Genomic DNA, 71,619 nt, shown 5'->3' on the forward strand with positions numbered 1-71,619 from the left:
ATTGACTGACTTTATAGCATAGCATTCTACCCTTACACAGCAGGAAAGCAATCTTTTAAAAGCACAGCTAATTGCCCCAGACAGATATGTAAAGCTCGCTGCTGTGGTGGGATCCCAGTTTGATTTGTTTAATGGCAGATTTGTGCTCTGTGAATTGCAGATAGTTACAGTCTCAGGCAGTTTGCTTGAAAAGACTGTATTAATATTCTGAGGATAGCAGAACAGCAGACACATGGACATTAAAGGAAAAAATAGTAGAGGGTTTCATGTTGAATCTCTAGGTGTCAACAAATAAAAAGAAGACAGTGTTATAGCACAGAAACAACTGAGTGTGGTGAGGAAGTGAAGGTAAAAGGCCAAGGGAGAAAGCCACTGCCTTAAAATAACAAGCACATTTTGAAACAGGATGGCATATATGTTCATTCATATGTATAAGATAAGGTAAGACAGAATTTGGTGGTGGGAATGGAGGTCAGTAGGTTTTGAATCTGGTGGTAGAGATACAAGTGAACAGAAAACTGAATTCAATATGAACACAGAAAAATACAAAGAAGCATATATACATTTGACCAGCATAGCTATGCCCTGAGGAGATCTTCTTCAGGGGTAAATAATATACTTACAATAACAGGAAAGCAAACAAATTCCCAAACCCCAAACTTTGTCTTGGTTTTCACACTACATTTCCCCATTACCCACAGATTTACAGAGATTCAGTCAACAGTCCTCTGCTACATAATATATGCAGAAGTATGTTACTCTAAATAAATGGGACACCTCAAGTATGATGGCACTTCCTGTGGCAAGAAGCTTTTACAAATTCCTCCTTCCTCACTGTAAGCCTCTTTTTGGCTCTTGTATTTTCCCCCCCCCCCCCCCCAAAAAAAAAGATACTGCACTTCTCTCCCCAAGCCTTGTGCAGTTAATACATGGCAAGTATAAAAGACTGAGGCCCCTTCCGCACACGCAAAATAATGCGTTTTCAAACCACTTTCACAACTGTTTGCAAGTGGATTTTGCCATTCCGCACAGCTTCAAAGAGCACTGAAAGCAGTTTGAAAGTGCATTATTCTGCATGTGTGGAATGAGCCTGAGTGAAAGTCTTTTACTTTTCTATTATTATTTGGTTTGCAGTCACTACCAGTCTTAAAATTACGTAAGATGTGGTAATAAAATGACTATGCTAAAGCCATTTGGCACTTTTATGAAGGTACCAGCTTGCCAATTTTATCACTTTTATTCAGAGGTCTTCTTATACTTGCTATTATTAGACCTTCCCTATGGCCACAATTATAGTCAAATACATTGCGTATTTTCTTTCAAGAGAAAGAGGCTAGGCTTAAGGGTGAACACAGATTGTATATCAAAATGTGAGGTGCAGTGATCAAGGTGACCAAGATAGAGGAGGGCTGGATTCAAATCTTCTCTCAGCCACATCTCACTGTGAGGCAACATGCCTCATTGTGAGTTACTTGAAGAAAGAGAGGGATAAAAGTTCACGGTGCTGCAAACATGTTTTGGGTTCTCCTCAATGCTGCCTGGCCTGCCTCCTCAGCTAAACTGCCTCTTGTCTCAGGCAATCCATTCCTCCAATACATAAAAGGAGGCAAAACTAGTAACAAAGCTCACCACAGCCAATTGCCTGAAATAGCAGAAGGCTGATCTGAAGGGGCAGGAGACACAGCAGGGTAAGAGTGCCCCCTGCTGCTATGGTATGTCTCTGTTGACTTGCTTCCACTGTTGCCTTTCCTGGGAAGTGCAGCAATAGCATATAATAAACCATTCACTGATATGCTATAGTCAGAATGAATGGTCTGTCTTGGTTGGTTTTCTGAAGCTGGTTCAACCAGACAAGTTTCTCATTAACAACCCTCTCCCCCACTCATGTACTTTGCATTGTCACACCCACATGTGAACGTGTTATGAATTCTCAGACTTCAGCAAGGCAGCCTGCGTCACACAGGTAGTCAGAAGTCCATCCTAGTTACATAGCCATGTGAGGTTCTCTTTACACCCGCATGAAATCTTAAAACTGTCTATTCTTCTCTGCATCACCAATTTTTCAGCCCTTTCTCTCATGGGGAAAAAATCCTTCCTATTGTTTTCATTGCTGTCCTTCACTCACTGGCTATTTTTGCAATCTTTTCTCTCATTAGCCAAGAAGACTGTTCTGTCAATCTTGATTAGGCAAACTTTCAGTCCTGTAGAGGGTACAAAAAGTGATCTCTCTTCAGATCCAGGGATATTCTCTTCTGTCTGGGAACATTCCAGTCAGAACAGAGTTTGCTTAAGATATATTATGTTTTTGTTTTATTCAACTGGTATGCCACCCTTCCCGTTCTTCCAGAGTTTGTTGTTCTGGATATCCATGTACTCAGGCATCAGGAGAGCTCTCTCAAGCACTGAAATCCTTGGAAACTGCTTGAAACCAAATGAATTTAGCCCAGGGAATATGCTATGGCAGCCAATATGAGAATCTTCTATTTTTCTACTGTTTGGTTGTGGTTTTTCTTTTTAGAAAATACTAGTGGGGCCTGGCCACACGTTGCTGTGGCAATTGTCCTTCTCATCACAGTCCGCAACCCACACAGTTGTCCATGCAGGTCCAATGATCCGCAGCATAGCCTTTTGGGGTGGTCAAATGGAATCCCTCTTTCCCTTTTCAATTCACATTGTTATATGGTGGTGTCTTGTTTTTTTTTTAGTATAAGGTAACCCTTTCCATTCCACAACGGAACTGTCCAGAGTGCAAATCCCGCGGTCCATGAGGCTGGTTGACACGCACAGTCCTGGCTTGGGTAAGGCAGAACTGGGGCAAGGAGGCTATCTCAGTCAGGCAGCAGAGGCAGGGTGGTGAGGTGCTCAGATCGAGGCCAGCTCTCTGGGTTCTTAAAGGGCCACGTGCAAAAGAAGCGGAGCCAGTAGTGTTGGTTCGCCCCCGCCCCGTGGATTTTCTTAGAAGAAAAAGGCAAGCTCCAGCTCGCTTTTAGTAAGAGAGCTGTGGCGGATATGGGTGAGGAAGTGGGTAAGTGGTGGTTGGATGTGAGGGAGGGCAGAGTGAGGTGTGTGAGGATGAGCTGGATGTATATGAGAGTATGTGTGTTGTTTGGTAGTAGTGAGTGAGGCACAGAGAGTGAAAGTTACCTGCGTGTGAGGGGGGGAACCCCACCTGACATCTCACATGGCAAAGTGTGTATGTGTTTCACTTCCACTCATATTATCTAACAGTATTACCTATTTACTGTTTTCAATGCTCATCTCTGGCCATCTGCGCAAACATTGTAAGGGCATACCAGCCCCACAGGCCACAGTCATGCTGCACGACAGTCTAAGGGTGACAGTTAAACACAACCAGCTTCATGGCCTGGTGCACCAGGAAAAAGATGTTTTACCTGGCTCAGGTATTGAATTTCAGCAATGTGAATATCCGAAAACCTGCCCGCATTGGAAAGGCACATTGAGTGAAAATTTGAAAGCAATCTGTCCAGTGGTTTCGGAGTTAGAGCACGACTCACAAACGGACAGTTTGCTTTATATATATATAGACGTTCCCTGATATTTTTAAATGTCATATCAACTATGATTTAATAGTTTTAATTTTTTACAACAATGCTATATCTTGGGATTTTCACTCCATACACTATGCCCGCAACAGATCCATGTTACATTTTTTCCCCCCAGATAACAGTGGGAAAAAACGATTTGAGTTTTTTTTCTAGGAGAAGTTACGAGCCTTCTCTGGAGACCTGAACATCCAGCACGGTGATGCCAATGTATGAAGCTTTTGCCAGTGCTGGGGTAGCAAGATAAATTGCAGGGCAGAAAGTAAAAAATACGTCTGTACGCCCCTTTCTACCCAAGAGCCACTCTCCTATGTCTTTATGCTATAAAAATTAATTACTTCCATAATCACAGATAACCTGATATGTCATTCGACTAATATACTTCCTTCCACCCCATTCTTTGTCTAATTTTTGTATCAGCTATGGACCTAGAATGTTTATGTCCTGCAATTCATATTAAATGTTGGTGACACATTTAAAAGGAGCCACTGCTGTGCTGAAAACATCTCATTTGTAGGAAAACTTTTCTGTTAGCTTAGTTTTTAAATGTTAAGATATCTTCCCTCTCCAAATGGTCATTTTCCAATATTACGTTGCTATATTTTAAAGGAAACAGATAAGCCCAAGGATATTACAAAGACATTATCTCAGTAGATTTCTAAGTGTGATACTTGCACACAAACGTTCAGAACTTTGACATGCCCTGGAAAGAAATAACTAATTTCTTCTAGTGTTGATAAAAGACATAGTGAATGTTCTGCTGCATATAAATGCATTCAGAATGTTAACTACATCATTGGGTATACATTATATAAAATATTTTCACTTCATTTTCATCATATAAAATATAGCCACTATTTTCTTCCAAGTAATGCAAACGTTTAAATAGAACTCAATTGCTGTGGAAAGGTTCAGCAAAAAGAGCTCTGATCCCCTTGATGAAGCTGAACTAGTGAAACACACAGGGACTGCACATGACAATAAAGTTGTCCTCAGTCACCCTGTAAATTTCTTTTGGTAAAACTGAAGTAAATTTACAGCTTCTTTTCCCACCCCAAAGAAACTCCACAGCTGTTAGTGCTGAAAAGTCCCCTTGCAGAAAATAGGGGCACTTCATAAGACACTGCAAGGCGACATCTTGAAATAAGGGTTTCTTAACATTCATTCTACAAAGTCCACCAGATTACACAGAATATTCAGGCAGGGACACAACAGAGAGATTTACACACAGTGTTAACAACTGTAGATTTTTAGTCAAGTGTGTTCAGGAAAATAAAATTAAGCAGTGCTTCCGGAATGTGTCATATTTCAAAGTCTACTTGCCAGCAGGTCTTTTGTTATATATGAGAAAATCGGAAACATCATGCCAAACATCACTGTCATCATATAGGTAGGTCATGGACGACTGCAGAGAGGGCTGTAGAGTGTGACGGTGGTACTCAAAGAGCCAAAGAACAATTCCCCAAACCACAGCAGCAAAGAGTGGGAAGGGATCTTGTTTTGGCTCTGGGATGTAGCCTTTCTCCACTGCCAGTCGGGATAGGCCAAACAGGATACGAGACAACAAGTACATGTTTATCTAAATGAAGGAAGATTTGAAGTCATATTAGGCAAGAAACATGTTCCAAAAGAATGAATATTTCAACCAGTCATCAGCATGAAAGAAGATCACCACAAGAGGAAGCCTGAACAAGTCTACTCAAACTATTCAGTGGACTCAGAAATCCTATCCCATGAGGCTTAAACCCAGGAAAGGATTTTCAGGACTGAAAGGGTCCTTCACAATGGGATGGTTTTGTACTTTTTCAACTGCATTGTTTGTGTTTTAGGAGAGCTGAGCAATAAGCCACGTCTGTTACAAAACATACTTCCTTCAACAGCGGTGTGAGCAACTTCCTTTCAATTGTTGCTTTACCATATCAAGAAAGATTTACCATAGAAGAACTCATAAAGTCACATTGGGAATCCCCCAGTCTGTTTCTGGTTCCGCTCAACCGGAGCCCTTCTACATTTCCTTCCCAACATGTTGCCTATTGGTGACAGGCATTGGTTGGTTTATGTATATTTCTGAAACCAGGATTTTAAGTTCCTGCATTTCAATCTGTTCAGTCTCCCTATGTTTCTTCTCACAGTCCCAGGTATGTTATGCATTGTACTTAACTTAAAGGCATTCTTACTTTTTTTTTTTTTTTTTAAAAAGGAGTGCTGTATTTTACAAATATTAGGTAGTATCCTACCACCGTGTTTGGAAGGTGTTGTCCTCCTGTATGCATGCCCAGTTTATCAGCTTCAACTGGTAAGCCAGCTGCAGCCTTTCCTAAGCAGAAATGATCTGGCCACTGTAGTGCATGCCCTGGTTACCCTGACTGATGGATTGATTGATGAAATGTATACCCTGCCCTTTACAGAGATCTCAGGATGGCTTCCAAAATTGAAAACTACAATAAAACAACATCATGAAGCATAAAACAATAATAAAGACACCATAAACACTTATGCAATATTACCCACCCACATACTCTACCTCACTCCAGGCTGACATATACCCTCCGTCACCCCTCCCTTCTCCTTCTCCTTCCCCCCCACCCCATCCCTGCCCTCCAATTTCCCATTTGGCCACGAGGCATCCATTGAGGTCTCCCAGCCTGCTGACTGGCTGCCCAATTGATTGGCCTGCCTCCGTGTTTAAGGGTTTCAGCCATTTCTTCATGGTGGCAGGCATGGGCGGGACAATCCGCTTCGGTGGTGACTGTGAGAACCATTTCCTCCTCCTTCCTGCCCCCTTTGGTAGGTTGTCACCATATGGGGGGACGCTCTGGGTTTGGGGTCATGCCCACTGAAAGACTCTTGTTAAGAAGAGGAATTTAGACAGACTGTTGCTCTTTATTCTGCGTAAAATCTTCACTATAGAAGTGTGCTGTTCCTGACATATCTATCTGATTCCATTAAGAACAAGTTGGTTTTTATACCTGGCTTTTCTGTACCTTTAAGGAGTCTCAAAGCAGCTTACAAACTTCTTCCCTTTCTCTCCCCACCACAGGCACCTTGTGAGGAAGGTGAGGCTGAGAGAGTTCTGGGAGAACTGTAACTAGCCCAAGGTCACCCAGCAGGATTCATGTAGAAGAGCAGGGAATCAAACCCAGATCTCCAGATTAGAGTCCACTGCTCTTGACCACTACACCCCATAATATACCCCACTATGATGCATATCACAAATATTTTTTTAAATTGTGAATGATTTAGATATTGGAGAGTATTCTCATTAATACAAAAACACAAATGACAGATCATTCAATAAAGTGAATGGGCAGCATAACTGAAACAGAGGCCCCTTCCGCACATGAAAATAATGTGTTTTCAAACCACTTTCACAACTGTTTGCAAGTGGATTTTGCTATTCCGCACAGCTTTAAAGAGCACTGAAAGCAGTTTGAATGCATTATTCTGCATGTACGGAATGAGCCAGAAGAAATACTTCATACAGTTTCACTGGCAGTGACCGGTAAGGAATCAGTATAACAGTACAGTGAAACCTCAGTTTTCATTGCCTTCGGTTTTCATCGGTTTCGGTTTTCATCGATTTTTTAAGTGAATAATTTTTCTTGGTTTTCATCGATTTGCCTCAGTTTTCATCGATTTGCAGTAAGGTGCACGTTTGTGGAGAAAAATCACCCGGACAAAGCTGTTGCAGGCCATGTCTGCAACTTGTTTAATGACAATGTGTTGCCCCATTTCAGACAAATCTTAAAGAGGCGTCAGAAACAGACCTCTTTGGACAGCTTTCTGGTGCGACATTGGTCCACTGGCTCTGAAGCTGGTCCTAGTGTTATTGTTTGTTACGGTTTTCAGCATTAAACACTATATTTATTCACCAAAAATGTGTTTTTGATATGTTTTTTGGAATGCCTAGAATGGATTAATTGGATTTACATTGATTCCTATGGAAAAGTTTGCCTCAGTTTTCATCGGTTTCGGTTTTCATAGATTCTTTTCGGACGGATTACCAACAAAAACCAAGGTTTCATTGTACTTGCTGGGTTGGGTTTTATAATCACACCAGAGCTGGTATTTATTTAACTTTTCTAAACATTGTGAACTGATCTCGTTTGGCTCAGCACTGTTCACCATACCGTCTTCTTTATAGTTGGCATTTCTACAGAATGTACTGGAAGGGGTCCCCAATGTTGTGCTTGTGAACCCCATGGTGTCTGTTGATACTTTTCTGGAACCCACCTTTTAAGGGTTCAGGTACAACTTTTGCCCAGCAAGGCTTCTGATAGGCAGAGCAGATTTTTAAAAATGTTGCTATGGCAGGAGCTGCCACCTACAGTGTGTTCCTCAGGTTAGGACATGGTAATCATTTTGTGGCTGGCTCCACCTTCTGAGGCAGCCATTTTGTTGCTGCATGTCATGTCAGAAGTCCTAGTGTGCCCAAAGGCTCAATGAGGTTGGGGTACCCTACACTAAGATGAATCACCATAGGGCTTATTGCATGAACCATAGAGAATGTGTGGGCTCCCTCACCTGTTTTAAGGAACACAGAGAGTGGTCACAAGGAAGAGTCCAGAAAGCTCTGTAGTGTCATAATACTATTTTCCCCCTTTATCATTCCTTGAAGCACCTCACTGAGTAGAACTTACAAAAGAACTGGTCTGTAGCTAAGACTGATGCTCCCAAGAGATTTGCCTATACAGAAAACCAACAAAAGAGAACCACTAGGAAACAACAAGCATGACTGCCATTACTTCGCATTCTTTATGTACCTCACTGGCATTAAACCAGATCAGTTGGCACACAGACTTTGTTGCTTACCTGACTGTTGATATTATTATTTTCTCCAAACACTAACCAGCCCCCAATACAGGCTGCAAGGAAAGAGTGAAACGGGATCTTTTTCCCCTGTATTCGGGACTGTAGGGCCCTGAGTCCCTTGTATGTAAATACAAAATATGCCAGGTTTCTAGAATGCGTGTACGTTGCCTGGGCAATCGCTTTCAATTTCTCCCTTAAGCTGAAGAAAGAAAATGAAAAAGTTATTGCAGATAACACTCCCCCACCAAAACATGCTCATTCAAAAACTGATAGCCAAGTCACTGCCTACAATCCACTTCAAGAAAGTCATCATGAGAATTCATATGTATCTCGGCTCTGGTTGCATTCAGATGGGACTGCTGCAACATGTTGTAGGTGGGGCTGTTCTGGAAGATGGTTCAGAAAATTCAGCTAGTTCAAAATGCAGTCTTAAGATAGCTAGCAGGGTACAGTATAAGTTACAGTGATCCTGGTGCCTTCCACACAGGAAGGAAAAAAGCAAACACGTTGTGGGAAGAACACAAGGGAAAAAGAATTAGAGCCTAGGCCAAGGCTATAAGACATTGTCTAGCATTTCCTATAAGTCCAGCATTTCCTTACCTGCTTACAAAGAAAATTGGGTTGAGATTGCAGACCTTTTGTAGTACTGTCAGCCATCCCTTGCAGGATACCACTTTAATTTGTACTATCCCTTTAAGAAGAATCGTGGTTCAACCTTCATTGTCTACATCTGTCGGACTTTTGAGGTCTTTGTCAGAATATGGCTGTGGGGTTTAGATTTGCATCTGTATTCCTAATGTAATAGCTTATCACCTAAATGGTTTATTTGCACAATACAATTGATGTTTAGAAGGACTATTTATATGCACAGTGTTGTTGATCTTAGTGTTTATTAGTGTTTATTCATTCTTTTTTTCCCTGCATGTTGCATCTTATAGCCTTGTTGCATCTTATAGCCTTGTTGCATCTTATAGCCTTGGCCTAGGCTCTAATTCTTTTTTCCCTTGCCTGCCACACAGGGTCAGGATTTTGTGATGTCCTTGTTGTTAGTGCAACTGCAGATGAAGTGCAGTTACAAAAGACACAGAATATAAGAGCACATGTATGTTGCACAATCCAGGAAATCTATCTAAAACTAAGAGGGAATAAAGGACACCAAGACTGCTTCTATGTGAATATTTGGTTCTATCTTCCCTTCCTTACTGTTTTCAGGAGCATCTTCTATTCAATATCTTTCCTCACTTTGCTATAATCTTTCTCAAACCTAGTTTGCTATGTTCTTTTCAAAAAGGGTGTAACACCTTTGAACACTTTGCAGAGGGGAATTTGTGAACTGCCCCCAAACTTTATTTTTTAACAAAAATCACTGAACACACTGGCAATCTATTTCAATAGTGCACTAGTTCCCAGCTTTCACTTTTAAAACAACAATAGTGTAATGAGTCTTCAGCCTTTTCGCCCCCTTCCTCACAGCAAACCAGGTTTCCTGTTTTCCCATTCACACACATTGCATGCAGGCAGCAATTGGAGCCCATGGAAACAATCTAAGTTGTTGTTGCGCCTTCCACTGAGACGTTTCTGGTTTTTTTTATTTACCTGCCACGTACGCATAGCTACGTAGGTATGCAGACATGAACCTCCACAGCCATACCAATGCCCCATGATATGACCGGCTGAATCTGCACAGATGCAAGCCACAAAAAAACTTTTTTTAAAGGAAAAGGGCCTTCCCTGCACTGGCCAGGCAATGACGGAGAGTTTCTCCCTGAACATAAAGGATGGGGTGAAAGAAAGGGAAACTAAGAGCCTCCTGCCTGACCGTTTGCTTGGGAGTGGCTCCGAACTGGGATTCTTCAAAAGGATAATTTGTTTAGCGATTTTCAAAAAAACCTGGGTTGAGGAAATAACACAGGGCAGACTTGTTTTGGGAGTGGGACCTGTGCGAAGTCCCCCCCCACACACACAAAATGGGTTATATAGCATCCTACACCCGTGTTTCTTGGCCCGTGTGGAATTGGCCTTTATTGCAAAAGGGAAAAGCGACTGGTTGTACCACCTTATAATTCTGCAGTGAAAAGGTATAGAAATGTTTTTAAAAATGAAAGTCAGGAATTAGTACACTGTTGTAATAGATTGTTAGAATGTAATAGCAATCTAACAAATGCATTTTAAAAACAGAAAAAAAAGTCCCCTAGTAGGGGTGGGGAGGGGCGGGCAAGATGGCATCCATAGAGGGAAGAGACAAGGAAAGTGCAGGTAAAACCTGCGTGAATGCTGTGTTGCCATAGTGAGCCCCCTTCCATACATGCAGAATAATATACTTTCAATGCACTTTGCAGCTGGATTAAGCAAAATCCATTTGCAAACAATTGTGAAAGTGGATTGACAGTGCAATACTTTGCATGTGCAGAAGGGGCCTGAATTCCTCCACATTTGCAGCAGTAATGAAAGCTACACAGAAAACAGTCACTGTGTAGAAGCAGCTAGTCTTAGCTTTTAAAAGAGTGCTAGAGCTAGAACTTATGAAATTGCATGACTTCGTAAAGCAGTGGTCTAAGTAGCTAAGGAAGAGAGGCATCAAGAAATGTACCTTCCACTCTTGAACAGAAAAGTCATCACCAAAGCATGGGGGGCACGGATTTTTGCTCCATACCTATCACAGGAAAAGAAAACAATAAAATACATGCAAACAACTACACACAGAATTTTCTAAAGTCCCTTCTATCTTTGAATCCAGTTTTTGGCTCATTTGCCTTATTAGCCACAAAACAGGCAACAGCCTTTGGCATCTACAGCAGAGCACTGTCATAAGTACTATCTCTCACCATCGCATGTGGGGGTGGAACTTACAGGTTATACAACCTAACTCATTTACTCTTCATGCAACATCCTCCATGGAAGGAACAAAGATGACTTGTGATAGCATACCATTGCAATGGATGGATTTCACAGGAGTCATTTATTAAGGGGGATGCAACAGAGTTTAGCAATCAGTGCAATTTAAGATATTAGATATGAAACAGAGGCTCCATGCCTGGGCATCAAAAGGCCTACAACTGATGCTGGTTTTTCCTTTCACTTTTGGATGCAAATTAGAAATGTCCTAGCTAAATGCATATTCTATGTTCCTATTCCAAAAAGTCAGTTGAAGGAGGATCCATCATACTCTGAAACAGATCAGTGTCTGTTTATTGGCATGCTTCCAAAACAGGGGTAGGGAACCTGCGGCTCTCCAGATGTTCAGGAACTACAATTCCCATCAGACTCTGCCAGCATGGCCAATTGGCCATGCTGGTAGGGGCTGATGGGAATTGTAGTTCCTGAACATCGGGAGAGCCGCAGGTTCCCTACCCCTGTTCCAAAAGATTCATACATTTAGTCAAGTGCAGAGCAGGCACAGAACTTCCAAGGAACAGCAGCTGATAGTGGTGGTCAAGGACATAGGTAAGGGGGGGGGGGTTCTCGGGTTCAAAACCTCCATTCATGTCTGAAGCTCCGCCCCCCCTCATTTGTGGTTTTTTGATATTGTAAAGTGTTTTTTGTTTTTGGCCTGCAGGGGGTGCAATTTTTAGGCTAGCAGCACCAAAATTTGAGGGATGTTTTGAGAGGCTCCCCTGATGATGCTGCCCAGGTTTTGTGAAGTTTGATTTAGGAGGTCCAAAGTTATGGACTCCCAAAGGGAGTGCCCCATCCCCCATTGTTTTCAATGGAAGCTAGTAGAAGACTACCCTTTGAGGGTCCATAACTTTGGACCCCCTAAACCAAACTTCACCAAACCTGGGTAGTATCATCCGGAGAGTCCCTTACTAATACCACCCAGGTTTTGTGAAGTTTAGTTTAGAGGGACAAAAGTTATGGACTCCCAAAGGGGGTGCCCCCATCCCCATTGTTTCCAATGGGAGCTAATAGAAGATGGGGGCTACACATTTGAGGGATCATAACTTTGGGCCCCCTGAACCACACTTCACCAACTTTGGCTGGTACTATCAGGAGAGTCTCTTACTAATACCACCCAGGTTTTGTGAAGTTTGGTTTAGGGGGACCAAAGTTATGGACTCCCAAAGGGGGTGCCCCCATTTCCCATTGTTTCCAATGGGAGCTATAAAAGATGGGGGCTACACATTTGAGGGGCCATAACTTTGGACCCCTTGAACCAAACTTCACCAAACCTGGGTGGTATCATTAGGAGAGTCTCCTAAAGATGAAAGTTTGGTGCTGCTATCTTAACAATTGTACCTCTGACAGCAGGCACCCCCAAGGTTCCCCAGATTCTCCTTTTAAATCCACCCCCTTCAGCATGGAGGTTCCCAGTTAAAACAACATTGAAAGTGATGCTGTTCCAGGGTGGGGGATAATCCACCTCAAAACAGCATCACTTTCAATGTTGTTTTAACTGGGGACTCCAGATTCTCCCTTTAAGGTGGATTTAAAAGGAGAATTTGGGCTCTCTAGTTTAAACACCATTGAAAGTTATGCTGTTTGGGGGTGGATTCCAGCATCACAGTTGCTGCCCATGGTGGGGGGGGCGCAAAACTCAGATTTTGCACTGGGCTCCATTTTCCCTAGCTACGCCTCTGCCCAGCAGGGAAGGCAGAAGGGGCTGCTGACTGAGAGCCCACCTGGAGGGGGGGTGGGGGAGGGTGGGACAGGGGAGTCTGCTGTCCCTGGCCTCGGAGAACTGCTTTTATAAGCACTGAGGGTGGGCTGGGGCTTGGGGAGGTGTGGCCACACCCCCCATAATAAAACTATACCTAGGTCCCTGGTAGTGGTGTAAAGTGCTGTCAAGTCGCAGCTGATTTATGGTAATCTCATAAGGTATTCAAGGCAAGAGACTTTCAGAGGTGGTTTGCCATTGCCTGCCTCTGCGTGGGCTGCGATAACTCTGTGAGAACTCTAACTGGTCCAAGGTGAGTGAGGAATTGAGCCCTGTTCTCCAGGTAAGAGTCCACCACTCTCAATCAGGACACTACGTTGGCTCTCGTAATAGTGGACATACCAGTCTTTTAAAGATGATGAAACCATCTGCTAGCTTTTGAGCCAGCCACCTGTTATATATTACAGTAAGCTGCGGCCAACAGAACAAGCCCAGTCCACCCAGCGTACAGCAGAAATACCCTCAGTCGCCAACACAGAGAAAAAGACACCTGACCCCCAATTTCCCCGAAAGAAACGGATCTGAGGACCCTATGGCACCTTGCCCTAGGCCCTTTCCCCACTTACCTTAAGCCCCGCGCTACTCTCCGTGTCAGGGGGCCTTTCCCCACTCGCTTCCATCCCCCTATGCCGCGCACTGCTCTCAGCGTGCGGCATCCCAGGCGCGCGCCCAGGCGTCCCCACGACCCCGCACTCTGTGCGGGGTCGTCAAAAGGCGCCGTTCAGAAGAGCGTCTGGGATGCCGCGCGCTGAGGGGCGCGACAGCAGCAGCTTCAGGGTGGCTGCGCTGTCGCCGCCCCTCTCAGTGGGGAGTGCCAAGGGACCCCGTGCTACTCTCCTCGAGTAGCGTGGGGTTTAAGGGAAGTGGGGAAAGGGCCAGGGGCGGCAACAGCGCAGCCGCCCTGATGCTGCCACTCTTGCGCCCGCTCAGCGAGCGGCATCCCTGGCGCTGGCGAAAACGGTGCCTTTGGATGACCCCGCACAGAGAGCGGGGTCGGGGGGACGCCCAGACGCGCCTCAGGGATGCCGCGCGCTCAGAGCAGCGCGCAACGACGGCGGCAGCAGGAGAAGTGGGGAAAGGCCCCTTGTCTTACAGTACAATCCTAACCGGGAATACTGTCTCAATGGTATAAAGAGAAGGTGCTTCTCTTCAGAACTGGTGTGTCGAAAAGTGCTGGAGCTGATTCCACCACCCTACCCAAAATGCAAACGGGACAGGTGTCTTTTCTCTCCGTTCTCGTCCATACTAGCTAGCTCAATCTGCGCCCAAAGCAGAGTGAGGGATAAGGTGGGAAAGCAGAGCCCCCCAACCCCGGCTTACACCGCTCCGTTACGGAAGCCCTTGACGACGGCGAGGGCAGTTTCGTATTTGCGCTGCTGCAACAAGGAATTGACGGCGTAGAGCAAAGTCTTCAGCATAGCTTCGGCGCCCATGGCTGCACAGTGACACTTTCCAAACCCGGCCGGCAAAGACGATTTGCGTAGAGCATAGAAGATATGGAAATGGAGCTGGGAGAAATCGCGTCCGTGTGGAAAGCGATTCCCTGGAAGATGGTTCCGTTCCTGCTCGGGCACCCTCCTCCTCCTCCTACCCGCGCTGTGCAAATAACGACATGGCACTTCAATTATAAATAATTGCTTCATTCCACCCATCCTTCCCCAAGGTACAAACTGAGAACAACGGCTACTGTTTTTTTAAAAACACACATAGCAATTTGTATTTTTTAAAAAACTAATGTTTAGTGGATTTTGAAAACAAATCTGAAAGAGCAAGAAATTCTAATTTTGCACCTGCTTTTATTAGGTATATAGGGCAACAATTAGATCTCCACTCTTCTCTTCATAGCCTGGGAGTCTGGTCTGTAAGGAAGTCAATGGTTTGTTTTGAATGCCTACGATGCAAGTTCTGACTACATTATGTCACTTTCTCTCTCACACACACACACGTTTAGGATTTCATGGTTGGAGTGCCTCCCAGTGGATCATCTATTAAATATTATTTTGGAAAGCTGTCCATGTTTTTCAGCCTATTAGCTAAGAAAGCATTCTCTCATAAAAGTCATTTGCTTTCGTTGCACCTTGTCAAGGTATTTTTTTATTTTTCTCTGGCTGAATCCAAGATTTTACCAATTCTACATAGTCAACTTTGCTATTCTAAATAAAAATCTTTCTCATACTAGAAAGCCATTGGAATTGTACAATTTTTTTACAGAACTGATATTACCAGAAACATAGATGCCCTTTACATTTCATACAGAGTTGTAGTCTAAATCCTCAGACTCCTATACCTTGACAAAGAATGGCATGCTTGTGTGTTTTCATGAGAGCTGACTTTGAAAAGTCTCTAATTCATGTGTTAGTTCAGGGGCCACATAAGAAACAGAAAATATTGTGGAGGGCCGGGCCAAAACGCAGGGGGGGTGAGGCGGTTTTGAAAGCCCCGCAGAAGCCGGCAGCCAAGGCAACCGGCTTCTGCGGGGCTTTCAAAGGCACCTCGCTCCCCAGCAAGGCAGGGGGCGAGGGCAGGCAACTGGCTTCTGCGGGGCTTTCAAAGGCGCCTCGCTCCCCAGCACGGCAGGGGGCGAAGCGCTTTTGAAAGCCCCACAGAAGCCAGCAGCCAAGGCAACCGTCTTCTGCGGGGCTTTCAAAGGTGTCTCACTCCCCAGCACGGCAGGGGGGTCGGTCAGGGCCACCCGCGGGCTGTATCATGCCCAGGTCTGTGTTAGATGGTCCTTGGTTGATTCCGTATGGTAGGCATATAACAGGTTGACAAAAGGAAATATCCTGGTTTGGGGAAGAACTTTGCATGATGGGTCCCTTCCTCAGTTGATTGGTCCGTTATATTTCCCTCAAACAATGTGAAAATTGTGATCTTTTTGGAAAATCCCCAGTTGAACGGGTACAGAAGCAAGAATGGAACTAGCACCTAATTGCTTTGTTTTTCCCACCTCGCCACCCGTTCTCCTAACTTATGTCATTTTAGTTTCTGCTGAGCTGCCAACCATTTCAGAAACGTCCCCCAAGCATGCTTTGTCCCCTTGGCAGCGACTGCGAGTGCCATTTCACCCAAATGTGTACAGCAACAGTTTTACAACAAACGTTTCCTTTTCTTTTTTTGGGTGCTCAGAGCACGCAACTAGGCAGATGCATGTATGTGGATTGCTTTGTATGTGGATGGGACATATAGCTTTGTTTCCTTTTTGAACAGATTTTATTATTTTGTATATCACAATGTTGGGGGGTGGGGTGCATGCTTCATGTTTACATGTGTTGCGGTGTCAAAGCCCTAATTTTTTTTTTCATGCTGTAGAAATAGGAGGGCGAGGTTCATGCAAGGGGGCAGAAAGAAAACTGATTGTTCCTTCATGGAAAACAGGCACCCATGCAAAGGACAAAACCAGAATAAAATAGACCTGGATTCAAAAATAACGGATGTAATGTAGCCCATTATTATTATGCTGTGGGGAACTTACCCTTGTCTTCTGTCGATCAGACATATGCTAGAAGTCCTATGCTCAGAACTTAATTCCCGTTGAGTGGGGTCCTGATCTGAATTCAGTTCCCCCGGGGAATTAAGTTCTGAGCACATGACTCGTAGCATACATCTGACTGATAGGTCATGACAAATTTTGTAATATGTAAATTGGACCCCTTATCTTTATTGCCCAGTCAGGATGAAGTTATGTATATATCTGATAAGAAACTTTTTTGTCTTTCAGTAATCTTTTGTTTTTTCTCCTTTAGATCAATGAGATGTTTATGGCTAAGACAGAATTAGCTTGGCTAACTTGTCGGGTTGCCTTGTTCACTTTTCCTGAAATACCTCGCACTCCTTGTTGAACCAGACTGTCCTGTTTCTCTATAATACAGAAGGCTTCATAAGAACAATCAAATAACAAAAGAAGTTTTCTAACGATCTGAGATTCAGACTAGTACTTGAATTGGGGTGGCCTGGGTCCAAATACCCACTTGGTCATGAAGCATAGCAGGTGATCTTGTGCTTTCCTCTTCACCTACCTCAGTCTTGTTGTGAGGATAAAATGAAGAGGGAAGAGTGATGTCTCACATGTGTAACATTTAAGTGTTTTATGTGGATAAAATATCGATGAGATAGTGTTTAACGTATTGTGGTATTATGCCATCTGCAAGTTTTTTTTATTTATAGCCTATCTTTCTTGCTGAGAATTAAGGAAGATTTTCACATGGTTGAACAACAATGTGCAACATTTGCAGTTGCTTGAAACATTTGCTGTCTGAATAACCTTTGCCTGGTTTCACCATTTAAATATTTGTTATAGAAACACACACAAGTAGAGTCAAGGGACAACTGAAGCACCCTATTTTTTTACTTCTCAGACAAGATACCATGAAAGAGTATATTTCCCTCCATGTCTAATTTTAAATGTTACTTTAAATGGAGCAAACACATCCCCATCCCTTTTGCTGCCCCATTATAGAAGAGGATGAGGTCCATTGGTCACAGCATCTGGGCAAAGCATTTGAACACAGAACAAAGGAAGATTCCACCTTTTTAAAACTTCTGTCTGCTTAGGTGACACCCCCCCCCCCCAAATCTAGAATTGGGGACTCCAGATCCAACCTACATGCTCTGTGTAATGTGTGACTTGGCACACACAGTGCAGGTGCTTCAGCCTTCTCACAGCAGAATCTGTTCACCTCCGGCTGATTCCGCACGGGCCAAAAACAGCAGTGTGAAAACGGTGTGAAAACAGTATAAACCTCTTTACACTGTTTTAAACCCTTTTACACCATTTTCACACCATTTTCAAACTGCTGTTTTTGGCCCATGCGGAATCAGCCTCCCTCTTCCAGGATATAAACTGCTGTTTCTTCACATACTTAGATACACCTCCCTTCTCCATGCCATAACAGAAGCTTGGAAAGATTCATTTATCAATAATTAAAAGCCACTGAGGTAATATTGTCACTTATTAAGAAATGCTACTGTTCTTTTGCCAATAACAACCACCCCTCAGCGATATATTTTCCTTTAGGCTAACACCATTCATAGGGTGGCCAACTCTGGGTTGGGAGATAGCTGGAGATTGTGAGGATAAAGCTGGGGGGTTTGGGGATGGGGACTCTTGGCAGATGCTGTAAAGTCCACCATGTTTTCCAGGGGAACTGATCCCTATTGCTCTCTATACCCATGGAGGGAACTGATCCCTATACCTATAGAGATGAGCTACAAGTCTTGGAGGTCTCCAGGTGCCACCTGGAGGTTGGCAACCCAACACAGAATAGATCTAGTCACTGTGTTTCCCTGAAAATAAGACACGGTCTTTTATTAATTTTTGCTCCAAAAGATGCATTAGGGCTTATTTTCAGGGGATGTCTTATTTTTTCCCCATGATTTTGCACCCCCCACGTGACCAGATCAGCTGCGCTGGGGAATCTTTCTTTCTTTCTTTCTTTCTTTCTTTCTTTCTTTCTTTCTTTCTTTCTTTCTTTCTTTCTTTCTTTCTTTCTTTCTTTCTTTCGCCTTTATTTGGCATAAAACAAATAAAATAACATCATATCAAAAATACAGAATTTATAATGAAAGCAGTATTTAAATATAAAATATATAGCATAAGTGTAGGCTACTGGTTATACATCACTTCCAATAAAAAATTTGCTACCATTTCACAAGTTGTGAGATCAGAATTATCCAGTAAAAAAAAAGGAGTCTGCATAAAGCATCCATTTCATCAGGAATCAGAGAAAACAAATTAGAATATTTTAATCTAATATTTGTGGATTTAGGGCAGCAGAACAATCGATGTATCAATGTTTCAATTTGTTGTTCGTTACAAGAGCACACCGTTTTACTCATTTCTAAGTTGTTGAATCTACCACGTAATAAAGCAAAGGGAAAGATGTTAAAGCGAGCAAGTGTAAAGGCTCTTCTCTGATTAGGATTAGTTAAAAGATACAGGTAGGGAGCCATCCTATTTTGATGTAAAGGAATTGAGAGATGTAGGGGTGGACAAGTTTTCTTAGCAGCCCTGGCTAAATTGATCCACACTCTTTCCAAAAATGTTTGTCTTAGTAAATTATAGGACTCTAAACTGCACTGGGGAATCTGTAACTAGGGCTTATTTTTCGGGGAAACAGGGTATATGACTCATTCTCTCCAAGTTCAAAATTATGATATAGTAATTTAGTCAAATTTAAGGTGCAGAAACTCCTGTAATGATGTCTAATCACTCAATCTATTCAGCCTACTCAGAAAGAATAAGTAAGGTTTCAGGTACATGTGGATAGGATGAAGCCAAAGAATTATTGGTGTCCTCCTCTAATTGAAACATAAAAGAACATTCTGTCCTGGTGATGTAATCCAATTACTCTCTTCAAAACATACAGAGATAAAAAACCCAGTTCACTAAATGCATACGGTAGTACTTTCACTATTACACAACCTTTCAAAATCCCATGGCCTCAATCAAAATAATTATGTTTACAGTGAGAAAGAAAGATGCTGAGAAACATACATTCCACTCATGAAAATTAATCCCAAGTGGGGAATGGGATGCTAAAAATTGTTTATCCTTAAATGCCAAAAAGAAAGGAAATAATAAAATGCATACAAATGTCTACCTGTAGAATTTTCAAGTAGTCTTTTATTCTTTACATTCAGTTTTTTATTCTTTTGTCTGTTTAGCCTTGAAGTAGCTGCCCATGGGTTACTTTTGGGCTACTGATCCCTTCATGCCTCATTGTGCACAAAGACACGGATACTCAGAAAGTCATAGTTTTTAAAATGCTACCCCAATTTTCTTTGCTGCTGTAATTTCACCTCATTCCCAGGAGCCGATCATTGCAAGTCTGTGTAGGTTTATGCAGAAATAAGTCCCAATTTATTCAATGGGGCTTACTCCTAGGTAAGTATTTTTAAAATGGCAGCCTAAGAGTGCATAGAAATACATGACAACAGAAAGCAAATATGTTGCACATTTTAAAAGGTGGTGGTAGTGAGTGACTGGCAGCTCTACATCTAGCCTACTTTAGAGGGTGGGAAGGGCTCCCACAGTAAAACAACTTGTCCCTACAGTAGGCTGATCTAAAGCTTATAGTGAAGAACAGATAGTTGATGGCTTAGAGTTAGACTATTACTATGATTAAAATGGACAATAGAATGTTTTTGTATGCAATAATGTGTCAATGTAGGAATAACAGCATCCCTCTATTTACATATGAGAAGTTTTATTGACCAAAAGTTGAATAAGAGGGATTCAGGAAGTGAACTGAGTACACTTATGTTATTTTGAAGAAAAATGTTAGTTCCTTGTCACTCTTTTACACCTTTATATTAGAGCCTTTACTATCACTTCCACCACTACCTCCTCCTCCTGTCCAGGCTACCCCAACCTTGGAAGCTAAGTAGGGCTGGCCCCAATTAGTACTTCAATGGGAGACTACCAATAAAGTCCATGGTTGCTACCCAGAGGCGGCAGGCAGGCAGTGGCAAACCATCTATGAGGGACTCTTGACCTGAAACCATAGGTCAGCTGTGACTGGACAGCACTTTCTATCACATTAGAACAAAATCTTAATGAGACCCCGCAGGTGTATTAAGAAATGGTCATGTTATTGACACAGGGTTTAGTATAATCGTATCATGTGACTCACCTTTTTCTGTATGTACTCTTTTTAGAAATATTTTTTACAAGTTACATCAACAGCACCTAACCGATTAGACTTGCAAAGATTAACAAAAATGGCTCCTATCACTGAGCCAGACTTCTTAGGGACGGTTCCAGTACTTTCAGTTCTAAAGCACAGCAGTGCATGAATTCTGTGCTGAGTGTGCACTTGGCTGTATTTACTTTGTGGGGAAACTGTCTAAAATCAACCCATGTTTTTTGCAGATAAATTAAACAGCAGCTTTAAAAAAACCCAAAAGGGAACTTTTGCCTGTAGGACTTCTGTCTGCCAGGGAGACTTCATAGCCCAGCTGGAAAGAAAAGTGGCAATACTATGATGTTACTATACTGTCTGCCACGTTTTTCCTCACAACGATGCCAGTGCAAAAAAAGCCCTGGCAACAATCACGCTCTGCTATAAACACAAGTCACACACCAGCGCCGGGCATTTCATTGGGCTTGACGCGTTTTCCCGCTGAGGCTCTTCCCTCAGCCAGCCTCTCCTCCCCAATTCGCCCCGCGTGCGCCCCCTGCCGGCCGAGCCAGCCTCCCTTCCCACAATGCCCGTTTAGGCTACTCCGCCGCGGCTGCCTCGGCTTCAAGATGGCGCAGGCGATATTCGAGGCGTTGGAAGGTATTTATCGGGGAGTCGGGCGTGGCTGTTGTGCGCCGCGTGTCTCTCCTCCCGCCGCTGCGGACGGGACAGGGGCTGGGAAGGCTGCGGGGCGCCCCAGGGGCCGAGGGAGGGTTGCTGGAACAGCCGCTGAGGTGGGCAGACGCCTGTAGTCGTCAGCCCGGCTGCCAGGCGCATCTCTTTGCCAATCCGAACTGCATCAAACAAGGGCAAGGGGTGAGCTTGCAAAGGCCAAATAAAGACACCATTAAGGAAACCACCCTCTTTTTAGTAATCTTGCTCAGAACCTCCAGTAGGGCAAGAGGAGCCACCAACGGCTATGCAGATTTGTGTATCTATGCAGATTTGTGGATGGCTCTCTTCCAGGCTTGGAGCATCAGATCCTCCAGTAGGACAAGAGGAGCTACCAACAACTATGCTGCAAACCTGGAAGAGAGCTACCACAAATCTTCATAGACACACAAATCTGGAGGATCTGAGCAAGATTACTAAAAGGAGGGTGGCTTCCTTAACAGTGCCTTTCTTTGGCCTTTGCAAGCTCACTCCTTTGCCCTTGCTTGATGCAGTTTTGATTGGCGTTTGCAATGTGTTGGTGTGTGTTTGTATCGCACTGGAGGGAAACTGCGTTTTACAGTCGTTGATGGACTAGTGCCGAATGAGCAAAAAGCAGAGGGGAGAATACTAGGGAAGTGGCCGTTCATGGCCTGAAGGGAAATTCCTGGCCATTCCTTAATAAAACAGGTATCTGGTAGCACTTTAAGGAATTAACAATTCTGAATAGGTAGGTGTGTGTGTTTGTAGCACCAAAATAAATTGGATACCTTTAAGTGACAAAATTTATCCCCCCATGGACTTTTGTGAATCAGAACTCACTTCTTCAGATGCGTTAAAATGTACATCCATTAGGTTAATCTTTTTATGTGCACAGGAGATCTTTCTTTCTGAGACTTGTAAAAGATCAAACTGGAATAAATTTTGTCAGTGTTAAAGGTACCTGATTTATTTTACTTCTACAGGCGGTAATTACCCATCTGGAACTGTTGATTCTTTAGTAGTCTGGTGCCCCCATCTCAAATTATGCTTAAGTCAGTTTTTGTGTTCTTTGTAATTTAAATAGTCATATTTAAAAATTGCTCTGCCCTATGTAAAAGGGTTTCACATATGCATACAAAAGGAATAGCAAGATTAAGATGAATTTTACAATATCTGAAATACCCTATATATTGGAAATACCCTATATATTGGAAGTAAGCCCAACTGAATAAGAAAACAAGTCTTGCAGAGCTCTGAAGACTACCATTTTATTGTGGCAGCGTGGTGTAGTGGTTAAGATGTCAGTCAAGGTTCAAATCCCCACTTGGGCCATGGAAGATTGCTGGGTGACATTGGGCCAGTCGCACACACTCAGTCCTGACTGAAGCTAGATTTGGATGGAGACCTCCAAGGAATACCAGGGTCCTGATGTGGAGGCAAGCCTCTCTTTGCTTTGAAAACCCTACGTGGTTGTCATAAGTCTGCTGTGACTTGATGGTAAAAAAAGAGTCTTGGATTTCAGATTAGTCCTGTCAAATATGGTATTTAGTTTGGGGCAAGCATTCAAAGGGTCAGGCAGGACACTCTTTGTACATTATTAATGTAATGTTTTGGTTAATTTCCAAAACAAGGTACCAGAAGTACCAGCCTTCTTGAAAGGTGTGTCCTGAGCCAGACGTTCTTCCTAATGATAGATATGTGTGGGACTGGTTGTAATAAGGAAAAATTCTGCACATATTCACATGTAATATATTATCATGTGTTCTATGGTTGTGCAAGCATGTGCTTGTATTAGACTTGGACATTATGGTCACATTTCTAACGTTCTCCCTGTTATGATCCCTAATACAGAACATTAATTAATACGCGTTGGGTCAGGAAAATGAGGTAAAAGGTAAATAGATTGGAATCTCATTTAGAACACCTGTTGGTATAGGAGTGGTTGATTTAGGATATTCTAATTTTACAAAGCTCTTCATCAGGGACAACAGGAAGACTGGATCAAGAATTGCTGATGTCCCTTGAGACATTTCCCTTTTCTACAATTTTTTTTGAGCATTACAAATAATAGGATATTGGGTCATAGAGATATTCCAGAGGGCTATCAAGAACTTCTGGTTTTGCTTTGTGATTAGTATTTAATTGATCACTAAATCTGGGATCAAGAAAATATTTTCCCTCAATTCAGAATGGCTAGTGATGTATTCTCCCCTAAGCAATATTTATTTACTATATTTGCTTGCCACATTTCCTTATTACTCAAAGTGATATGTAATAAAACAAGCAAATCAAAGTTAATTGGAAACCAGACATATTTAAACAAAGCATTATGAACAGGGCTTCCATTCTTGTTCTGATGATCAGAGGTCTCACCTCCTTTATGGAGAAAAAACTTTGTGAGGATATTAAGGTCCATCCAGGCTCATATGGGGAGAAGCAGTCCTTTGGATATGTTAGGGACTCAGCCCATAAAGTGCTTTAGAGGTCAAAGCCAGCACTGTTGTCACCTTAAATTAGATCTGGAAGCTTAATTTAAGAGAACTGTCTGCTTTGTTTAATTGAACCATTTCTTAGTATCTTGCTCACATTATGTTTCTGCTCAGGATATGGAATAAAGAGGACGTGGTGTGTAATTTTGAGACATGAGTTGATCTAACCCATATTTGTATGAATTGTCCCCTTATTTTCCTGAAGCAGTTAAAACTTTAGCATAAGTTAATAATGCTGTGCAGTCTGAAACTAGGAACTAGGTATCTGTCTGCTTGATAAAGTGTTCTGTATGTGACAAGTGTATTATGAAGATGTTGTTTTCTTGTTTGTTCAGGTAATCACAAATTGTCATTGCATTAATCAGCAAGTTCATACTCAGTACTACTGAGGAGTAAAATCCTCTATATTCCGCTTAAGTTTTCTGCATGATTGAAAGTATTCCTCCTGCTTTCACCCACAGAAATGGATCAAATATGTTTCTTGTCCTCCTTTGTGCAGCAGTTTCTGAGGTCTTGTTGCATTGGTCTCATTTAAAAAAAAGAAATGCTTTTTCATTAACTTGGGCTCATTCCGCACATGCAGAATAATGCACTTTCAAACTGCTTTCAGTGCTCTTTGAAGCTGTGCGGAATAGCAAAATCCACTTGCAAACAGTTGTGAAAGTGGTTTGAAAACACATTATTTTGCGTGTGCGGAAGGGGCCTTGGTAAAGAAAAATACTATTAAATATTTACTGTGGTGAATTACTATAAGAATAAATATTTTGAATGAGAGGATGTTCAAATAAAGCAGAATCTTTGACCTCAAGATAATTGTCAGTATACTATCCAAGGACACTGTTAAGTTTGCAAACATTTATTTTTGCCAGCATTACAAGCTTACACTGCCATTCCACTTCTCTAAAGTATTTACCACTCCTGCAGTTTTAGAGGTATGTTCTGAATTGCTTTTTGATGGGCATAGTGCAACATCAAGAAAGGGAAATAAATAGTTATTTAAGTGGAGGTTTTGTACAATTTCTGACCTTGGGGACAACAACCCCTCCCTCCAACATCTTCTGAAGGTTTGAGGATACCCGTGCAGTCATCAGTGGATGCTAAATCTTTCTGTTGCTGCAGGCATACATAATTTGTCCAGGAACAGACCCAACACTTTCTAGCATGTCGCAAGGTTGGCAAGGGTAGGCAGGTATTTCAGATGCCATTACTGAAACCTGGTAGACCAAACTTCCATGTAAGCTTCTTTGATGACAGAACATTCACAATCCTTGTACCAGAACTCTCATCACAGAGCCTTTAAAATAAAGATGGGCAAAAGAATAAGAGGAAAAGCAACATGATCACAGAATTCTGATTTTGAATCCTCTGCCCCAGTCTTCGGACTACAACAAGGTAGTAAAGACATAAACCTTTCCAGTGCTCTTCCCAACACCCCTACTCCAATTTTGAAGAGTTTCAGTGGAACCAGGTAGTCTGCCTTGTCAATGGCTGCTGCGTTGACAGTCCTGAAGACAACGGTGCAAAGAGTGAAGTTTTCATTTGTAAATAGAAATTGTCCACAAAGTTCTTAACCAGACTGGAAAGGGTCAAGGGCAGATGAGTCATTTAGGAAGCTTTGCTCTTGCTCTGCCATCTTTCTTTATAACCTTACCCCCAAAAGGTGTGTTTGAAACCTTCCTATAAGTGGTCACAGACTTTTGATCTAAAAAGGCTTCCTTCATGCCTCCTTTGATCCTCTTGAAAAAACAGCCTTGAATAATGAGGTATGAACAATATTCCTTAGAAGCACCTTTGACCTATTCTAGCAGACATGTTGTAAATATAATCTAGGCAAGTCAAGGAACAAGAGAGTGGCAAACACTACCACTACAAAAAGGGGTTTGTATCACTGTTCACAACATACAGCAATGTGATTAGCCTAGATTAGCTAAAGCAGGGCTGGCTAAGATCAGTACTTGAATGGGAGACCACCAAGGAAAACTGAGGTTGATATGTAAAGGGAGTCAGTGTTCTTTTTCCTTGAATTCTCCATGGTAGAGGCCACCATGGGCGATTTCGCACTCACTGTGTGAACTCAAGTTCGAATCTATGGTCAACCCAAGTGCTCCCCACATCCGGTGAATCCTGCTGTGCTCCATTCTGCCATTAAATTTTCGACTCCACCTCCGAGGTGGGGTAAACCGGCGAAGCTAGGTTGAATTCAAGCGTAGCTGACGGGAGTGGGGAATCTTTGTAGAGATTGATTAAGGTGCCGTTCAGCCAATCACAGAAGAATGTTTTGGGCATGTGCAGAGCCGGAAGGCTTCAGCGCCGGCAAAAAAGCAGCGGCTCCCAACTTCCATATAACACTGAGGACCGTATGTGCATTGCTTGAAGGGCAGATTGCTTACGCGCTCATAGCAACTAAGCTTGGCAACATTTTTTTCCTTCACAGCACCACATTTAAGCCCAATCAATTGCACCTCACATCCCTCCACTCCTTTTGGGTGGCATGTTTATAAGCGTTTGTCATTTTGGAGGAAGTTGCCATTTGATCTGACTGCTGACACCCTGAGCACTTTTAGTTGAAGATTGCATGGCCCTTGAATTACTCCACCTCAGGATCCATAACAGACAGTTCTGACAAGAGGATCAAAAGATGCGTTTCCCGCGCGAAATGGAAATGAAAGCTACAAGCTAAGAATCTACGCAAATTGCACCTTCTTATGCACATTGCATTGCGACGTCAACGCTACATAGCTGTAATGTAAAAAAAATTGGAAAAAACGGGACGCACGTTCACATTCCCGCCCAAACGCAGCAGCCAATCAGGCATGATGAGTGAATGACGCGCCGAGGTGATCCTGCCCTCTGAACTCAGCTCTGGCAGGATAACCTCGGCTGATGAGTTGACCCTATGTCAATTCTCAAGTGTGAAATCGCCCCATGAGAAGGTTGTGACTTGACAACACATTTTTCTGTTTCACAACACTCATACAAAAACATTCTGTGGGTGCCATCAGAAGTGCCTAAAGGCCAAAGCATATTAATTAGGAAATAAATCACATGGAATCCAGTGAGATCTACCTCTAAGCATGACTAATATTGGTTTATAAGGTTGCTTTAAGTCTGTAATAATTGAGATGCGTATATATAACTTTCTCTGGATTGTTCTCACAATCAGTGTGAAGACTTAAGGGACAATTCAAACATTACCAAGTCCATGAGGACTTTGATGAATTCTAGGAGTTCTGTGATTCCCAGGTGTGTACAGGAATGATTCAGATCAGGCCATAGGGAGAAGAGAGTTAAGTCTTTCTCCATGCTGTTTTTGTGACCTGAAATGGCCCCAAGGAGCTACTATTTGCTCCGTTGAATAAATGTATATGTCGCTTTTAGTACATGCAGGTTTCCCTTATGAGGCACCGTGAGGGAGGGGAGGGAGTGAGGGGTGGCATGCAAGGGAGGGGGAGGGGTCTGGCATCTGGACATGGCCCACCCACCCTAGCAGAGGGACAGGGAGGGGAGGGAGGAGATGGCATGCAAGGGAAGTGGAGGGAGAGAGCGGAGGGAAGGAGGGGTGGCATGCAAGGGAGGGGGAGGCAAATAGAGGCTCCCCAGGGTCGTTTCAGTTTAAGAAAATTGAGAGGGTTTTTTTTAAAAGCCCCTTCTCCCTATATGCATTATTCTAATCTGAATTGGGCTGATACACTCAGAGGAAACGTGGAACTTCGAGCACACATCTGATCCTTAGTACCTATGACAGTCTCAAGGACACTGTAATATATGAACTGGCCTTCACTGGCACTATGTGAGTAAGGAGGGAAAATTGTGTCCAGTGAGTCATAAATCACAAAGCCGACTTCTCTCATGTTATGGGAATATTGGAGTTAGTGCAACAATTGTTTGCCCAGATTAGTTGCTCACTACAGGGTCGTGAGGTTTCTGTATCTATCTGGAATACTGCTATGGAACATCTGCCACTGAATGGAAAAAAATCAGTTGGGAATATGAGTGACTAGCAGTGAGATAAAGGTCCAGAAATTATTTTAGACAGTCATGAGAGAGAACATAAGAAGAGCCCTACTGAATCAGGCCAGTGGTCCATCTAGGCTAGCATCCTATCTTACACAGCAGCCAACCAGTTCCTTTGGAGGGCATAGACCCGGAGGCCTTCCCTTGATGATGTCTCCTGGTACTGGGATTCAGAGATTAAGCGGACTCAGAGCATGGAGGTTCCCTTTAGTCACCCACGTCTAGTAGCTGCTGATGGACCTATCTTCCATTAACCTGCTCAATCATCTTTTAAAGCTGTCTCAGCCTGTGCCCATCATGATATCCAGTGGTAGCAAAGTCCAAATTTCGATCACTATCTGTAGAAAGAAGTACCTTCTTTTGACCTGAAAGTAAGTTGAACTGTGGATTACATGAACATAGGTAGAGTTTGGGCATGCAGTTAGGTGGTCATGGGATTGCTTTGCAACCTGCCAAATCCTAATCTGAACTGGTGTTTTGCTGCCCTACAAAGCTATTGGAGAATTGTTTAGCAGTGGCAAGAAAAAGTATGGCAGATGGTATGGTGACTATCAGGCAATTTTTCTCCCTTCTCCCTGTTTTTACATCTACTTTCTAGCTGGAGGAGCATGTGATATGCTTAGTGCAATTATATTTTCACAGTGATTTCCAATTTTGAGTCAGTGTACTGAACTGCAGTTATATAGTCTGCCCTATACTGAATCAGAATATTGGTCCATCAAGTGTTGCCTATTCTGACTGATAGTGGCTAGCGGTCACAGCTAAGAGGTCTTTCACCTCATCTACTTCCTGGTCATTTTAATTGGAGATGCTGGGGGCTGAACTTCTCCATGGGAAGCAGATGCCTCTCTAACCCTCTGTAGATGTTTCAGAATGCAGCCTTTTACTGCCATTTCTCTGTCCTTTCAGGAATGGATAATCAGACAGTGCTGGCTGTACAGTCCTTACTAGATGGACAAGGAGCAGTTGCAGATCCATCAGCACAAAGTGTCAACACGTCCACCACCATCCAATCCATGGGTGAGTCCTTTGCTTGCATGTGAAAGCCTGAAAGGGAAAAATAGGAGCCAGAGTTTGGGCTGCCAGTTCATTTGTCTTATTTATGTATTCATGTATTGTCGAAGGCTTTCACAGCTGGAATCACTGGGGTGCTGTGTGGTTTCCGGGCTGTATAGCCGTGTTCTAGTAGCATTTTCTCCTGACGTCTCGCCTGCATCTGTGGCTGGCATCTTCAGGGGATCTGTTGGTAGTAAAGCAAGTGGAGTATATATACCTGTGGCATTTCCAGGGTGGGAGAAAGAACCATGGTTCCACAGGTATATAAACTCCACTTGCTTTACTACCATCAGATCCTCTGAAGATGCCAGCCACAGACTGGCCGGGCGAGACGTCAGGAGAAAATGCTACTAAAACATGGCCATACAGTCCGGAAACCACACAACGTCCTATGTATTTATTTTATTTATGGCTTTGCAAATCCTGCAGCAGGATTTGTAAAGTTTTGTTATTTTTAAGGCTCATTCATGCTTTATAAGGCAATTGTCTTTTGCTTCTTGTATACAAAGCATAAAGGGAAATGTGAGTCTCTAAGTATGTAGTGGACAAGCTTTGGTGTATGTGTGTGCCATTGTTTGAAATAAGCATATTTTCTTGTTCAGCGCAATTTACATGTCTAGATGAAAAACAAATTCCCATGTACTGTATAAACTGGGCTTCTAACAGGCATAGCTATCAGATGTTACCATTAGGAGAAAACCCACAATCTGGACTGGACTTTAGCAATTCATTAGGTTCTAAGAGTCCCTGATCCTTCCTAGGAGCTGTTCCACTTCCCCCCATCCTCTTGTTGAAATTCCTAATTATTCTTGAATGCTATGTGAAAGAAGGATTCCAGGGCTAGATCAGCCATTTTTTACTTTCCTGACTGCAGATGACGAGGATGTGTTCCTTTGTGGGAAATGTAAGAAGCAGTTCAACTTGCTACCGGCTTTCATGACCCATAAACGGGAGCAGTGTCAAGGCAATGCCCCCTCCCTGGCTACAGTCTCACTGGCCACCAACAGTGTATATACTCCGTCCATTACATCAGTGCAGCAGGCTCCGACCACCAACAGACAGGTAGATATGCTCATTAAGGATATGGTCCTTATCCTGTCTCCTATCCCGTCTCTCATTGTTTAATCAACAAGGATTTCATCATTCTCAGGTAAGACACAACGGATGATACAGATTTCCTACTAATATCAGAAGCATAATCTAGCTGCACAAGAGCGCACAGTTCATTGGATGACTTTCCACAAAGTCCCATCTAACTTTCTGGGTAAATAATGCAGATTGAGCAGCCTTATACAAGAGATCACTTGTAATTTGGGGCATGTGTTGGAGCCACCGGAGCTGGTCTTCATCCCGAATGAGCCACTTCCACAGTTGGCCGCTACATTGGAACTGGCCAAGAACAGTGTGTGTTTTTCTGCCAAACAAGTATTGTAAACCTGTTTCAAACTGTGGCTTGCCCTTCAGTTGGGTCAAACTAGACCTTCAAGTTTTTTAAGAGTTGGGTCTGGATTCCCTGCAGCCACACAGCAGTGGCTTTTAAAAAATAAGTGGCTGCACTGAAACAGCACTGGGAGGAGGGAGTTCTTTCCCCATTTTTCCTGCTCTACATGGTGTATCTATGCATGTGGAGCAGCAAGAACAGGAAAATAAACTCACCCTTAGCACTGTTTAAGCATTGGGAAATGGCTGTGGTGGGAGTGGGATGGGGGCAAGAGCCCTCTGCTCCCGTGGTGGCCCTCTGAGCCATGGTGGCCCTCAGAAATAACTAACTGCCTCCTAAATTTGTGGAATGTATCATGTGTAAGATTTGTTCTGTTAGCAGCAAACCATAGCTCAGTGTTGTATGTGACCTGAGCCCCTATATGAAAGGAAAAGAAATATACAGTTTTTGATACATCCTCAGCATTTCAAACTGTCTTGTGCTGCTGTCTTTTGCAGTAGATTGCAGGGCCTCTCCCCTTCCGAAGCCCAGATAGAATATAGATCTTGCAAGTAAGCCCAAAGGGGTTCTTGCAGATAGACTGTCTTAACCTGCCTCCAGTGTCCTGAACTGCCAGGTTCCTGAAATAAGAAAGGCAGTCTCTTACATTTATGTATAGTTGTACTTTGTTGTTATTATTGCTCTCCATCAGGTGATCTACCTTACAGGGATGTTGTAAAGATTACTGAGATGGGATTGTGAAGCACTTTAACTACAGTGAAGTACAATATGAATTGTAAACGTTCTTTTCCAAGGCAAGGATTTATGGTAGCATTCTGTCGATCCTTACATTCAGGCAGGCAAAAAGGCAGACAGACGCCCTTTTCTTGCAACCTGTTTAATATAGTGTTTGTAAGAACAAATGTGGTGTTTCTATGCTATCCAAAATTTTCCTTCTGTATTCCTAGCAGATCTCTACATATATCACTGTGCCCCCCTCTCCTCTGATCCAAACACTTGTACAAGGTAACATCTTAGTGAGTGATGAGGTGTTGATGTCTGCTATGTCGGCTTTTACAACCCTGGACCAGCCTATGTCCACAGTACAACCTTCGGTGCAGGTAAGCAGAATTTTTTTCCTGTCTTTTAAGATGTGCAAAAGTGGTGGCCTATTACACACATAAAACTGTATTGAAAGCAAGGTAATTTAACAGGTAGGTTTCTATAAAGACACACAGACACGCGAAGAAAGCCTGTGAAGCCAAAGGCCTGTCAGAACATATCTGCTCCTTTCTCAGTCAAATAACTGTTTGATGAAATGGTGAACACTTCAGTCACTACAAAAAGTCTGGTTTCACACTTTGACTGGAATGTATACAGGTGTTAAGCTCTAAATTAGTGGCTGTGGCTCATAACAAAGCAGAATGTTCTAGTCATTGTGTAACTCCATGTAGTCGATGTTCAAAACAGCAAAACTTTGAGAGCATCTTGTATTACTGCCAGCTAAAGGGTTAGATCCAGATGTCCACTCAAGGAGTATGATTTTCCCCCCTCCTCAACCTGCTTTTCAAAATGCCCCTGAAATCCGATTCCCCAGAAACAGGATTTTGGGTAGCCTCAGGATGGGGGAAACAAGAAAATCATCCATGGAACCAGTGTTTGGATCCAAGCCAAGGAGTGAAGATGCTTTGGTGTCATCTCCTTCAGCCTCAAAAAGAAAAAAAAGAAGGCAGGGGTAGGGGAGAAACCTTTGGGAGAGGCACAGAAAATAATGGCAAATAGTGTCTGTGGAAAGCCACGCTATACCATCCATTTATCTAGATTTTTTGGTATTTTGTCCTCCTTTGTAAAGTCAGAGTGAAATATGTGAAGGCATCTTGAGGTGCCTGAAAACTGGACAAATGCACTGTGACTTAAATTGTCAAGTGTAGAGTTTGGGTCGTCAGAGGTGCCTACGTTATCAGATACTACTGGTCTATCTGACCAAGTGGACTCTGGCTCTAGAAGGCTTAATGGCCTGGGCAGGGGATGGGAAGAAATCAACTTTTGGATGCAGCCCAGGCCCAGGCCCAGGCCCACACATTTGCCCCTCCGCTGGTATAAGAGGCACCCCCGTTAGTGGAGAGGGCAAAACAGCACCACAGTGGCAAAACAGTGTCACCCTGCAGCTCCACGGTGGCAGTGGAAATGGACGCTGCCGCAGAGCTATGCTGGTATCCGAGTGGATGCCAGCATGGGGCGGGGGGGGGGGGGCAGACTGGGGTGTTCTCGGGGTGGGGTGTTCTTGGGGTGGGAGCCAATTTTAGTCAACTTCCACTCAGACTTTTGAGCTGGGAATGCCGTGGCCCTGGCCTCAGACTTATGTTGACTCCATTTGATCCTAAAAAGGGCTTTCCAGGCAGCATTTTTTTCTTTTTTACTCCACCCCTATGCCATCTAAAAGCCCTCTGGAGGTAGTGAGGTGGCAGAGCTGTCCCTGGCCACAGCGGCCTCTGGATTGGGGTGCCTTTGTTGGTTCTCCAGATGCTGGTAGAACCTTTGCTGTTTTTGCTGCAAGGCAACTGTCCCACTGGAATGTAAGAAAAAGGGAAGATGGTGTAAAACATGGAATTCTGAAGCTTTGATTGCAGCTATGACATGAAGGCCTGCTTGCATGCACCATTACAGTGCAATTAAGTTCGCTGTTATTAATCACTAGCTACAGCAGTGTTCATAGAGGTTGCTTTACCACAGATCAGCATCAAATTAGAGCATGCAAGCCCCGTATGACATTTTCTTTCCCATGCTTTGCTCATATCTTCTTTTGTCTTTTTAGAGCAGTCTGAGTATGCACACTGGAACTGGATACCTCCCTCAGCCACCACCTCCACCTCCACCGCCACCACCTCAGCCTCCTCCTCCCCCTCCTCAAACTCTTGGCGTACCAGGCCAGACCAATACGGGTAGCAGCGGAGTGGTGGAAGTGTACAGCACACCTACCCCCATGGCTGGGAATGGTACAGTAGAGATGCAGAACCTGGGGATGCAGCCCTATCCTCCTATGGAGGTAAAAATTGAGGGATGGCTGCAAAGTACAGTGAGATCTCCTGCCCCCTCCTCCCCAATCAAATCCAGCTTCTTCTTCTGCTTGTTTGTTTCTTTCTGATGAGTTAATGGCTTCCCTGGCACCAACAAGGCAGTGAGAAAATGCTGCTTCTGATTTACTCAACCCTGAAAACCCTATTTATCAAAGGAATTAGGGACGCAACAAGATGCATTAGGTTGTCTTACAATCAATGATTGTTTCTTCTGTGGGCAAAGTAGCGATCAGAGAGATGTCAGCCAGCTGCAGGGAATTGAGAGAACAATGCAAATGATTAACAGGCTACAGGGATTGATTGATGTGGAGAGATTACAGAATTGAAACATGTGTAGTGGAACTAAATGCGATTAAGGGGGAACATCATACAGCTGTCTGCAGGTATGAGAAAGCTTCACGCAACAGGGTGGCTGAGGATTTGTTTAGAAAGCTACCAGGAGGTGGAGCTGAAGTAGAGATAGAACAACACCAAGTATAGGAAGCCTGGTCTGAGTATTAATGCAGTCTTCCAACAGGGAGATTTTTCAGGCTCCCTAGCACCCCCTCCTGATTGTTCTTCACCCCTTAATGAGCACACTATGTTTGAATTATTTTCACATTTGTTTTTTGGCAAAGTTGTTTGTTGGGAAGCATGAATAAATTATTTTTTTTGCCCTCAAGTTGTAGCTGACTTACGGCAACCCATGGTGGGGTTTTCAACGCAAGAAACATTCAGAGGTGGTTTGCCATTACCTGACACTGTAACAACCGTGATATTCGTTGATAGTCTCCCATCCACACACTCACCAGGGCTGACCCTACTTAGCCTCTGAGATATGACAAGATTGAGCTGACCTGGGCTGTCCTGGTGAGGTAACGCCTTGCAGATGGACAAAACCATGGTTTAGTTTGGTTATAGTTCTAATGTGGCTGAAGTTACAGGTTACATGTCAAACAGATCCAAAGCTGAGAACAAGTTCAGCATGCCTCTGAGGCTATTTTTGTTACAGTTGACATGAGGAAGCACGAATCTGAGGCTCATTGCAGAACAGGGTGGAGGATATTGATAGGCCTAATTTATAATATTAAGCATCTGATATACCTCATCAAGATCAAAACTGGGAAGTTCAATATGAAACGTGTAATATGTTTTTAGTTGTGTATATTTATCTCATGCATTTAGTTAGAAAACAAGAAAATAGATTCTGATTCAGGGCTGGTTTGACTCCCTTTCTGTAAGTGTTGTCAATTGTGCCTTTGAGCTAGTAATTATATTTTTGACATTAGAGAAAGCTTTGTCAGAACACATGATTCTGTGATCGCTCATTTACATAGATGGGAATGGGGAGAATATGTATTTATTTAACTTATGGGGTGCCCTATACAGGCTCAGAACAGCTTACAACAATCAATTAGATAAAAACAGTGAAATAGTACAATGGAACAATAAGATCAATAAATAAATCTCATCAATATTTCAATGCCATTAAACATTGGTCAGAGGGGAATAAAACACTATAAAAATTTAAACTATAATCCCCCACAACTGAAAACATTAAAACAGCTGAAGGGAAGAGAAAGGAAAGGAGAAAGGTAGTCCCCATTGCTGTCCACTGCTGGCAAAACAACTCCATCTTGCAGGCCCTGTGAAACTGTACCACATCCAGCAGGGCCTGGGTCTCACTTGACAGAGCATTCCACCACGCCAGGGATAGAACCAAAAAAAGCTCTGGTCCTGGTTGAAGACAACCAGATAATTTTCAGTCCAGAAAATTACTCGATAAATGTAAAGATTTTTGGGGAACATATTGCGAGAGCCAATCCTGCAGATATGAAGACCCCCGACCATTTAGGGCTTTGAAGACTAATACCAGAGCCTTGAACTAGATTCTGTATTCCACCTGGAACCAATGTAGCTGGGGCCTTGAGATCAGGCATGTTTTCATTGATACCTTTTGTCTTTTAGGTGCCCAGCCAATGTGTTGAAAGTTCTGTGTACCCCTCCCCTCCAGTATACAGTCCAGGCAAGCAAGGTTTTCACTCCAAAAGTCCCAATGCTACTGCTCCTTTGAACAATACGTGTGGTGGAAATGTGACCAATTTTGATCCTACTTCTACATGCAAAAACCGTCGTTCCAAAACTGATGGCAACCTGCTAGAAGGTAAGGCTCTTTGCTCTCAGCCCTTGCCTAGTCATACCCAAAAACTTTGTAAATTGCCTTTTGCAGTCTTGAGATTCCAGCCATAAAAGTTTTCAACCATGTAATGAGAGAGGGCTCAGAGCATGCGAGAGGAGCCCTTGGATCTTCTTTACACTGCCAACAACCCTGTTACCAGAAGGATAACCCTGGTGTACCAACCTGGGTGCATCAACCTATCCTGATTTGTCTAGGACTTCTCATGATGTGCTGTTGTTGTGGAACCGAAAAACACTGCAGCAGTTCAAGCAATGCTAGGGCACGATTAGTAGGTCATTCTGCTCTGTTAAATTACCAGCATTTTGCTGGTTCCATGGACCCTTGTGCTCAACAATTATAACCTAACTAACATGAGCTTGTTCTTGTTTCCCCTGTTTATATATCAGGAAAGCCTAAATCCCCCAAACTGAAATGTACCTTTTGTGATAAGGCCTTCACTAAGAACTTTGACCTGCAGCAACATATCCGGAGGTAATGTTGAACTTCCAAACTGCACGTAGAGGAAGCTCTGATTGGATGTGGGGAGGTCTGGACTGGATAATCCATGTAATAACTTCACTTTCATTGGAGTTTTCTTTTGCTAAGACTTTGAAAATCAAATCTCTCTCTCTTTCTGCAAGTTCATTGGGTTAATCAAAAATTTCAGCACTGATCACACTACTTACTCAGTGCATTCACACTACTTACTCAGTGCATATCATGTCAAATCACTTTTAATTAAATTGATTATGGATAGAATTAACATCCAAATGTAGGCCTCTTTACTAAACATAGATAGCTGGGGCTCATCAAATTAGGATCTGAAACCCTCCGTTTATTTATTTGGGATATTTATGTACTCCGCCTTTCTTCCGGCACAGTTAAGACCCAAGGCGGATGATAACAATACAAACAATGCAAGCACACATTATCTCTAACTCTAATTAAAGCACTTCATTAAAACCAGGTAACCATAATAGATAATAAAAACAGAAAAGCTAGAGTCCATTCTGTGTATAACACAGAGTCCATAACTGAGTATAAGACTAATCCACAATTAGTCTTAAACTATCAGTCTTAAACTGTCATTTGAAGTTTAAAAATATATAATTAAAAAAAGCACTAAGGCAGAGAAAGGTCTTCTTGCGTTGCTAGTCTCTAGTGATGTCAAGAACACCACTCAGTTCCTGGGATATTTTGTCTTGCAAAATAGTAGTAGAGCTAATAGCAGAGCCATCACTATTTTGTACTGGTACTCCATGACTGTCATAGGCACTGAATGATGCCTTTTGACACCAGGGGCTGGGATTGTGTCTTTCCATGAACAACCATTTTGCCATTTGAAGCCTCTGTTCCTCTGAAGCCACCAACTCCTTGCCACAAAATCAGTCTTCGGGATTCCCTTGCAACGGACGTGGGATATAGGATGACATTTTGCTGAATTAATCCTGGGAGAAAACTGTTTCCTGAACCATACTGGTGTGAACAACCTTTACAAATGTAGCCAGACATACTAAACTATCTTTATATCACAATTATATATCGAACTTTCTCCAAGGTGCTCAGGATGGTGTATATGGTTCTGTTCCCCCCCCCCCCCATTTCATCCTCACAACAAACCTGGGAGGTGGGTTAGGCTGAAGGACCAGCCTAAGACCACTCAGCAAACTCGTGATAATTTGAACCCAAATCTCCATGGTCTTGGACTGACAGTAGCCACTACCCTGGCCCATTCATCACACTGATGCCAAAACAGGGGGAAAAACCCTGTCCTCGATTCTTATCCACTTCACCTCAGATAGTGTCACAGACAAGGCCTCAGAAGAAGACCTTTACTGGCAGGCAGGTTGGTATGTGAGAAGGTGATTCTCCTCTAATAAATGACCAGTGGTGATGCCTACGGAATGGCTCTACCTTCCCCCCTCTGATGTGTTATCCTCTTGTTTTTCTTCAGTCACACAGGGGAGAAACCATTCCAGTGCATTGTGTGCGGTCGTGCCTTTGCACAAAAGTCCAATGTGAAGAAGCACATGCAGACGCATAAGGTGTGGCCACCGGGAATTGGATGTACCATCTCACGGAGCTCTGTCACTGTGCAAGTCATGGCCCTCAACCCCAACCAGCAGGAGGATGAGGAAAATGCAGGTGCCTTTCTTACTAGTGGGATGACCAGTTGGCTGATGACCTGCTCCCTGAATTATGGTGCTTTCTCAGACATCTGTTTTTCTTTTATTTGCACAGTCCCCAGAACTAGAAGCCTTGGAAAGTTAATTTCTGTCTACTGGTATCTTTGTAATTTATTGGTGTATGAGTGTTCAGATGTGTCTGGATAGCAAATATCCATGGCCAGCCACTGAATAGGATGCTGTCACAAAATATATAATCGGTATATATCACTAATATCACCCAACTTGGTTCCTAAGATTTGGTTGCCATACAAGATTTGGTTGCTTGTGTATTCAGTGACTTAAGAATGCTTTCACACTGTAACATTATCCTGATTCAAATGTGTTTCTGCCTTGATTCTTTTGTAAGCACAGTTGAATCTTCTCCTTTCAGACATTAAATAGTGCTATATACAAAAAGCAATTGGAACAGTTTATGTATTTTAGACAGTGCCACATTGTTCTGCAGAGCTCACCTTTAGCAATCTTTCAAAGCACTTTCGTGCCATATCAAGGTAGCATTTTTAGGTAATTAACTGTTCAGCCTCTTTCTCACTTGTAACTTTGTCTTGCTATGTTGAAAAATTGCAGTATAGAGATATAGTAATAAACTGCAGTATTTTAAAAAGGGGGGAAATCAAGAAAAATAGGCAAAAAAATAAAAAGGCAGCACTTTACAGACATTTCAAACAGTAACTGACATAGTTTAGTAGCATACCAGCCATAAAACTCAGGAAAAAAGTGATTTAAAAAGGCACAATCCATTAAAAATGGGACATTACTTGCCATTGCTGTGTCTGAAACCAGAGGGTAAGGGAACCTTCTGAAGCCACACTGCTGTTGACATTAGAAACCACCCTGCCTTTAAAAAAGCCTTCTGAAAACATGCTCAGTATGCTGCAGCTGGCTTTCTATTTCCATTTGTAGCCATATCTGATCTTAAGGAACCACAAGTATACACCAAACTGGTTGGCCTTCTTGCCTTGTATTACCAATCAATTCTGTTTGACCCTTTTGCATGTGTCAAACACCTGATGATAATGTGAGCCAAACTGACATTCCCTTTTTTAGAGATCTGGATCTAGCTTCCACAAATCCAAACGTGGTTGGGTTTCAGGTTACTGGAGCAGCAAAATGGAGAAATAATTCCCCCCACTAAAGCATTGTTTTGGGGTGGAAGATAGCGGGCGTGGGGGAGAGGCAGAAGGCTTCCCTTCCCGTCTGGCAGCATCCCAAGTCCAAACAGGCTGTTTTTTTTAAAAAATAGCCATTCTCTCCTTGGGTCCAGTGAATTCAGACCCACCTTTTAAAAAGAGTGAATGTCTTGTTTGGCCTGTGTCGTCTGGCCAAACTCTTCTCCTGGGCTGTATATTCAAAATACTTCTCATCTAAAAACAGGGCGAGAGGGACAAATTCACTCCATTACCTCAGGAAGTAATTAGAAGTCAAAAGGGACTGTGCCAAATTGTGAGTGTGTTGTGTGCCATCAATTCACTTCCAACTCATAGCAATCCTATGAATCAGTGCCTCCAAAATGTCCCATCATTACAGCCTTCCTCAGATCTTGTAAACTGAGGTCTGTGGCTTCCTTTACAGAATCCATCCATCTCATATTGGACCTTCCTCTTCTGCCTTCAACTTTTCCTAGCATTATTGTCTTTTCCAGTGACTCTTGTCTTATCATAATGTGACCAAAGTACAGATTCCTGTGAAATTCTGAAGACTGAATATACCTTAATACCTAGTAAAAACTCTGTCTGCAAAGAAATATAGGTGTTGAGGAGAAGATTAAACTATAGTATTTCATTTTGACACCTATTTTTCCAGGGGAGAGAATTTTTATATGGAAGTGCATATAATCACGTGAACCACCAATACAGTCTGAAGAGATGGAGCCAAGTACAGGTTATTAGCCTCAGAGAGAGCCAGGTCTTTCACACAAAGCATATATCTACTTTGAAACTTCTAAACAGAAGCCTAACTACTCAGTGATAACCCAAGTTTTTAAAAAATGGAATGCAAAGTAAGGAAAAGAATTTCCCTCATTCTGCATTTTGGAGGCAGAGTCAACAGGTTTTCAATGACTGCTGGGACTGTACATGCAAGTTTGGTTTTGATTGGTCATTTGTGCTGAAAGCCACTCTGCCAGGGACATTTTCCAAACTGAGGTTCTATCATTTCTTTTCTTCCAGGTTTAAACCCAGTGGCTAGAAACAATTCACCCCAACCTCAGGCCATGCCTCCTGCAGAAGAGAGTGAAGCCAGCAAGTTGGAAGCCAAACAAGTGGTCTTGATTGACAGTTCATATCAGTGCCAGTTCTGTCCCAACAAATTCAGTACCTACTTCCAGCTGAAATCACACATGACTCAGCACAAACATGAGCAGGTGGGGGCGGACTCAGCTTACCTTCTGCTGCGTAACTCTTCACCTTCCTGCAGGAATTAAATTATGCATGATAAACTGATTTATGTCTACGTATAATTATAGCAGGTCATGAAATCTAGCTTTTTGCTGTTGCAGAATCTAGGCTGTTTTGCTACTTTCAGGGTTTTGATGTCTTGCAGAACAGTATAGGAAACAAAACTGTGCATATGCTGAGTCAGATCAAGGATAAGACTAGTCAGTACTACATTCAGTACTACATATAGCAACATAGAGACCAACAAGATATTTGGGCATAAGTTTTCAGTAGTCAAAGCTCTGACAAAGGGATCTTTGGCTCTCAAAATTTTATAACACAAAGACCATATTCTCTGAGGTGCTATGGGACTTGAATCTAGTTCATGCAGAGATGTATAGGCAGTCTCCAGCAGTGGCGTAGTGGTTAAAATCAAGTGCATTCTAATCTGGAGGAATCGGGTTTGATTCCCTGCTGTGCCACTTGAACTGTGGAGGCTTATCTGGGGAATTCAGATTAGCCTGCGCCCTCCCACACATGCCAGCTGGGTGACCTTGGGCTCGTCACAGCTTCTCGGAGCTCTCTCAGCCCCACCCACCTCACAGGGTGTTTGTTGTGAGGGGGGAAGGGTAAGGAGATTGTAAGCCCCTTTGAGTCTCCTACAGGAGAGAAAGGGGAATATAAATCCAAACTCTTATTCTTCTTGTATGATGCTTTTTTGCCTCCTTGAGGCATTTACAAAAGACTGAATGCGGACAAGAAAGCAATTCAACTTTTCTGCCCATAATAAAGCATAACCAAATTGCCTCATGAAAACCACCACCACTGCCACCACTTATATTAATTCATTCAAAAGCCTTCTGGAGTAAAAATGTCTTTAGCCCATTCTGGCAGGCCTCTAAGGATGGTGCCCAATGCGCAACCGGAGTGAAGACTTTATTCCATATCTTGAAGGTGGCAACTGAATGGGCATTCTGAGGCCGAGTGTTTGGAGCTGACATGATTTTCCCACAACACCATTTAGGAATAACCGCTTCTCTCCTGTTCCCTTTCATATTCAGGTTTACAAATGTGTCGTGAAAAGTTGCGCACAGACATTCCAGAAGTTGGAATCTTTCCTTGATCATATCAAGACTCACCAAGAAGAGCTGAGCTACCGCTGTCATCTTTGCAGCAAGGACTTCCCCACCCTGTATGAATTAAGCATCCACCAATATTCCCACAACCTGCTGCCTCAGCACAGTCCCAAGAAGGACATGGCCATCTACAAGTACGTCAAGGCCAACAGTGATTTCCCATTCTGTGTTTGGAGAGAGCCGTATCTTGTGATTTCAAGTCTGAGCTTGTTGAGTTCATCATAAACACGTTAACAATGCAGTTAGGAAATCAACTAGCAATGTTTGTTTTCATCCTCCTTAGAAACTATTTTTGGCTGAACAGTTTAGATAGCCAGTTTCTGATCACAGACTGGTAAACATTTTGATGATAATCATAAAATAATCATAAAACCCACTCAGGCTTTACTGGTATGTGTAGGGGGTCTTTGGTGCATTGACAAATTTGGGGTTCCACTTACCCTCTGCCCTGCTAGTCAAAACCATTCTTCATTTTTCCTTTGTTTGTAAAACGTATGCACTTTAGAGCCAGTGTGGTGTAGTGGTTAAGAGCAGGTGCAGTCTAATCTGGAGAACCGGGTTTGATTTCCCACTCTGCCACTGGAGCTGTGGAAGCTTATCTGGTTAACTAGATTAACTTGTGCACTCCAACACATGCCAGCTGGGTGACCTTGATCTAGTCACAGTTCTTTGGAGCTCTCTCAGCCTCACCTACCTCACAAGGTGTCTGTTGTGGCGAGAGGAAGGGAAAGGAGTTTGTAAGAAGAAGAAGAAGAGTTTGGATTTATATCCCCCCTTTCTCTCCTGCAGGAGACTCAAAGGGGCTTACAATCTCCTTGCTCTTCCCCCCTCACAACAAACACCCTGTGAGATAGGTGGGGCTGAGAGAGCTCCGAGAAGCTGTGACTAGCCCAAGGTCACCCAGCTGGCGTGTGTGGGAGTGTACAGGCTAATCTGAATTCCCCAGATAAGCCTCCACAGCTCAGGCGGCAGAGCTGGGAATCAAACCCGGTTCCTCCAGATTAGATACACGAGCTCTTAACCTCCTACACCACTGCTGCTCCTTTGAGTCTCCTTATAGGAGAGAAATGTGGGATATAAATCCAACTCTTCTTCTTAAAAAGAGAGCTCATACCCTGAACGTTTGAAGGAAAGCAATTATTTATGCATTACATTTTAATCTTAGCTTTCTTCCCAGAAACCAAAAGTGGTATGCATGCCTCTTCTCAGTTTTATTCTCACAATCAACCTTTGAAGTGGGTTGAACTGAAATTTACTGATTGGTGGGAGCTCACCTCGCTGAGCTTCATGGTCAAGCAGAGAACTGCATTCCAGACTGTCATGTCCAAGTCCAATACTGTTGTCTCTATGATAAACTGGGTCTCATGGGTATGTCTGCTTTTCCTTTCTGAAAATTGTTCTTCACAAATGCTAAGAAAATACAAAATAGTGTGCAAATTAATAACACTTCCCCCTGCCCTTTCCCTGCTTTTTCAGATGTGTCAAGTGTGTAAATAAATATTCCACCCCAGAAGCCCTGGAGCATCACTTACAGACAGCCACACACAACTTCCCCTGCCCTCACTGTCAGAAGGTAAGACAGATGGTCTGATTCAGTTGACACTGGCGGGTGGGGGTGGGTGTAGCTGGTTTTCCTCATCCATTCTTCTGCATTCCTAGTCTGTTTTATTCATTTATTATTTAAATTAGATAGGTGTTGCCACAGCGTTATTATTTATTTATTTATTTATTTATTTATTAATTATTTGATTTAATATACCGCCCTATCCTGGAAGGGCTCAGGGCGGTGAACAATATAATATCATGTATAAAAACATATATATAAGTTAAAAAATTACATTCTAATTTTTATTTATTGTGGAGAACTGCCTTGAGAAAAATGTATTGATTTTGCCAAGGACAAGTTCCTCCCACATGATCCTGTTCTTGACTGCCTCTTGTCTTTTTTCTATGGATCTTCCCCTGTGAGAGGTATTTGCGACGGCACCTCCCTACGCATGGGGGTGGAGGCAAGTTTAAGTGCCAGATCTGCAAGAAATTCTTCCGTCGAGAACACTACCTCAAGCTACATGCTCACATTCATTCAGGTAGGCATTTACTCAAAGCCAGTGGTGTACCGCCTATAGCGACACACACCTTTTGGTCACGTGGAGGGGGGGCACTAGCTGGGTCCCTGCACCCGGCCTCTCCTGCAGTGCGGCGACCCAGTCGATGCCCAGCAGCTCCCCCCGTGTCAGGGTGCCACTCGCTGGTGTCCAAGGCCAGGCCCAGCCGCGTGGCTGAGAGCACCCCCTCTGCAAAGGGGGTGCTCTGGGCTCCTGCCCTCCCCAGCCTCCCTGCCCCTGCAGCGCCCGCCTGAGCCACCCACCAGAGCCGCCACTGAAAGTGGAGTGCAGGGGTGATTGACTAGGTATTGCCCCAGGCACCGTTTTCCCCTGCTACGCCTCTACTTAAATCTCCTTTCCAGTGAACGGAGCACCATCATGTTCTCAAGGACATACAATTCCATCAGTAATGCTAGTAAGAGCAAGTGAAGCTGTCTTATACTGAGTCAGGTTGGTTGGTTCATCTGTCTCAGTGCTGCTTATGGACTGCTCTTCAGGGTTTTGGTCTTGAGATCTTTTAACTGGAGATGCCAGGACTGAACTTGGGGTGAAGCAGGTGCTCTCTTAACTGATCCACTGAGGTGGTTGATCAGAATGTAAATGGCCTGCTTACACATATATTTTTTAAAGTTTGTATGTCTTTCTGTCCTACTAAACATTTAGGGCAACTTAAAGTGAAAAGTTTTTAAACATTTTAATGAATGAAAGTATGACAACATTAATTCAGTAACAGCATTTAAATATAGGGGGACATTAAGCTTACATGAAAACCCCACCAAGGGTCACTATAAATGAGCTGTGACTTGTTGTCAAAAAACAACAAAAAAGGTAAAGTAGTTACTTTATTAGAATATTTGTCAGCATTGAAGCCATGCTCAGCCTATAACTCCTTTGCTCTATTTATATCTTTTTCCTGCGCAGGTGAAAAGCCTTTTAAGTGCTCAGTGTGTGACTCAGCCTTCAATAGAAAAGATAAACTCAAACGGCACATGCTGATCCATGAGCCTTTCAAGAAATACAAATGCCCCTTCTCGTAAGTACCAAGTGGCCCACAGCAGCCAAGAATAGAACTGACTTTATGGATAACACTACCAATAAAGCCCGCTGAATGAAAAAATACAAAAGGCCCTAGAAAACTAATCCACATAAGAGACGTGGATGGGGCATACCTACAGGAAATGGCACCAAATACTGAAATTGTGTTCTCCTCAAACATCCCGGGGTGCCATGAAGATGGGGAGCCTGTTGTGTGAAAAAATATAATGGGCTGTAACAAGTAGGAACCAGCAAGTGAGGACTCAAGAGGACATTACCCCATTCTACCTTTTTTCCCTCTGTTCTCCTCCTTTTTCTCTGTCTCTCACTCCATCCTGCCACCTCTTCTCCTAATCTTCTCTACTTTTCCCCACTACCCCAGCTGTTTTTTAACTTCCTGCCCTAATACCCCAACTCTCTTTCTGTCCCCACCACCCCAGCTCTCTCTGTATGCCTACTTATTCCAGCTCTCTCTTCCTATCCTTCTCTCTCATTTCTGTTTTTCTGCCCCCCCTTCAGCTTTTGTTCTTTCTGGCTGCCTACCCTAGCTTTCTCACTCTGCCTCTCCCCAGCACTCCTTCTCTTTCTGCCCTATCCCAACTCTCTCTTACTCCCACCCTGGCCCAATTCTTGGTAGCTTGTCTGGAGTGCTCTAAGTGGGCATAGTGAGATCTCTCCCCCCCCCAACAGCCCCACTCTCACTGCCTTAGCGTGGTTAGGTCCCCCCACCCCCGACAGCCTGGGATGGGGGGACCTGTTCAGTCTTGGCTGCGGGCACTGGGCTTGCTGCTGACTTGCTCGAGAGTTGGCTCAGACAATAGGACAGCCGAATGAGGATCCCTACTGGAGAGTTGGCTCAGGCAAGGAATAGGACAGCACTTAGAGGACCCCAGAGTTTTAAGAAGCGTTACTGGCTGAGAGAGGAGTCTGAGAGTTGTAGTCTCATCAGCCCCTCTGTACACAAGAAATGGCACCCTCTGAACTACATCTCCCAGAGTCCTTTGCTTTTTCTGGTTCATTGTCAGAACACGCTGCTCAATTATATAGTATGACTGCGGATAACCCTGAGCTTTGGCAAGCAAGGTGTCTCTTGGTTTGCTGTGTGATAGACTAACATTAGGGCCTTTAGAATATGTTTTTGTACCTAAAATGTAATGTTCTGTGTAACACCAGAAAGCTACAGCCTTGAAACATATACATAGGAAAACAGGAATTGCCTTCTAACCTTTGTTGGCTCTGAAATGTTAAATGAGTTTTTTCTCTTTGTGACAGTTATTGCTTTTAAATAATCTGGTAGTTATATTTTCTGCCCTCATTGTGCAGTAAGGAACACTTTCCAAATAAAAGAACTAGGCAGATGATAATGGTTGTAACTGTAATTACATGCGGTCAAGGACATAGGTAAGGGGGGGTTCTCAGGTTCAACCCCCCATTGCATGTCCGAAGCTCCGCCCCCCTTTTGTGGGTTTTTTGTATTTTAAAGTGTTTTTTCAGTTTTTGGCCTGTAGGGGGTGCAGTTTTTATGCTAGCAGCACCACAATTTCAGGCTATCGTCAGGTGACACTCCTGATGACACCAGCCAAGTTTGGTGAAGTTTGGTTCAGGGGGTCCAAAGTTATGGACCCCCAAAAGGGCTGCCCCATCCCCCATTGTTTCCAATGGAGCTAGTAGTAGATGGGGCTACCCTTTTGAGGGACCATTTCTTTGGACCTTCTGAATCAAACTTCACTAAACCTAGGTGGTATCATCAGGATAGTCTCCTGCTGATACCACCCAGGTTTGGTGAAGGTTGGTTCAGGGGGTCCAAAGTTATGGACTCCCAAAGGGGGTGCCCCCATTGTTTCCAATGGGACTAATAGAAGATGTGGGCTACACTTTTGAAGGTCCATAACGTTGGACCCCCTGAACTTGGGTGGTATCATCAGGAGAGTCTCCTAAAGATACCCTGAAAGTTTGGTGCTGCTAGCTTAACAATTGTAAATTAACAATAACAATTAACAATTGTACCCCTGACAGCAGGCACCCGCCAAATTTCCCCAGATTCCTTTTGGGGAGGCATGGCCACGCCCCCCTAACCACCCCATTAAAAAGTCTATACCTGCATCACTGCATGCGGTGCTAAAGATGCTTTTGAATCAGATCCTTAATGTGGTGATTTTTCCAAATCTTCAGTTCATTTCATTTGGCAGCTTCCTGGCTTCTGTCTTTGCTGTATTTCAAGAAAGTTTCTTTTTCTTTTTATCTCCCTCAGTTGTATTTAGGTTTTCTTACCTGGCTGAGTTGTTAGCTGTGCAAGTCCAGCACTTCAATATAGCCCCTTCCGCATATGCAGAATAATGCACTTTCAATCCACTTTCAGTGAACTTTGCAGCTGTGTGGAATAGCAAAATCCGCTCGCAAACCATCGTGAAGGTGGACTGAAAGTGCATTATTCTGCATGTGCGAAAGAGGCCGTAGTGATGTGACTGTATTTTGCTTGATGCTATGAATTGCCGGGATGAGGATAATCTTCCTTTGCTTGGATAGTCAAATCCGGTGTCCTTTCTAAATATTTAATTATGTATAAAGTTGCATCTGCTTTTGGCACATTTTTTGAATCCAATTTGTCAACAGGCAATTTTTGGAAAAGCTTTGCAGAAAGAAAAACAGACTTTCTATAGGCAACCAAATGGCATCTGCATCACTGTTCTGTTTTTATTTATTTTTTACCATGTTAAGGAAGCCGGAAGGCCCTCAAGAAATGTCCTTCCATTTACATCAAGAGATGCAGCCACAGATAACCAGCTTGCTATTAAGAACAGGGAACTACATCCAAGACCCTTGCCTGTATCATTCTACTACTATCATCATTCTATATCTGATTTTTTCCCCTTGTTATTGTAGAAATCATACTGGCTGCAATAAAGAATTCAACCGGCCAGACAAATTGAAAGCTCACATTCTCTCCCATTCAGGTAAATTAGCTTTTGGCTTTGACTCTGTCCTATCCTGGGAATGAAGTGGATCACCTAATTATTGAATTACAAGAGACTATTGATGCTCTTGGCTTTGTTTCTCAACTGTAGCAAAAGTGGGGAGTAGTATGTAGCTCCAGCCATTAGGATTTATTACTTCCCCTTTGAGCTGTGATTAAGATTAATAGCCTATCTGAATAGCCCACCTGAATAGTTAGTACATCGCACTGCTAACCTAAAATCAATCCACAGATGCCCGAGGCAGCAAAAGTCTAGTAAGTCATGCCTCTTCCCACTTTGTGCAATACTGGTGCTTTTGTCTGGGACGTCTCTTGAGCAGTGAAGTTTTATGGCTTCCCAAGGAAACTATTGTATGTGTCTTACAGATTGGGCAGGAGGTTGGTTGTGTAGAGTTGATGGAGAGTGATGGCTATGAATAGGAAGATAGTTTCAGGTGGGCAGCTGTTGGTCGTTAGGAGAAGAATAAGATACGAGTCCAGATATTTGACAAAAGTAGCTTTGACCCTTGAAAGCTTGTACCCTGGAAATCTTGGTTGATGTCTCTGGTTCAAACCTCAGCAGTGTCAAGAATACACTAGCAGTACAATCATAAATCACACCCTTCTGACTTCATGGAAGTCAACGAGATTGGAAGGGTGTTACTCTATTTAAGACAGCAGTGTACATAGCTTTAAGAAAGCTGCTACCTCTCACTTAAGACCCTGGTTTTTAAGAACAGAAATGACTGGAAGAACTCTTTCAAAAATATACAATCTTTGATGTTCTTAGTTACGCTTATAGACCACTAAAAAAGACTGTACAGATAAAACATGTTTTGTCCATTATGACTTGTCAAAGTAATACTGCTTACAATTTGTTTCATGACTTGTTTAATCTGGATTGCATATGTTTCCAGAAAAGACTTGATTAGTTCCTCAAGCTTTTGGGTTAACCGTCCTCAAAGAGGAAGTCATTTGATAATCTTGTTTGCTAAGTTGTAATGCAAGAAACTAGCCCCTTGCTTCACAGACATAACACTGCGCTCCACAACCACAGCCAGTGAGCCTTTCATAATGAAACTTGTTCTCTGTGTTCTTGTTCAGGGATGAAGATCCACAAGTGCCAATACTGTAACAAGGCCTTCAGCCGGCGAGCCCACATGGTAGAGCATCAGCGCTCCCACACTGGCAACTACAAATACCGCTGCTCTACCTGCAGCAAAGGCTTCACACGGCAGAAGTATATGAAGGACCATAAGTGTCGGCTGACTTTGGCCAAGGACAAAGACCTCCCAATCAGGAAATCACAGAAGAAGTGGGGGACTCGTGGGCGGAAAGTGGGACTTCCTCTTTCTGCTCAGTTGGCTTTGACAGAACTGAAGGATGGTCCAGGCGGAGAGACCCCTCAGAAAGGTGGTCCAAATAAAGAACAGTTTCCAGAGTCTGACACAGTCCTGTCCATTGTGGTTGGCAGAACAGCAGCTTCGACAGAGCCAGATCTTGGCAACACCAACCAACGTAATGGCATGCCATCCAACCTTGCCCTGGCTGAGTTGCAGCCTGGCACGGAGAGTCCATGCACCATGTTGGCTGTCCCTGTTTATATTCAGGCTGACTAGCTGAGGAATTCTGACTGTCTTCTTTCTGTTTAATGGGGCAGGGAGGGAAGAGGTTTTTTGTTCCTTAATGGAGATGTCCTGCTGTGCATGGAGAGGGGTGGGGTAAAATGGCTGCAGTGAAGCAGCAGCATTCTTACAGAGGGCATCAATAAGAAAGTGACAGTTACAGTCAACTCCATTTTTTTCTTTTCCCACATGAATTGGTCTGATACATCTATTAACAAACAGGCAGTGAAAGGTATATCTGTATTCTCCACGTGTTGCACTGGTACAATGTTCAGTGGTTAACTTCCAGGTGGAGAAACAATTGAAATCACTGAAATAATTTGTAAATATCTCCAAAACCAGAGGGATTTTTAAAAAAAATACTGTACTGCATCTCATTTCTGGTTCCATTCTAAAATCTGTATTGCCTTCTCTTTGGATGGTTGGTCTTTCCAGCAGCCAGCAACAAGTCCTTCCTACTGGAATAGAATTCATTATGTGATCCTTTGGGACCATTACTCATAAATATTCTCATAGACATTTTGTATGACTCTCCCTTTCTGATGCGTATCAAAGAGGAAAACTGTTGTGTGGAAAGGCAATGGAGCAATTTAAACACCCCCCGAAGTTATTAAGATTTGTAAACATACTGCAGCAGCCTTGCTTGAAAGAGGAGGTGCATTTGAGTCCATATTTGGAAGTGTATGTTTAGGCAGTGAGTGCCTGGGCTGGGAAGGAGGCAAAGGCAGACCTCAAGAGCCAGGGATGAATACTAGATAATATAAGGCATTATCTGTGTCAGACTAGAATCAGGAAGACCCAGATACGAATTCCCACTCGTGTCATGGAAGCTTACAGGGTGACCTTGGGCCAGTCACACTCTGTCAGCCTAACCTACCACACAGGGTTGTTGTGAAGATAGAGTGGAGGAGAACAGAACAATGTAAGCCAATTTGGGATAACAAGGAACAGAAAGCTAATCTGCTACACCAAGGCAAAGGCAGAAATGTAGAATATGTTGCATGTAATGTGAAACACAAAACAGAAGTGTATATACCCCCCTCAAAATGCATAAAGTGAATTAGTCTGACACAGGGTGGCCAACCTATGGTGCACCAGATGTTCATGGACTACAATTTCCATCAGTCCCTGCCAGCATGGCCCAGGGGCTGATGGGAATTGTAGTCCATGAACATCTGGAGCACCATAGGTTGGCAACCCTTAGTCTAACACATCAAAATTCCATATAACAACAAAAAAGTCAGAAGGATTTTATGAAGTAACAGAATCACTGGTAAGTCAACTGGTCATAGCTCCAAAGGATTCTGTATGGTAGCAAAATGGTGTCCCATAGAACAGTGCCTCTTATAACTGTTGGCAGATTGAAGGATAAGGTAAGTCACATATGAACAGTGAAGATGTACTTGATATCAGTGGCCAAACTAGAATGAAGAAGATGGGGAATTTCAGATAAAAGACCCATTTCACCCTCAGTGTAAAGCATAGGTGTCAAACTCACAGCCCTCCAGATGTTATGGGAACTGTAGTCCATAACATCTGGAGGGCCGCAAGTTTGACACCCGTGGTGTAAAGGGCTTGATCACTCCCAATACCTCTGCAGCATATCCAGTCATAGGAATCAATATGAGGCATAGTAATCATGAAAGCCTTCTTATTTTCCCGTACATCAAGTAGGACTATGCGCCCACAAGTAAAATAGAAATAGGATGTGGATATTGTATGGAATTTTGATGTGCTAGACTAATGGACTTGTTTATGTACTTTTGGGGGGTATACACATTTGTACATACAACATATTTTACATTCTTGTATTTTTGCCTTTGCCTCGGTGTAGTAGGTTCTCTTTTGTCCCTTGTTGCAGCTCCATTACAGCTTGTCATTTGTTATCATGTACTCAGGCAATTTGGGTTGCCATTGGGGAGCCGGGGGGAGAGGGGCACATGAAGTAAGTAAGTAAGTAAATAAATAATTTTAATCCCTCCCTTGTCCCAGCCCTTAGGCCTCTTTAACAGGGCTGTCATTTCTTGACACTGATATTGAAATTCATCCCCATTTAGATCACGTGAACCTGTTAATCCTTCATTCCTTAGGGAAGAGTTATACAAAACCTCTATCTCCCCAGAGATTAGTTCGTTAAGGATCAGCGGTCTGTTTTCATTTTCTTTCAGTCTGAGCCCATTGTTGGCCTCTGGGATCATCTTGTCTCTGGTGGCTAACAGATCAGAACTCTCCCTCATGGCACCACCAGATCATCCACACGTTGAAATTGCTAACACTCGTCTGTCTAGCTGGCCCTGTCTATGTAATGTGCAGCATTTCAGAAGTTGTATCTCGAAGGGCCTAGCAGTCTAATGTTTTCTTCTAAGACCATAAAATGTATTTCACAATGTGGTTGGCGCTGGTATGAACTGTGTTTTCGGACTGCTCCATGGCCACATCTACCAGCTTCTCTGGAAAATAAGAAATGGTCTGCAACCTTTGCCCAAAGCAGGCAAATCACCATGTGGTTAAAATGCTTGACCCGGCCCATCCTGCTGCATTGCTGATTATTGTATATTTGCTACCACAAGCCCTCCTCCCTCAATCCTCATAGGGACATTCAGTTTGAGAGGCTATCAAATCACTGGCTGAGGAATGGCTCCTAAGTAACCATTCCTCAGCATCAACCTTACATCTTTTTACTCCAAGACCATCATTCTTCATCACTGCGAAGGAACTGTCAGTTGGAAGCAAGAAATCTTGGGTAGTCTCTGTAATTCTTGTCTATATAACTCTCTGCCTCTCAGTTTCTCTGGGCCCACAACCTTAAGCTCAGTGAAACAAGATCTTTCCCACAGCCAAGAAATTATTCCCTCTAGTACAACCATCATGATCTCCACAGCCAGCAGACAGTCATATGTGTGGTCGGGGCTTTTTTTCTTCTGATGATACTCAGTTGCACTTGCGGGGGAGGGCTTTCCCTATTGATTGATTGATCTTGTATGTGGCCATTCCCCAATGGACTCAGGGTGGCTCACAACATTTCCATAATACATGAACAAAATTATTTAAAACATAATCATCATAACACATTAAAAAACAGACTGTTCAGAGCTTTGAAGGTAAGTGCAAGAACCTTGAACTTGATTCAGTACTCCACTTGGAGCCAATGCAGCTGGCAAAGTACTGGCTGAACTGGCGCCCACTACAAAGTCCCAGTAAGGACCGGTGCTGCTGCACTCTGCACCAGCTGGAGCCTCCAGAGAAGTCTCAAGGGTAGCTCTGCGTAGAGCAAGTTGCAGGAATCTAGTCTAGAGGTGACCGTTGCAAGTCCTGGTCCTCCTGTACCAGCCTACCCCACTCAGCCAGCAAAAAAGAGAGTGAACCCTCAGAAATAAGACTACTGGGAATCTGCAGAGGGAGGGGGGAATCAGTGAGAATTGGTGAAACCTTGTAGTCTAAATGACATAAGCCTTCCGGAACCTGCATCGGGAATTCCCAGATTTCATTTTTAAAGAAGTCTCTAGCCTCATTCATTGTGGAATAATTCCTTTCCCCCTGATAAAAAGACTGATGGCCTCATTTAGCGTGGGGGGAATCTGCTGTTGGAAGTGGATTTGCCCTTCCCAAAGCACTTGTCCCAGCAGAGGGGCAAATTTGTCTGCATGTGGCCACTGCCGTGGCATGGGACAGGGGCATGGCTGCCAACATCCCTGTGCCCCTGCTGCCACAGTGTGGGTGGTATGGGCATGTGGCACATAGGGGCAAAAAATCCAAACTTCACATACACGCTACAGGGGTCAGTCACAGACCAGGAAAGGGATTTGGGTGTCTTAGTTGATAGTTCCATGGGAATGTCAACTCAATGCATGGCAGCTGTGAAAAAGGCAAACTCTATGCTGAGGATAATTAGGAAAGGAGCTGATAATAAAACTGCAAGGATTGTCATGCCCTTATATAAAGCAGTGGTGCGACCGCACTTGGAGTACTGTGTTCAGTTCTGGTCGCCACATCTCAAAAAGGATATCGAAGAGATAGAAAAAGTGCAGAGAAGGGCAACAAGGATGGTTGAAGGATTGGAGCACCTTCCTTATGAGGAGAGGTTGCAGCGTTTGGGACTCTTTAGGTTGGAGAGGAAGTGTCTGAGGGGGGATATGATTGAAGTCTATAAAATTATGCATGGGGTAGAAAATGTTGACAGAGAGAAATCTCTCTCTCTTTCTCACAATACTAGAACCAGGGGGCATTCATTGAAAATGCTGGGGGGAAGAATTAGGACTAATAAAAGGAAACACTTCTTCACACAACGTGTGATTGGTGTTTGGAATATGCTGCCACAGGAGGTGGTGATGGCCACTAACCTAGATAGCTTTAAAAAGGGCTTGGACAGATTTATGGAGGAGAAGTCGATCTATGGCTACCAATCTTGATCCTCCTTGATCTCAGATTGCAAATGCCTTAGCAGACCAGGTGCTCAGGAGCAGCAGCAGCAGAAGGCCATTGCTTTCACCTCCTGCATGTGAGCTCCCAAAGGCACCTGGTGGGCCACTGCGAGTAGCAGAATGCTGGACTAGATGGACTCTGGTCTGATCCAGCAGGCTAGTTCTTATGTTCTTATGGCTGGGCTCCCTCCTGGCAGTTCACCCCATTGTGTTGGTGGCTGGGACAGCTGATTTATGCCACCAAAAAGGTGGCGTAAGTCTATTTGGCCCAACAACTGGGTCTTCCTGGTGGCCTGGAGGCTTTTGTGCAGTTTAAGCCCCCCCATGCTGCCGGAAAGCATCTCTGCGGGCAGCAGACAGGTAGGTGCCTGGCCCCTTGGATGGGGCTGCCCTAATGTTATGACACGAATAAACTGCTAGTTTTTCAAACAAAAAGAAAAAGCCCTGAGTCCAATGGGAGGGGAATGACCACTGCTAGGAGACTGGGGGCAGGAAAAATGAGAAAACTGCTCTGTGTAAACCCCATTGCTTCTGTCTTGTATTAGCTACCCCAGTGGCAACAAGGACAGCACACAAGTCCATCCCTATGTGGAAAACACCTCTATCAGCTTTTCTAGTTATCATGTATACAGACATCCAACACAATAGTTGATAGTCACTGTCTTTTTGTAGAGGAAAAAGGAAGCTGCTGCGAACTATTATTTTCCATGCGAAGTATGGCACCCTCAAGTGGGGGTGTGGTCGGACCTCTTACAATATGACTTCCATAACATAGGTTCTCAAGAGCTTAGCTTCGGATGATTTTGACAGTTTCAGGAGACAAGAGTTTGCTAAATATGTCATTGAGGCTTTCTCCGTTTGCCAGCACCAAATATGCAATTATGTGGTTGCCACATTGCAATCAGTTCTATTTTGACAGTGCGGTAAGAGAAAGATCTGGTAATAGTGCATTGCCTTTTATACTCTTTCCTTTCTAACCAACATTCTCAGGCAGTTGTGATCAGAGGGTAGCCACTCTTGTGTCTGATGATAAATGCAGCTATCTCAAAATAGCTTGGATTGAGTGTGATCTTCATGTTATGAGTTAGATGTCCTCCATGATAATATTAAGTCAGAGGTGTCCAACTCAGGTGCTTCAGATGTTCATGGACTACAATTCCCACACCAGTTGGCCATGCCAGCAGGGGCTGATGGGAATTGTAGTCCATGAACATCTGAAGCGCCAGGGTTGGACAACCCTGCATTAAGTCAACAGCTGTTTGCAGGCAAGTACTCAGATCCAGGCTTGCCTCAACGAATGCTAGTTTCATTTCATTCCATTTTGGTCAGCCATCTCTGAAGCTGTGGAGTGAGCGAGTGTGAGGCTGGAAACCAGGCCACGATTAAGGCAATATTAAGCTAGGTACCTAGAAGGTTGAGCCACAATATTTTACAATAATATTACAAATATATATTGATTATTAAGTGCAACTGCACTTTAAAAGAGTTAAAAACATAAACCTCAAAAGATAAATTTCATACACATGAGAAATCACTTGAAATGGCTAAATTGGTTGCACAATAAAAACCACCAAGACCAGCTTTGCACAGTGGCAGTAGTGTAACCCATGAGGTTAATTTGAGGCACAATTATTAAAACAACAAGAACAACACACCAAGACCATACAAGTTCCAGCCCATAGGGCCTTATCATGGTCACAACAGAGTATACACATGTCTACCATCAATAAATAATGTAATCTTTGTAACAGTCAATGCAGGTTGCATGTGAAGCTGTTCATTATTGGGCCTCCAAACATACAGTAAAAGAAATCTGTGGCTCAATGTTCTTGGTTCCTAGCCTGTTCTACAGGTTCGGTATAGCTTCCTTGGGTTGGCTTAAGATTCAACTATCAGTCTACGCTCATATTTTATGTAAAATCACTATGATTAACTGTGGTCAATACACCAATTCAAATCCGGGTTTCAGATCCTAGTTTGACAGCCCCCAGCTAAGTGTGCTGGGTTACCCTGAACCAGTCACACACCCTCAGCCATGACCCTGGCTAATGTTTGAATGGGAGACCTCCAAGGAATACCAGGGTCATGATGCAGCAGCAGGTCATGATGCAGCAGCAAACCACCTGTCATGCCCCCACAGAGCCTTTGTTTATTTCCCCTTTAGTTTCCACACAGTTAGTATGGGTTTAGCTATGTTTTGTACAGTATTCAGTGGGAGGGAACCGAATTTAGTTCTGTCCCTTTAAGAAGCCCTAGGGCTGGTGTTCTACGGCAGTTATTACCCAGCAACCTGTCTGATTTGGCAGTTAGGGGCCAACGGAAGCTGGGTGACAGCAGCAGTTAGGTGCCAACGGAAGCTGGGTGACAGCAACAAGTTAGACAGTCAAAGATGTTATAGATTCACAGTATTTAAGTTAAACAGTTATAGATGTTATAGTCTCACAGTATTTACAATAAATTCCAGACTCCAGAAAGTTTCTGCAACAAAGTAACCTTTATTTAGTTAGACCCGGGAGCAGTCAGGGTCTGTCAACATTGTTACAATTAAAGCTTTAAGTATTGAACTGTTAACTGAGTCAGTGAGTCTTACATTCTGCTCTGGCCGGGTGCAGGCACCTAAATAACCACCTGGGGAGCAGAACAGTCTAACTTGAATGTTTCCAGTTTCCAAAAGGCCGAATTGAAAGTTTCAGTCGGTGAAAAGCAAGGCAGGGAGCCTTTGCAGTAAAGGAACAAAGAAAGTCTGCCTCGCAATAGTAAGAGATTGGTTCCTATAAGCCCTAAAGAAGCTGGGCATAGGAAAGTTGAAGTCTTCTTTGCTAGGAGCACTGGCAGAAGTAAGAGATTGGTTCCTATAAGCCCTAAAGAAGCTGGGCATAGGAAAGTTGAAGTCTTCTTTGCTAGGAGCACCGGCAATGCAAGAAAGAGAAGAAACTCACTCAGAGCCAACAAGCTCTATTTCACAAAGCAATGCTGGAAATAAAAAGCCCACTACCAAAATGTCAGCAGGTTTACAAGAGCAGGTGAATATATCGCAGCTCGGATGCTCTGAGGCGTGGCAAGACCTCCTAGATTTTTATCAATTTGGAAATTGCCTTGTACAAGAAGAAGAAATATTAAGTTGTAAGGAGACCTTACAACAACGGTACCTTTTATGGAAAGGTCAGCTAGGAGATACGATTTCCCTCCTAGAGCGTATGAATACATCAGAAGCCTTGAATATCAAGACAAAGATGGAGAAGGATCAGAGAGAAAAGGCAAACTTCTTTAACAACATTATGTGTGGTTTATCCAGCAAGTTTCAGGGATTGCAAGCAAGTCAACAATCAGAGATCCAGCACGCGCAAGAAGAACAATCCACCAAACCAACTGTACACACTGCATCCCCACGCAGAGGAATAGGAAGAGGAATGTCACCTCACATTCCAAGAAAGGTTACACCTGAAGTGCCAAGCAAGTGTGGCAGTAAATCTGCAACTAAAACCTCGTCTTCCCACACATCCCACAGAACAAGAAGCACTAAGTCAGGCTCAAATTATAGCAGTGCCTCTTGTCGTTCCCAAAGAGTGGCTATGGAAATGAAGATCCTGGAAGCCAAAGCTGATGCAGCGGGCGCTGCAAAACAAGTAGATTTCTTAAAACGAAAAGAAGAAATCATTGAAGAACAAGCTCACTTGAGAGCCCAGGAAGCGGCTCGTCAGGCACAGTTAAAAGGCCAGGAAGCGGCTCGTCAGGCACAGTTAAAAGGCCAGGAAGCGGCCCGTCAGGCACAGTTAAAAGCCCAGGAAGCGGCCCATCAGGCACATCAAGCCCAGTTGAAAGCTCAGGAAGAGGCTCGACAAGCAAAAGTAGAAGCAGCCTTGTCAACACTAAAACAAAGAGCAAAGGCAGAAAAGCTGATAACGAGAGCTCAAGTTTTGGAGCAAGGCCTTAAAGAGAGTTTATTTACCTTCCGCTCTGAGGAAATACAGGAAGAAGACCCTATGATGAAGGTATCTTCCTATTTAATCCAACAGTCATCCAACTTTGGAGAAGTGACTGCTGATTCGGAAGAATTCAGAGTGACAGAACATCTGGCAGCTGCAGAATCAGCAGAACTAATGTCCCAGATGTCCAGAGTGCAGCAATCCATGGTCCAGTTCCAACCACAGCATAGCATGGTTGCACCAGTAGTGGTGAGTCAGCAGACAGTACCACAAAAGGAGCTGCCCCAAGTAATCAACAAGCAAAGTCAGTTAGCAAATGAACAGAATGAGGGGAGGAAAACCTTTACAAATCCAGTTGGGATGCCCAATTTCGACTCTACAGTTTTTAGACAGGAGCAGAAGTCTCCTGAAGACACAGTTGTACCTGGAGTATCAGCTTCACAGTTATACTCTACTCCGCATCATCAGGCACCAAACCCCATTATGCAACCTGCCATCCCAAATTTGTCCAGATGTTTTGAAAGCTACCCTTTCCAGAAATCCTAGAAGAGATTTAGCAGACAGAGGCATTCAGAAGTTTTCTGATAAGCCAGAAGACTACTTACTTTGGAAAATTACATTCCAGAGAGCTCTCAAAGACCTGAAACTAGATGCCGAGGAAGAGCTGACCTTGCTTATAGCTTGGTTGGGAACAACATCGTCAGCTAAATAAGAAGAGTCTATGCAGCACATGTAAGAAAACCCTCACATGGCTTTACAACGAGCATGAAATAGACTAGACGGAAGATATGGAGCATCTTCAGAAATAGAAGCTTCACTTCTACAAAGGCTTAAAACCTTTCCCAAACTTGCAATGAAAGATTGCAAGAAACTGTGGGATTTGACAGATCTGCTTTCAGAGATGGAGTCTGCAAAAGAAAACCCCGAGCTGCCAGGACTTGCATGTTTGGATCAGCATTTGACTCAAAGAGAAGTTATCGACAAGTTGCCCTTCCCCCTGAAAGAGCAATGGGGTAAAGAAGTTTTTAATTACAAAGAGAACCATCAGCAAAGGTATCCACCATATTCATATCTTGTAAGATTTATATCAAGAATGGCTAAAGAAAGAAATGATCCTCAAACAGGATTCCCTTCTTTGTACCAAGGTGTTAGAGAAGAGAAAGAAGTCGTTCCAAGAGTTTAAAGGTAAACCTCAAGTTATGGTTAGGAAGACAGAGACAAATACAAACTCCAGTTAAACAATTCTCAAGTAAGCCATTGGAAATTATGTGTCCAGTTCATAAAAATTGCACAACCTCAATGACTGCAAAGAGTTCAGAGAAATGCCTTATGAAGAGCGCCTGTCCTACATAAAGCAACAGAAACTGTGTTTTAAATGTTGCTCTTTCAAGAACCATATGGCCAACGAATGCAAAAGAAAGGTAAAGTGCCAAGAATGCTCCAGTGAACAGCATTGTTCAGCATTACATCGCACAAAACCACTTCAGTTACCAAAGAAAGAGACCAAAGAGGCAGAAAATATCCTGGAGAAACCATCACGATCAGAGGAGCACAGAACTGACAACAGCGACATGCACTGCCATGTCGCGATGGAACAAAAGATCGTACTTGCCATCCGATTTGTCTCGCATGAATATTTACTCAAAAGCTTCACCGCATCAAGCCCAACGTATGTATGTGGCATTAGACGCTTTCAAAGCGATCCTTCATTACCCACTCCAGAGTTTTTGAGATGTTTAACATACACTAAGAAGAGATAGAATATGTCATGACCACATGTAGTGGAAATCAAATCATGACAGGAAGAACAGCACCAGGATTTGTTCTACAATCAACTGATGGGAAAAGAGCAATTTAAACTACCTACTCTCCTTGAATGTCAACATATTCCTAAAGACGAAAGACAAATCCCAACAAGAAGCATTGCCACGCAGCACAAGCACCTGGAGTCTATAGCAGACAAGATACCAGAGCTTGACCCAAATGCTAAGATTCTGCTGCTTATGGACACAGATTGTCCATAGGTGTTAAGTAGTCAAAGAACAAGTGAAAGGTCCCCCAGGAATGCCATTTGCTCAGAGGTTAGGGCTGGGGTGGACCATTCTAGGCCCAGTTTGTTTGAACCACAAAAGAATACCTGAACATGCACACACCTTCTGCATGGGGTTTATGCCAAATGGACGACCCACGCAGATGTTGGACTGCCCAAATCACATCCAGATACAACATCATAGCATAGAGGAGTTGGAGTCATCAGTGTTTAAAATTACAGTCCATGATGACCAGCCAGCCTTGTCCATAGAAGACAAGCGTTTCCTAGCCATAATGGAAAGAGAGTGTCAGCAGGATGAGCAAGGAAATTGGATTGCACCTTTACCCTTCAAAGAACCCAGAGACAAGTTACCAAATAATCGTGTCATGGCACTGCAACGTTTGAAAGCACTACAAAGAAACATGAAAAAAAAACCCCAGTATTTAGAGCATGATGAATCCATCAGTAATTCATCTGATAACAGTGTACCTGATGCTCCTGTGACCATCAGCAGGGCAGAAAAACAAAGTCATGTACAGAAAAGCAAAAATCAGCTCGCTGTAAAATCGAGGCAAGTGAGAAGAGATGGTACTGAATCAGAACCTGAGATAGATGATTTGATGCCTAAGTTGATTGTTACATCCTCTGTGCAGCAAGAGGAGAGATGTGCACCAGGAAAGGAGATAGAAAACATCACAGATCCAGAAGATGATCTCATAGTAAACAGTTGGCACCCTGAGAGGTGTTCCAGACATGTCACAGAATCGAAAGTTGTTCCGGACAAGTTCGAGAAAATAACAGGTCAACACAAACAGAAAGTAAAAATGAAAATATCCTCTCTCAGAAACACAAAAGAATTTCTAAAGCAGGGAGGCTGCAAATGGCTTTTCAATCCACCACATGTGTCCCATATGGGAGGAGCAGGGGAGAGAGTGATAGGGATAATAAAAAGACTCCTGGATGCTATGCCTTTGAATGTTAGCAATCTTGCACACGAAGTCTTAGTTACATTGATGGCAGAGGTAGTCTCTATAGTCAATAGTCAGCCTTTAACGCCAATTTCATCGGACACAGAAAATCCAAGCATTTTAACACCAGCAACTTTGTTAACTTTTAATACTCCAGAGTGGACCGATATAACTATAGCCTCAGATTTAAAAGGAATACACTACAAACAATGGCAACAGGTGCAGTCTTTGGCTAATGCATTCTGGAAGAGATGGAGGAGAGAATATTTGCCATTGTTACAAAAAAGAAGCAAAAAAGAACCACCCTAATGTATCAGTGGGGAAGAAATACAATAATGATTGGCTTAACTGTATTTGTTTGTAAAATCCTTTTGTGTTTATTACTAATATTAATATAGCAGCGACCCGAAACAATAACACGTAATAGTAAAGGTCTTTGTACCTTTCTTTTTCTTTATTGTAGAATTCACTTATTGAAGAAAGGGAGAACTTATGGACAGCTTCTGATTACGCAATATTATCTGTATTTTTTTTTTCTCTGTCAACTTACTATTATGTATTTTAAATTTTTGTAAACCCAATAAATAAATTAAAAAAAAAAAGAAGCAAATGGGAAGAACCCCAACCAGATCTTCAAGTAGGAGACGTGGTCTTGATGAAGGAAAAAGAATCTCCACGGAGGTTCTGGCCATTGGACATTGTGATAGAAGTAGTTCCAGGAGAGGACCACAGAGTGCGTAAGGTTAAAATAAAGACAACTAAAGCAACAGGTGAAGAAGAGACTTTGCTGAAATTGATAAGCCACAGTTCAGCTTTCCAGGAGCAAGATGGAGATGGCTGCCTTCCTTTACATGATGCGGCAGCTCAACTCAACAAACATACTCTAGAAATAACCCTGAAAGCTTCAGACCCCACAGTGTTGCAACAGACAAACATGAAAGAAGAGATTCCTCTCTTTGTAGCGGTGGATAAATGTCTTGTGGAAAATATCCATTTTCTGCTACTTAATGACTTTAACCCTGATTTTAAGAATGAAGATGGAGATTCTTCTTTATTCAGAGTTCCTGAACGTTGAACTTCAGTGAACCACAAGCAGTTTGAATTCTGCAATCAAGATTGTTAGTTTATAGTTAGCATAGAAGTTTATAGTTATAGTTAGCATAGAAGTTTACAGTTAGCATAGTTGGTATTATGTATTAGGGATAGATAGTTATTAAGAGTAGTACAGTAAGAATAGTTAAGTATAGTTAATGGAAGTTGATAAAGGTAAAACTTCCAGAGGAAGTTTTAGGCGGGAGTGTCATGCCCCCACAGAGCCTTTGTTTATTTCCCCTTTAGTTTCCACACAGTTAGTATGGGTTTAGCTATGTTTTGTACAGTATTCAGTGGGAGGGAACCGAATTTAGTTCTGTCCCTTTAAGAAGCCCTAGGGCTGGTGTTCTACGGCAGTTATTACCCAGCAACCTGTCTGATTTGGCAGTTAGGGGCCAACGGAAGCTGGGTGACAGCAGCAGTTAGGTGCCAACGGAAGCTGGGTGACAGCAACAAGTTAGACAGTCAAAGATGTTATAGATTCACAGTATTTAAGTTAAACAGTTATAGATGTTATAATCTCACAGTATTTACAATAAATTCCAGACTCCAGAAAGTTTCTGCAACAAAGTAACCTTTATTTAGTTAGACCCAGGAGTCAGGGTCTGTCAACATTGTTACAATTAAAGCTTTAAGTATTGAACTGTTAACTGAGTCAGTGAGTCTTACATTCTGCTCTGGCCGGGTGCAGGCACCTAAATAACCACCTGGGGAGCAGAACACCACCTCTGAACATGTTCTGTCCCTATGAGGAACATGTTCTGCATAAGTCAACTGTGACTTGATGGCAAACCGCCCCGCCCCCCCCCCAATACCCTATGGATAATGAGTAGTGTTCAGACAATCACACCAACAAAGTAAATTTGATTGCACCATTACTTCATGATATGTCCAATCCTCCTTGTCAGAAAAGCCCTGTTCCCAAGGTTCTGTGAATGCATGTATATGAGTCTTGTTTAGTGTACACTTGATCAACGTGTTGCATGACAGTCAGGTTACATTCAACATACCGTATGCGCAGATCAATGTGTGACTGAAACTTCACATTTATCCAGGTATTGGTCTCTGATCTCAACTGCAAAGTAAAGGCACATCGTCTCTTTCTTACAGATGCATGCACATTCATTGTTAACATGTAAACAAGGCTACAGACAATTGACGTCAGAATGTCTTACTGAAGCTGCTCAAAAGCCACCTAATTCAACATTCCTGTTCACAGACAGTGGTTATCCAGGAGGCTCTGGAAAGCTCATAATCACAAAATGCTGGAAACCCCCTCCCCTGCAATTGGTAACAGGAGTTATAAAAGAGGTTTATACTCCAGAAACTGATGTACATTCTTTTAAAAACCTGTTTTATCTAGTGTCTCTCGTCTGGCAATCAACTAATGCATGTTCATTGTGAGAAGAAAGAACTTCCTTTTATTCTTCACGAATAGGTTGCAAATCAATTTAATTTGATGTCCCCCATTATTTCTTGAGCTCTGAGAGAATAATTTTTCTCTGTTCGATGCTGTTCATGTTCGCTAAGCTTCTATCATGTTTCCCCTTAATCAACTTTTTTTCTAAGCTAAAAAGCCCTCGTCTCATTTTTCTTTGTTGGAAATAGCCCTGAATCCTCATGTCTTGTGCTTTTCTGTATATTCTTCAGTTCTACCAGATGTTTTCAGATGAGGAACAAGAACGACACACAATTGGTAATTACACTGGTATACTGATGTTTCATGCTTTGCATGGTTAACTGCTCAGTTTAAAAAAGACACTGGATACAGGTGTAACCCCCAAGAACTCCTTCGTTTAGCCAAGCAGGAGAGGAGTCATTGAATGGAGGCAAGTAGCAGCAGGAAGAATCTGATTTACTGGAGAGATGGGTAAGATTTGTTGTACTTTTATCACTTTGTAGAAGACTGATGCATTTTAAGTTGCATATCTAGCTTGATGGATTTGATAAGAAATTGGACATAGCTCATTACAAAGTGTTGCAAACAAGAACCAATTGTTTAATTAAACTCAAGAGAACTATCTGGTTGCATGTTTCGGTTCACTGTTATACCCATGTGGTTGATTATATGAAACTTTGTTGTATTTTTTATATGGTGGAGGGTCTTGAGATGAAGTAATTCACTTTAAATTGATTTGTTTTATAAGCTTTATTTCTGATTAGGCCCATTAATGCTACACAGGCATAGGTTATACAGGCAAAGTCAAGCAGGGAAGTTCTTCACTTTCATCAGTGTCATATTTAAATCATACACTAGTCACGGTGTTAAGAAATTATTTCCAAACTCCACAAATGTACTTGGGATTTCATCACTATAAGAAACCTGATGTAGACTGCACATTTCATAACCTCATTGCTCATAACTGCCCAGATAATTAGTGGGCAAAGCAGCAGAATGGACATGGGTTTATTGAACTTTGTATTGAATTGTGTGGTGGGTCAAACAGATCTTTGGCGACCTCACACTTTAAGGCTGTTCATCTCAAAATCTGAAATGACTGTGTACCCAAATTAGTGGGATCTGTCCCATTTTAGGTTTGGGAATTAGCAGGGACAGACCTTGCGTTGCAAAAGGATGGGTAACTGGGATCTTTTCCACCTATGTTTTACAGGGTTTTCCCCCCTTTGAACCAGAATTTAAGTGAAGTATAACAGTTTTATTAAAGAACAAAAATAAAATAAAAGATACACACGCAGTTTGGCAAAACATACACACACATACAGAGTTTCAAGGAGCCTAGTTCCACACTACAGTCACATCTGTTCCAACCCCTCTTCTCACCTTGGGATCTACAACAGACATTTCTGGAATTACAGTACCCACCCAATGTAGTAAAGAAACGGATCAACAAAGAGAGGAGTTAACCTGCTACAAGAAAGGCCCAACCAAAAGAATAATGCAACACTATTAGTGATCACATACAGCTCTTGGCTCAAACTGGTTCAACAGATCACTAGCAATTTATACTGAACAATGATTTCTCTCAAAAGCACTGGGAGGCAAACCTTTTCTTACCAACAGATAACCTCCTAACCTTAAACACCCAAAATAATGCCTTTCTATCAAGAAACCCTGCTCCACTGTGGTTTCTTGTTCCTTTCCCAAAAGCTGGTTCAGACTGTGATCTGCTTGAAATAGTAAAAAGGATTCTAACTGTGCTGTTATCTGAATACTAGAACTAGTGGTCTTCTGATAAAGGTGTGAGCAAATAAAAAATTTGCTGCTATACTCCACTCCTTGCGACCTCAGGGCTGAACATCTGTCCCTGGTTCCAGACTATTAAGTTAATTAGAATGACTGCAGTTTCATCCTGCTAAAGGGAGGGTTTATGACTGCAGCATAAATCCTGTCCGTTATCTTGACTTTCTCTAAGTTAGGCTGTCATAAAGTAAATGCAATTGTCTTAGATCACTAAACCTTGATCCACTTGGTTATTTGGACCTCTGACCACATTGGATCTTGGTAATAAAATGGCTATATAGCTCAAGCTAAATGTGCTCCTGAGGATTCCCAGGTTCACCAAGTGGGTGCTGTGAGATCTGGACTGTGGCTGGCTGAACATCTTGGGATTTGTGTTTTGGACAGAGTCGACTTTGAATTGTAATGTTTTGATGTTGACTTTGCCTTTTGCTTTGAGCTAGTTATTGTTTATGTATTAGCTAGGCCCCTTTATGGAACAGAATTTATTTTATTTCTTTACTGTTTTGCTCTTTTACTTGAATATATCATTGCACAATTTTAAATAAATTTCCTTAATCATATGTGGAGGTGTTTCTTGTCTTCAGCTGGCTTCAACCTAAATCCTGGCTGACCCTCTATGTACAACCTACCAAACTGATTGCTTTGTGGAACCTCACTCTGCAGAGCCCCATCTTTTAGGGGTGACTTTTTTGTTTGGAATCTCGGCAAACCAAGAAGTTTGCCCTTTGGCTGGAGGGACATTAAAAGGGCTGGTGGCAGAACTATTGGGTTCCAGGAAGTGGATTTGAATCCAGGCAGTGGTGGGATTCAAATAATTTAACAGCCGGTTCCAGTGGTGGGATTCAAATAATTTAACAACTGGTTGTATACAAGCACCATTTTAACAACCGTTTCTGCTGAAGTGGTGTGAACCGGCTCAATCCCACCACTGGTTCCAGGGGTCTCTGGATTCAGCTCCAGAGTCTCCTGAGTGTTTGATTTGGCTTTCCTTCCACATATGGGACCTTTTGGACTAAAGGAACCCTGAGAAACCAACATGCGCATAAACTCTGCAACCAGGGTCTGCGCTAAACCGAGATGCCGACTCTGTCCCCAAACTCTCTCTAATAACATAATCACTGGACCTAACAACACCAGCCATACCGTCTCAGGTTCATTCACTGGTACACATTCCAACATCATATATGCCATCAAGTGTCAACAATGCTGTTCCATTTTCTGCATCAGACAAACAGGCCACTCCCTATACAAAAAGAATGGAGATAAATTTAACATCAAAAATCACAACATTAAAAAAACAGTGAGGGAACATTTCAGGACATTCCAGTGCTGACTTAAGAGTGGTAGTCCTCAAAAACAGAAGCCTCAAAAAGAGATTACAATGTGAGACTGCTGAACTTGAATTCATGCAGAAATTTAGAACCATGGTCCTCACCCCTCACTCTGTGCTGAAAAGGGACATAGGATTCTTATTTTAGTACACATGCTAATTTTCTGCCCCCAAGTATTTCTCCCTTACTTTAATCAAACTAATTGCATCTCGTATTATACTGCTACATCCTCAAGACTGGGATAAAAGACTCATGGATTCCCATTTCTACTTGTAGTTGAAAAAGGGAGCTTTGGCTCTCAAAAGCTCACACACACCCCTCCAAAATCTTGATGGTCTCTAAGGTGTTACTGAACTGGAATCCAGCTGTTCTAATGCAGACCAATATGGTCGCCCTCTGAAATTATTCTAGACTCTACGTGGAGTTTGCCCTCTGAAGCTGCCATTTCCTCCAAAGGACTGATCATTGTAGCCTGGAAATCAATAGTATTCCAGCATAACTCCAGGCTCCACTTGCAGGTTAGTAACCCTACCAGCCATACATATTTCTGTACAGAATTTACTCACTGTGGTGGCTGATGTGCACATGTAATTAATTCTACATCTTAAAATTAGATAAAGTATCCTGTAAGGGTTTTGTTCTTTTCTGCATGTAACACCTGTAAAGCCACCTCTATGTAATGTTTTAAGACAAAGTATTATGCTACCTCACGGCTGTCCTTAGCATTTCCTACTTATTTTTTCTGCCACCCTTAACATTCTTAGTTGGACCGGAAGAACAGGATGGCTTGGTTATATTTGGTAGAACAACAGAATGGTTAATGTGTGGAGGCTGTTTTGAGGTAAAAGGGGATCCTTTACAAAAGGCAGCTGATTTCACTTAAACATACATATAATTTATTTAGAAGTAAAACAACACAACAGGTTCTGCATGGTTCATAAGCAAAATGGCTTCAAATAGGTACACTTTTTTCTCTCAAGTTCCTTAAGTAGACCTAGCCACAAGGGCTTATTTTCTCACTTCACACTTATGCTACTAACTTCCACAAAGCTTAAATTCCCAACTTGCTGTTCGGCTAATAACTGCAGAAAGAGTACAAATTTCTCTTACAGTCTGTAGCCACTCTCTTCTTACACAAGACTTCTCAGAACAAACTGCTCCTGGGATACAGCAACCACCTAATCATAACACACTTCAAACACCTATCTAGCCCCCTACTCTTCCTTATGCTAGAGGTATGCCTTTTTAAACAACAGTGACATACCTATGAAATCCCAAATTAAAATATAGAAATACAACACATAATATTTACATATCAAAACACCACACGTCTTTACTTTGAACTTCTGTTTATTTTGTATATTTTCTTGGGTTTTCATTTTTATGTAGTACACAACCATGCAGATTTCTTTGTGAATATTTTCTTGGAGAACATTTCCAGCCCAATCCAAAGGGGAGGAGGAGAGTGGCAGCTGGGGACCGCACTGCACCTCCACCTCCAAAGGGGGAATTGGTGGCATGGGTGCCAGAGATGGAGAAAACACATATCTCGAAACAAAAATGGGAAAAAGATGATTTCTTAGATGAAGAAAAAATAGAAAGAATAATGGATAGTATGAAGAAGATAAAGATTGAAAAATATGTGGAATTAGAAAGAAAGGTTATACTTAAATGGTACAGAACCCCAATACAACTAGCTTATATGATTAAAGGACTAAGCCCAAAGTGTTGGCATTGTGGAGAAAAAGGAGCATATTATATACATATGTGGGATTAAGAGTAGCAAAGTAGTGAAAAAGTTTTGGGAGAATATTTTAAAATATGTAGAACTACTGGTAAAAGTAAAAATTGATGTAAATAAAGAATTATTAATTGTGGGGATAATAGATGACATTAGAGTGAATAGAAGTTTGGAACCAATGTATAAAATAATGATTAGAGCAGCACATGCAGTGTTGGCGTTGGGCTGGAAAGATAATAAAAAATGGACAGTTTCAAGATGGTTGGAATATATATGGGAACAAATACAGCTAGAGATATTTGAAAGACTGACAAAAATATTTTATGGAAAGAAAAAATAGAAGATATTACGAAGATATGGACAGTGTATAAAGAATGGATTGAAGAAGCCGGATTTAACGAAGAGCCATGGAATGAGAATAAGAAGAATGAACCTCCTGCTGCTTGCATGAAAAAATCAATAAAGAGAAGGGGGGAGGGGGATGAAAATGGAAAAAATGTATAGATGAAAGAAAAAAAATATTAAATGTAACAAATGTATAAATACTCTATACAATAAAAAAAATTATATAAAAAAAAGAGAAAACACTTATCTCTTCTCAGGTAGCCCATTCTCCCGAACAACTTACGCCACCTTTTTTGGTGATGTAACTTTGTGCCACTGGAAAGGGGTGTTCCTGGGTCAGAAGTGCATTGAAAGCCAACTAAAGTCAGCTCTGCCTCTGGGAACGCCCCCCAGACTGCCCCACTCCATGCTACCATGGGGATTTGCAGCAGGCTTCTGCCACAGGGCTGAGCATCCAGGTTTAGGTACCTGCGGCACTGGCGCCAGCATCCATGCCAATTTGCATGGCAGTAGTGGTATGGATGCGGGCGCAATCCTTCCGCCGCTTCCAATATAGTTTCAGCGCCCCCTCCCCCCTTTGGATTGCAGTTTGAGACTTAAGTGTTCTGTGCAAATAAAGAAACATTTGGAACCATAATACAGTTGCCAACTCTGGGTTGAGAAATTCCTGGAAATGTTGGGGGCAGAGCTTGGGGAGGGCTTGGACTGGGGTGGGAGCTTGACACAGTATAATGCCAGTGTTATGGCTCAGTCTGGTCTAGTTGGGAACCCCTGGGAGGAAGACTCAGATGGAGAGGAGGGGACAGTTTTGGTTCCAGATCCCCAGGCACTACCTGTAAATGCAGAGCCTGACCAGTCACTAGTCCCTGCAGGACCAAGTCTAGAAGCTCAGGCAGAGCATGCAGACAGGGATCCATAGCCAGATCCAAGCTCTGAGATTCCCCAGCCAGGGTCTAGCTGTGGTGAACCTATGGCACTCCAGATGTTCATGGACTACAATTCCCATCACTTCCCTGCCAGCCATCATGGCTGGCAGGGAGTGATGGGAATTGTAGTCCATGAACATCTGGAGTGCCATAGGTTCGCCACCACTGCTCTAAGACATTTCAGCCTCTTCACAATGAGCTAGAAGGGACCCTGCCAGCCCCCCCCCCCCCCCCCCCCCATCTCCAGAGGCCCAAGAACAACGCAGGAGACTGCATGCTAGATTACAGCAGAGGAGACACAGCAGAGGAGACACAGCAGCAGGTTAAGAGCCATGGGGTGAGCTGACTTGGTTGCCAAGTCCTTACAGGAGCCAGACTAAGGTTACCCAGCTGCAAGAGGTTATTGCACTAGGGAATGGGAGACTGACTATAAAAGAGAGGCTGCAGCTGAGCTATCTTGTGGCAGCATCCTTGTGTTTCAGTTTGTAGGTCACTGTCCCTAGCCTTGTGTACTCACTAAACAACTGCACTCGCTGAATCTCTGTGTCTGGACTGTCTATTGGTTCATGAGTGCCGGTATACGCCAGTCACAATGTTCACCTTCCAAAGCAGCCATTTTCTCCAAAACTGATCACTGTTGTCTGGAGATCAGTTGTGATTCTGGGAGATCTAAAGGTCTCACCTGGCCAACCCTAATTGCCACAAGATTAATGAATGCTGCCTTTTCTTTTCATTGAACCAACAATGAAATAACAGATTTGAATTCAATTGTACCTTAGAGACTAACAGGATTTTTGGGGGTACATGCTTTTGAAAGTCAAAGCTCCCTTCATCAGATGCAAGTTGATTCGGTTGATTCCGCACAGCATAATAATAACAGGTTAGAGCCATTATTTTTGAATCTGGGTTTCCTTCGCATGGGTGCCTGTTTTCCACAGAGGAAAAGAGTTGTGGTCAGGGGAAATAATCAATTTTCTTTCTGCCCCTTTGCAAGAACTCACTACTTTAAAACAAATTTTTTTACAATGTATACGTAGGTATGCAGGCGCAAACATTTGAATCCATGGAGTCCTCCTGTTTTTCCTGCATTCTGATTGGCTGTTCCATCACCAGCCCCACTTCTGTCCGTTCCCACCCTCTGTGAAGGGACATTTCCGATTGGTGGAGAATCTATAGCAGGGGTAGGGAACCTGCGGCTCTCCAGATGTTCAGGAACTACAATTCCCATCAGCCTTTGTCAGCATGGCCAATTGGCTACAATTCCCATCAGCCCCTACCAGCATGGCCAATTGGCCATGCTGGTAGGGGCTGATGGGAATTGTAGTTCCTGAACATCTGGAGAGCCGCAGGTTCCCTACCCCTGATCTATAGCAACCCTAGGAGCCCAAGCAGGACTTCCCCTTGTCATTTCTCCAGTGTGGAAAAAAAAGTTTAGGGCATTTAAATCACAACACATGTAAACATGAAGCATGCACCCCCCCTTAACACTGTGATATAAAAAAATAATAAAATGTGTCCAAAAAGGGAGCAAAGCAATATGTCCCATCCACAAGAAACATCCATTCAAAGGTGTAGCTACGTATTTTGAATACCAACAGTTGTGAATGCGTTCCTGTGCAAATATGAGTGAAATGGTGATCTCAATTACTGTCATAGGGAGAAAACATGCTTGGGGTATGTTTGGGAAATGGTGGGCTGTGAGAGAATCAGCCCACAGCATTCACAAAATGGCAAGCAACAAGAGTCACACCGAAATGGCGGCCAGCAGTTCAGCAGAAATGAAACTGAAATGAGGTAAGGAGGGAAAATGAGCAGCGGGCGGGAAAAATAAAGTGTTTGGTGTCAGTGCTGTTCACTCAGAAGCAGGTTCAACCTGGGTTCGGGTAAAAAGATAGCTAGTTTAACAATTTTTGAAAAACCTGGGTAGAGGTAATATCAAACAGGCCAATTTGGGGGAAGGGACTTGTGCAAAATACCTCTCCCAGATGGGATATTTTCCTTCTTCAGCCTGTCATATTTTTACCATGCAGAATCCATGTTTGACTCTCGCAAGCTAATGCTCCCCCATCTTGTTACTCTAAAATGCTACTAAACTTGAATCTAGCTCTAGAAGAGTTTTTTAAATACCCCCTTTCTCTACCAAAAGGAGTCTTAAATCGGCTTACAATCGAGCTCCTCCCCAAACAGACACCTTGTGAGATAGTGGGGCTGAGAAAGTTTTGACTCACTAGCCCAACGTCACCCAGCAGGTTTCATGTGGGGGAGGGAGCAAGGAATCAAGTATGGTTGCCAGATTAAGGTCCATCACTACTCTCTATTACTGCAGGCCAACACAGCTACCTTCTGAACCGAATAATGAAATAATTACCCCATCAGTGTATGTTTTCACGTCCCACTGAATTCAGTAAGATTCCTTCCTACATTGGGGTTGCATTGTAAATACTGTCCTCATTTATTTAGGACCACGTTCATTTCAATCGGACTTGCCAGTACATGGTGTGGCATCCCACAGTTAACTGTGAATTTTTTTGTTACCATCTTTTATCTTGATTTCGCCCTCAACGTGGCACTGCGAAAGAAGTCGGTTCCTTTTTCCATATGAGCGGCTGACGCGTCATCATAGCCGTCATCACGAAAAGGAGAGGTCGACACCGGCGGGGAG

At 43.0% G+C, this 71,619-nt stretch overlaps 2 protein-coding genes across 8 annotated transcripts; one reads left to right on the forward strand and one right to left on the reverse strand.

Annotated features, from left to right (window-relative positions):
• Positions 1–4,796: 4,796 nt before the first annotated feature.
• On the reverse strand, positions 4,797–14,625 carry PXMP4 (peroxisomal membrane protein 4). Its single transcript, XM_048496031.1, has 4 exons — positions 14,350–14,625; positions 10,966–11,028; positions 8,376–8,574; positions 4,797–5,142 (listed from the first exon to the last, which is right to left on the reverse strand). The coding sequence occupies exons 1-4, from the start codon at positions 14,460–14,462 to the stop codon at positions 4,879–4,881; spliced, it is 639 nt and encodes a 212-aa protein (XP_048351988.1). The 5' UTR covers positions 14,463–14,625; the 3' UTR covers positions 4,797–4,878.
• A 6,577-nt stretch (positions 14,626–21,202) lies between these two features.
• Positions 21,203–49,495, forward strand: ZNF341 (zinc finger protein 341). 7 transcript variants are annotated; one of them, XM_048496022.1, is made up of 15 exons: positions 21,203–21,308; positions 28,754–28,864; positions 29,775–29,962; positions 31,289–31,441; positions 33,136–33,366; positions 35,345–35,540; positions 35,963–36,047; positions 37,510–37,757; positions 39,913–40,106; positions 41,181–41,389; positions 42,732–42,828; positions 43,210–43,342; positions 44,282–44,393; positions 47,279–47,349; positions 48,453–49,495. In XM_048496022.1, exons 1-15 carry the CDS (start codon positions 21,278–21,280, stop codon positions 48,965–48,967), a joined length of 2,574 nt encoding a protein of 857 aa, XP_048351979.1. In that variant the 5' UTR covers positions 21,203–21,277; the 3' UTR covers positions 48,968–49,495. The 7 variants fall into 7 exon arrangements, with proteins under 7 accessions (XP_048351979.1, XP_048351981.1, XP_048351980.1 ...); XM_048496024.1 differs by having other exon boundaries at positions 37,510–37,700; XM_048496023.1 differs by having other exon boundaries at positions 31,292–31,441.
• The last annotated feature ends 22,124 nt before the right edge of the window (positions 49,496–71,619 follow it).

The sequence above is a fragment of the Sphaerodactylus townsendi genome, linkage group LG05 (genome assembly GCF_021028975.2).
Source record: "Sphaerodactylus townsendi isolate TG3544 linkage group LG05, MPM_Stown_v2.3, whole genome shotgun sequence".
Lineage (NCBI taxonomy): Eukaryota > Metazoa > Chordata > Lepidosauria > Squamata > Sphaerodactylidae > Sphaerodactylus > Sphaerodactylus townsendi.

Coding starts and splice junctions, on each gene's coding strand:
- PXMP4 (XM_048496031.1), bottom strand. CDS start 14,462: ATGGGCGCCGAAGCTATGCTGAAGACTTTGCTCTACGCCGTCAATTCC. Junction 11,029..14,349: donor GGCTTCCGTAACGGAGCGGT/GTAAGCCGGGGT, acceptor TTCCTGTGATAG/GTATGGAGCAAAAATCCGTG. Junction 5,143..8,375: donor ATAATAATATCAACAGTCAG/GTAAGCAACAAA, acceptor TCCTTCATTTAG/ATAAACATGTACTTGTTGTC.
- ZNF341 (XM_048496022.1), top strand. CDS start 21,278: ATGGCGCAGGCGATATTCGAGGCGTTGGAAG. Junction 33,367..35,344: donor AGCCCTATCCTCCTATGGAG/GTAAAAATTGAG, acceptor TTTGTCTTTTAG/GTGCCCAGCCAATGTGTTGA. Junction 42,829..43,209: donor CCTGCCCTCACTGTCAGAAG/GTAAGACAGATG, acceptor TTTTTTCTATGG/ATCTTCCCCTGTGAGAGGTA.